General features: G+C 38.0%; 4 protein-coding genes across 8 annotated transcripts in view; 2 read left to right on the top strand and 2 right to left on the bottom strand.

Annotated features, from left to right (window-relative positions):
- Positions 1 to 9,303: 9,303 nt before the first annotated feature.
- rpa3 (replication protein A3) lies at positions 9,304 to 10,657 on the bottom strand. Its single transcript, XM_087785897.1, has 4 exons — positions 10,518 to 10,657; positions 10,384 to 10,458; positions 9,533 to 9,644; positions 9,304 to 9,459 (listed from the first exon to the last, which is right to left on the bottom strand). Exons 1-4 carry the CDS (start codon positions 10,614 to 10,616, stop codon positions 9,377 to 9,379), a joined length of 369 nt encoding a protein of 122 aa, XP_087642023.1. The 5' UTR covers positions 10,617 to 10,657; the 3' UTR covers positions 9,304 to 9,376.
- A 146-nt stretch (positions 10,658 to 10,803) lies between these two features.
- On the top strand, positions 10,804 to 12,617 carry umad1 (UBAP1-MVB12-associated (UMA) domain containing 1). The gene is made up of 4 exons (XM_087785896.1): positions 10,804 to 10,921; positions 11,332 to 11,422; positions 11,668 to 11,753; positions 11,993 to 12,617. Exons 2-4 carry the CDS (start codon positions 11,341 to 11,343, stop codon positions 12,245 to 12,247), a joined length of 423 nt encoding a protein of 140 aa, XP_087642022.1. The 5' UTR covers positions 10,804 to 10,921; positions 11,332 to 11,340; the 3' UTR covers positions 12,248 to 12,617.
- An 886-nt stretch (positions 12,618 to 13,503) lies between these two features.
- glcci1a (glucocorticoid induced 1a) lies at positions 13,504 to 26,233 on the top strand. Its single transcript, XM_087787416.1, has 6 exons — positions 13,504 to 13,839; positions 18,761 to 18,870; positions 19,146 to 19,299; positions 19,378 to 19,588; positions 19,988 to 20,108; positions 20,956 to 26,233. Exons 3-6 carry the CDS (start codon positions 19,156 to 19,158, stop codon positions 21,236 to 21,238), a joined length of 759 nt encoding a protein of 252 aa, XP_087643542.1. The 5' UTR covers positions 13,504 to 13,839; positions 18,761 to 18,870; positions 19,146 to 19,155; the 3' UTR covers positions 21,239 to 26,233.
- A 21,039-nt stretch (positions 26,234 to 47,272) lies between these two features.
- The window catches only part of phf14 (PHD finger protein 14), an 18,414-nt gene continuing 4,738 nt past the window's right edge, over positions 47,273 to 60,948 (bottom strand). For 3 of the 5 annotated variants that reach the window (XM_087787411.1, XM_087787412.1, XM_087787415.1), the window contains exons 5-17: positions 59,748 to 59,907; positions 58,976 to 59,087; positions 58,067 to 58,204; positions 57,732 to 57,878; positions 55,974 to 56,259; positions 54,744 to 54,850; positions 54,529 to 54,624; positions 51,981 to 52,087; positions 51,405 to 51,536; positions 49,455 to 49,617; positions 48,845 to 48,907; positions 48,260 to 48,378; positions 47,273 to 48,193 (exon numbers count right to left, since the gene is read on the bottom strand). In XM_087787411.1, the coding sequence (XP_087643537.1) occupies positions 48,169 to 48,193; positions 48,260 to 48,378; positions 48,845 to 48,907; positions 49,455 to 49,617; positions 51,405 to 51,536; positions 51,981 to 52,087; positions 54,529 to 54,624; positions 54,744 to 54,850; positions 55,974 to 56,259; positions 57,732 to 57,878; positions 58,067 to 58,204; positions 58,976 to 59,087; positions 59,748 to 59,907 (1,655 nt within the window). In that variant the 3' untranslated portion in view covers positions 47,273 to 48,168. The remainder of the gene's footprint in view (positions 48,194 to 48,259; positions 48,379 to 48,844; positions 48,908 to 49,454; positions 49,618 to 51,404; positions 51,537 to 51,980; positions 52,088 to 54,528; positions 54,625 to 54,743; positions 54,851 to 55,973; positions 56,260 to 57,731; positions 57,879 to 58,066; positions 58,205 to 58,975; positions 59,088 to 59,747; positions 59,908 to 60,948) is intronic. The other 2 variants (XM_087787414.1, XM_087787413.1) reach the window with 2 other exon arrangements.

Genomic DNA, 60,948 nt, shown 5'->3' with positions numbered 1-60,948 from the left:
CTTGGAGTCCCGATTGACCCTAAACACAAGTACATGTTCATTTAAAAATCATAAATAAACTTTAATTGTTATACAATCAGTCAAACATCTTAAGAAAAAAAGAAACAACAAGAAGTTATAAAAACAACTTTAAATATCTTAAAGAAGGTGTGACATACTGTGACATGAACTTGGGAAAGCAAGCTCTAGTCGCACACAACCACATGTAAATGATTATTATAAAGACAATTAAAGAATTTGATTATCAACCGTCTTCAATCGGTATTTTACCATTTGCCTGAAAATGCTATAAAAACGAAAAAACATGTGAAATTATAGAAATAAAAGTTAAAAGGAATAAATTATTATATTTATCCTAAATATATATTGTTTTCTTCTCACTCCGCCAATGGAATTCAATGCTCCATTGATGAGTCACCAGGCGTGATAACACAGGATATACACTGACTCATGCAGTAACATGTTCAAGTTAGTTGGAAACTGAATGGTGGTCACTAGGACTCAAAGACTCATATAACTGGAGTTGCATCCAGGTACTGCTATGTGACTCTATAAAAGGATAATTTCAAGATGGAGGATTAATACATTATTTAAGATGTGATATTTACCGGTAACCCTGGTTCTCCAAAAACAATGAGACCAGGAGGACCAGGTTCACCTGGTCTGCCCTGGTCACCCTTAGAAAGAGGGACATATAATATTCATTAAATATTGTTGAAATATATGATTCAAACAAGTTCACCTTTGGACCTTGATCGCCAATAATAGTTTCTCCTTTAAGGCCAGGTGCACCACTTGGTCCTCGTGCACCCTATTGGGGTCAGCAGAACATGTTTTCATAGAAATCAAGCTTCAACATTATTTGACATTTTCTCACTTTGGGACCGGGTCGCCCTTGTGGTCCTGGATCTCCATCTTCACCAAAAGTTCCCTGAGACAAGACAGTATAGTCTCACTACCTGGTATTTAAATATTAGGTTGTGAAAGATATAAGAGTAAGTTTAATGCATCACCTGCTCTCCAACTAGACCTTTGGGGCCAAATTTTCCTCCTCTCCCCTGAGAAAACACTTCTCTTAATATTAAAACCCCATCAGGCACAATACCTTTTAATCTATTCATGTACATTTTCTCCATTTTCACCAGCAGCTCCTCTCTCGCCATTCTCCCCCTAAAAAACACAAGGTGAGCGATGACTCTGTACGAGTAACATGGTAAGTACGATTAATTTTCTCAAGTTGAATTGTTGCTTGAAGACAACCACCAAACCTTTTCTCCCTTTTCTCCCATTCGTCCCTGTGAAAGAAAAGAGAACCATCAATAGTTTTGTATCCAAAATAAACTTGTGATTTGAACTTGCTATTCCAAATAGTGAAGAGAAATTATTTCCAATTTTCTTGTGGATACTATAATCAATGGATTGGTTTTTCTGTACTGAACTTGATTGCAGTTGACTGTTACCATCCCAGTCCATGATCCCATCCATGTTATATGCTGTCATTACAAGGCATCAGAAACTGATTTACCTTAATTTATATAGAATGAAATGGCAATGAAAGCCCCTGAAACTATTATTAAAAAAATCAAGGAAGTTTAATGCGGGCATAGTCAAGTCATAGATTGTATAAATTAAAGAAGTTGTGGGGTGATTTTTAAGCCAACCATCATCATGGCCATCTTGGGAAAGCAGTCTACAGTCAAGTGGCGGAGTTCAGTCTATTCACCGACGCCTCTTATTAAATAAACTACACTGTGTGACGATAGTGACAAGAGTGTTTAGGACCCAGGCCATTTTTGGAACTTTTTCATTAGCTTGGAATGTAAATGACTTGTGGTCTTTTTTTCAGGCAGCCTCATGTGGACACTCAATGAACTGCATGTGGTCAGAATTACAAGAGATAAGAAGATAATAGATTTATGTCACCTCAGGGCCATTAAATCCTTGGCGTCCATTAACCCCAGACTCTCCCTGAAATGAGAGAACAGGAATGTGTGAGTTATTGAACTCTTCACGCATCAAGTGTTGACTTACGCATGATCCTTTTTGACCAGGAAGACCAACAGATCCTGGGTTGCCAGGCCTCCCCTAAAATGAAAATATGAAGTTAATTCAAATTTTGAGCTGCCCTTCTAGCCAACTCTTCTGTAGCATTTTGTGGCGGCACTGAAGCTACTAACGGTATTGGCATTTTAAACAGTGTTTGGTATCAATTCCTTTAAGTGTAAAATAGAGTGTCTTGTCTTTTTCAAACTGCTTTTCAGGACTTTGAGATTTAAAGGATGCCTTCCTGCACCTGCTGTTTTATGTTTACTTCAAAAGTGTTAATGGACTCACATTTGGACTGCTTTGTTTGCAAACATTTCTGAATACTTTTGGGGTCATTGTCTTGCGGTGAGACCCATGCACTCTGGTGGAGATGAAAAACATCTTGTTGTCCTGCTTGAACACACACAGTTGAAGACATATGACGCCCAGAGCAGCGGTAAAAGCTTTTGGTTTTCAACCAGAACAAGAAATATTTTTTTATGAAGACAGCCTCTCATTAAATGAAAAGACTGGGATGAAGCAAACCCTCTTAAAATCCTACGTAAAAACCATTGGTGTGTGCTATTCAGATGATTCGTGCTCTCAAGATCAGATTTGTGTGGTTTTCAGCAAATCCCACAAACTTATACTATATATTATTTATATAAAAACAGCCATTTGAGAGATATTGACCAAAAGTATATTAAACATTTTTGTTAAGACATAGAGGATATATAGGGGTGCAGAATCGAAACTATCCATATATAAATATCTATAATAGCATTCCAGAAGACAACATCATTATAACAACAAACAGAAAATAGCTATAAAAAAAACAGAGGAAAGTGTATTCTAAAGTTATAAGCACAGAGGTCATTATATTTAGAGACAGCTATCCAAGAAAAGAGAAGAAAGGAGTGCTGCTGATGATTTCATTTAAGTTATGCAGTCAATGCAGTGCACAGAGAAGTCACAGAATACAGAGAAAATAACAACAGAGAAGAAAACCAATCAAACAAAGGTGGTTATCTGGTTTGCTTCCAGCACAAGGCAACCTGTGGTCTTTCTGTGTTGAGTTTTTATGTTCTCCCAATGTTTGTGTGGCTTTACTCTGGTCACTCCGCTTTCCTCCCACAGTCCAAAGTCATACAGAGATTGATTGAGTTCAGGTAATTGAGTTTGTTGATGATTGTTTGTCTCTGTGTGTCCAAGCAGCTGGGTAGTCTCCCGCAGGACTGTGATAAGGGAATATGAGTTAAGATGAATAAATGGAAAAGTCTCTTTAGTCTAATGTCTTCTGGCTCATGATTCTTCTGGGCAGGATGTTTTATAGTTTGATTTAAACCATCGAAGTGACAAGTGGAAGCTCTAATGTTTTTTCCTAATTGAATGTATGAGTTTAATAAAATGTATAAGAGGCCAAAGTGGCTGGAAGTGAATTTTGTTCTATTTTTAGTCATCAAAATTCACACAACACCTTTCAGATCAAAAAACGCTTTTAATTAGAACAGAGTTAAAAACTCGATTTAATTCATTACACAAACAATAGTAACACAGCACAAAAACATTTGTACTTGAAATAAAAGTTTTGTGTTTCTGTTTCAGCCTTGGTTACCTCATTTTTAAGTATTTTTTTGGAGCATCTCTAGTAAATGATTATTTCAAACTACTAGTTTGTTCTCTCTCAGGGCAAACACTCACAATCATCCGTCGCTTCACCATGTTGATGATGCAAGGGAACAAAAACGGACTCACCGGCCTTCCTTGGTCACCCTGTTCCCCGCGATCACATGGGCACTTCCGTGGGGGACACTACAGGACCAGGGACAACAAAACACCTTTTAACATGACAATCCATGATATGGTACAGTATTTAATATTTCAGCATGCATCACTTACTCCAGCTCTTAAAGCAGTTTGCTAGAGGAAAGAAACAAAAATGACACAATGAATACCATTTAAAAATGTCAAGAGCTAACCAATCCAATACATCAGGGGGTGTCAAACTCTATTACACAAGGAATAAAAATCTAGCAGTCTCGATCGCGTGCTGTACAAAATGTGTATTTACCAAACTGTCCTTTACAGGAGATACATAATGTGTCTGATTGTAAAATAACCTTTTCGCAATTGGACTCGTAATTATCCCAGTGCTTGTTCTCTATTAAATTTCTTTCCATTGACTTCAGTTTTACTCTAAACTAAAAGAGTAATGTTGTTGACATTTATAATTTATGTTGCTTATCTTATCTCAAACAATGGTATATTTAAAGGTACCATATCAACTTTATCATGAATGTAATTTCATGTTTAGCCAACCAGTGGGGCACATAAAATGACTTGGCGGACCTGATTTAGCAACATAGCCACGTATAGCCATGTATGTATACATTACATGTAATAAATCATTAGATTGTATTAAATGTAACTAAAATCAATATGAACCTGCAGTTCTACGGATGGATGCCCTCTAAAGGCTTTACTATGGGTAACTACTCAGCCTCGGCACTGTAAGAAACAAATGTACCCCTATAAAGAGTCTGATATCAGATTCCATATCCAGCATTTAGAATTATGGGTAAGCTCTGTGTTTTACACACTCGTAGAACTGGCGTACAGTAGATGTAGTTTCAAGTTAAGATGAGTGCAGAAATGATTCATGTACTAACCACGTTACTGAAGGCCGTGTTTTCCAACACATGCTGCTCAGGGATGTTGGTGACGATGTCTGTACCTTCATATCTATCTGTGACCCTGATGGCCAAGACCTTGACGCCGTGCTCTTCTGCCTCACTAGTCACTCTCACAGCATCATGACTTCGAGGGTCCATCATCAGCACGGCCACCCTGAGATTGTCTGAATGGTTTCGCTCTTTTAAAAGTTTAGTAACATTTGTGAAACCCCTTGTATGGTGGAAGTCCTCGCCAGTGATGGCCAGTGTTTGCTGAATTGGATCCAGGACGTGCAGGTCTTCGTACTCAGAAGCGCTGCTATCCAGGTCAGCCAGGTGGAGCTGCAGACGCCAACCCGCCGAACGTAGTGGCAGGAACATCGTTCCTAACTGCCGAACAAACTCCTTCTGCTGGCCATGGAGCTGACCTCTGGCTTGAGCAGAACTGTCCACTATGAATATAATCTGCACCCAGCAAACCTCACCTGAAAGACAATAAGGTAACTAAACAGACTCCATTGTCTGTTGAAATCTTAAAGTAATGTGTGCTTGACTGCCTTGATGCTAATGTGACGGTTGGATTACGACAAGCATATCTTGGAAAATAAAATCATCACTGACCTTTGATGTCACTGTTTCGGTTCTCATTTCTTTGTCCCCTCTTCCTTGTTCTCTGACTCGTCACCAAACATGAGACAGTCAAGATCGAAACAAGAACCACAAGAAGGATCTTCATTCTGATTGTAGAGTGCAAAAGCCTGTCAAAGTACATGTGACAGTTAAACAACGTAACATGAAAGAGATTTTCTCCCAAAAAAAAGAATAGAATGAAGGCCAAAATGAATATATATAAATTAATTAAATTTGTTTTCAGGTAACAGTGTAACTATATTCCCTCTTGTAAGGACCAGCAAATCGACAGTTTATTTTACCTAAAATCAATTATTGAAAATTGATCATTGACATTGACATCAAATTGACATTTAATATTGGAAAAAAACAACTAATTTCGAATAAATATAAAAATGAAATAATTAAGAACATTAAAAACAGAATTGCTCAAATGTCAGGAATAAAAAGTTATTTAAAGGTTTCAAACTCGAAACTATTTAAAAAAATAAAAAAACATAAATAATAACATAGTAATAATGATAATAATAAATTGGCCCTTGATCAATGAAGCATTCTTTTATTCTTGTCATTCTACTCTGTTTTTTTTAGTCAACAACAATAACTATAATAATAATAATAATAATAATAATGATAATACAATAACATTGGTGATATAGAATTTTAAGAAAGCTTTTCAGGCAAGAGAGAAATTTAAAAACCTAAAAGGAAAATACATTTACAGACACATGGCACAATGGCAAGAATGAGGATTAAAAAACCAAGAGAAAGTAGAAAAAATGCAAGATGAAATATTCAATTAATAATCCATCCTGATACTAAAACAATGGCATGACAACATAAAACCAGCAACATTCAAATATTTAGACAAAAAAAGCGTATTATTATTTTGAATAATTTGAAGAAAATCAATGATTTTTCCAGAGTTCTCTGTCGAAGCACTCACCTGCGTGAGTCCAAGCCATCTGTGGAAGCATTCTTTGTCACCCTGAGGGTGTTGAAGGAGAAAGATGGAAGCTCTTAAAATCGGTTTTAAAATTCAACCAGTGAGCCACGTTCACGTCACAGACCACAGTAAAATCTGACAGCATCTTGAGCGAGACTAATATCAAGACCATGTTTCAATTATGTAGGCATTTGAATTATTAGCGTCACCAAATTTCAGCGAGAGACCACACCCGTAACATTTCAACATCAGAGAATCCAGGCCGTACAGCAATAATTCAGCTCGACAGCCTCTCGTCTCCAGTTTCCAACACTCTTCAATCACATGCCCGACACAAGCCTCGGCGCAAATATGTACTTTAACTTGAAAACTTTACATTCCTTGGAATGGCAGGTGAAGTTTTGACATTCAATGAGGTTTTGAATGGTACACCATATTTTCATTTTCCAAATTTAGGTTAGTTAAATAACAAAGTACTGAGGATATATACATCTTACTTTGCATGAACAAGTCCATCATCAGCTGACATATCCATGATTTAATGAAAATAAATATAAAATTTCAACTTGCATTATTAAGCATTACCTCATGGAAAATTATTCCGCTTAATTTAACCTCTGGCGGTTCATATCTTACATTTTTATGATTTCAAGCTGCTACAGTTTAATTAATCTTCAGGTGCAGATAAGAATTCCAACAGACTGACAGAGGAAATCTCAGTGGGTGCGAGTGAGGGATGTGCACACGAGAAGCACACTCGGTGCCTGAACTTGTGATCAGCAGCTGCCTCCCTTTAGGCTATTCATCTCCCTCCAACAGTTATTTTAGAGACTGACAGTTTCACCTGCATCTTCCCTCTTAAATGTATCCTTCAGCTCTTCTCCATTCAGTACCATTTTATTTAAAGTGCTAAATAAAACAAAGACATTTTACAGTTTAAGCAAGACTTTATTGGGGGAAAATAAAAACAGATACCAGTGAATCAACAATGAGGGAATAACAGCGTGGCAGTGGTGAGGAAAAACTTCCTTTTATAAGGCAGAAATCTGGAGCAGAACCAGACTCAGTGTTGACGGCCTCCTGCTGTGAACGGCTGAGAGGGAGGATACAGTTAGAGAAAACAGGAGAGTATGGAGTAGGGCAGAGGACTACTGGGAGGGTCGTGGAGAAAAACCTGGATCCATTGATATGGTGGAGATCCTGGATCCAGCAGCAGATCTGGAGAGGGAACCCTGGAGCTCCAGGAGAGAAGAAAAGTGTGGGTTTAAACTGTAAACTTTAAACTCTAAGCCTAAAGCAGCTAAGAAAAAAACAAATAGGTTCAGAGTCAGTCCTAACTATAGGCTTTATTGAAAAGTAAAGATTTAAGATGGCTCTCTACTAAAAATAAAGAGGATGTCTGCCCTCCAGACTTAAGCTGGTAGTTGGTTCCACAGCAGATGGGCTTGAAAACTGAAGGCCCTGGCTCCAAATCTACATTTAGGGATCTGTGGTATAACTAATCGATCTGAGTTTCAGGATTGTAGCATCTGAGGAGGTTGATAAGTTTGAATTAGATCTGTGATGTATGTTGGTGCTAGACCATGTAAAGCTTTATAGGTTAAAATGATTTTAAATTGTATTCTAAATTCTACTGGAAGCCAACGTAAAGAGGACAGCACAGGAGAAATGTGAGCCTCTTAGTCTTAGTCAGGACACAAGCTGCAGAGTTGTGAATGACTTTCTTTAACATCCTGACAAAACAAGTAACAAAAGCATGGATGAGCCTCTCAGCAGCATCCAAAGGAACAAAATGCCTGATTTGAAATATTAAGAAGATGATAGTAGGCAGGTCGTGATATTTGTTTTACGTGTGAGTTGAATGAAAAGTCCTGATCAAAGCAAACCAAGACCAGTCGTGGATTCAGCAGAAGCAAGTCAAGTTCAAGTTATGGATTTTCTGAGATGTTTTAGACCAACTAGTAGAACCTAAATTTTTGTCTGACTTCCGTAGAAAAAACGTTTTGCGTCATCCAGGACTTGATATGTGTAATACAGGACTGTAGTTTTGTTAACTGATTGACAAATACAGTTGAGTGTCATCAGCATAATAATGAATGTTTGTATAATGTCTTTTGATCTCCTATCTTGCATTGGTCAGCAGTCATCTTCCATTTGCTTCTTATAATCAATAAAAGTCATTTTAACCCTTAGACATGATGTACCCTTACAATGTGAAAATTAAAAATACTCTTTACTTTGGCTTTTGTTCATTGATATTGTACATGTAACATAATTAATGATGTGATTTCAAGTCAAAGGTTATTCTTTAGTGTCAACTAATACTGATAATAAAGATATGTAACTGGAATGCTTGGACAATTGTATATATGAGAAGATCTACTATCAAACTAATGCAACAAAAAGGACATTTTAAAAATATACACCATTTCACTTCATAGACAAACAATACAGGAGTCTGCTCTTGTTTAAGCCCAACTTTCACCTCAGCGCTCATGAGTTTATCAACGCGGCCAGAGAGAACGTTTTAGAACTAGTTACTAGTACAGACAGCTGGGTTTCTACTTCATGCGTGCACTGCCCTCTAACGGCTTTATTATGTGTTACACAACAGGAAGCCATTAATGTGCTCATCTTATTACTGTTAGAATGTCAGATAAAAGATAAACAAAACAGTTGTTTAATATACTTTTGCATCTCTTCTCTTCTTTCAAGACAGCAGTGAGGTGGTAGAAGAAAGTACAGTTACTGACTGCATCTCCCAAACCAGCAGAGGAGACAGCAATGTGATATATAAAAAAAATATATATATATCCATATTTTCGGCTGAGCTCAGATTTGGACAACAAAAAAAAACCTTTCCTAAACTAACCAGACACCAATGCATTTTGTACAACTTTCAAACTTCTGGATATTATCGGTTAATAGGTTGGTTAATTAGCAAATAACAGTAGATAGCATGTTTGGCATGTCGTGATCCATGAAATAATATGTGTTTGATAGCTTCAAAAAAAAAGAAAGAAGTCTGTATGAACATCAAAAGCATTTTATTAAACTATGTAATGAAACAAACAGAACATCAAAAGAAAGTGAGCAAACAGGTTCATCCACTGGCAGCCACTTGGAAAGGATAATGTTGAGGGAAATCTCGGATGACCTTCAAAGCCTCATTATACAGCTCCATGTCTGCAGACAAACACAACATCTGTCTAAGAATCTCAGCCAAATTCTGACTGTGCTTCAGCGGACCAATACATACCAAATGGAATGTTCTTGTTTTCCTGCAGCATGTTGTAGGTGGAGGCCATAATGATGCCTTTGTTGGACACTGTGCCAACCACCTCAAGAATGCCGCTTAACTCGTCATTATGCTGCGATAAAAGTAAAAGTAAGAGACACACATGGACACAAAACACATCCGTCTATATGGGATCGGCCCCAGCTGACTACTTGCAAGTACCAGATAATAAATACACAATTGCAACATATTAAAATAGAGTAGAAAGATAGCAAAGTATGCTTATTATACACAGTAAACAGTAGGTAAACATGTTTTGTTAGAAGAAAGCTTGTGTTAAAAAAAAAATCATTATTCTAATTATTTATTTTACATTTAGTTTTAGATACACATATATAAAGATTTAAGCACTTTTAGGGTGCAGACCTCTGTCAAGAAGACTGTTAACAGACTCATGAGTTCACATTATCAGCATTTCTTAAAATTGTATAGAATATGTTGATAACCTTGCATTTAAGAATAACTTTATATCGTTTCAATCAAGTATCCAGATGTGTTTTTAGAATCTCTTCATACTGACACTGCAGCTCCACTTAAACCTTGTAACCACCTGGTTATAAACACCTGACAGCAGCAACAGTAAAATGGACTCTTACACCTGACATTTCCCCAAAACACTCAAGTCCTGTCAAACGCTATTATTGATGTAATATCTATATTGGGCGTTTAGATGTTTTAAAAAATCTACATGTTGGGTTTCCATGTAAATGCGTTCCGTTTTGAAAGTTAAGTGTGTTGGCTTTCAGGCTGGAAATGCAAATAATTGTGTGTAAAAAACATGTCAACAACATGTAACGATCATTTGTACTCACAGGTTCATTGAGTTCAACTGTGACCGTCTTGCTCTCTCCGTCTGCGACAGTGACGGTCGTACCGTTTGGATGAACCTAAAGTGAAACTTTAGAGTTTAGATCGTTCAAACTAAATTTCCCACATTGTACGTCACCTTCTCCACGCGACCCACGAAGCAGACCAATCCGCCGATGTGCTGCGAGAGCATCGAGTGGTTGATTCGAGGTTTAGGGCTGTCGAGTGTCGCCGACATGATGCTTCCCTGACAGTAGCTACACTGGGACTGAGAACGGCATTGCGCGGGAAACACAGTGGCATATATTTTACAATACAGAACGGTGCAACTGAGCGGGGTGCGGAGTGCCTCGTTCAAAAAAGCATTGCTACTGTTTTACGGGGTGAGCCGGTACAGAAATCGAACATGTCTTATATTGCGTCATATCCGCAGGGTTCCCCGGAAAGGACCTTTTCCAATGTTGTAAATAAACAGTTCCGCTGTGGTTTGGGAAGAATAAAAGTAAAGGTTCTCTTGTTGTATAACTGCAGGAATATTCTCAGGTCAGTCACATTTAACTGTTAAAACTATAAACTAAAATGATATGACAAGGATCACAATAGTGTGGAAACCGAGTTATTGTTCCGTGTGAGAGTAAACGTAGCGTCAACTATTCCAAACGTATTTCGACAACATAGAACAACTTTCAGCATCTGGAAAGATATATGACTATTTACTATTTACATTTTAGGAATTATATATGGGACATATACGTGTTACTGACTTATTATATGGTTATTAGCGTGACGTATTTCTTCCTGTTAGGTGCCAAGTTTCACAAGTGAGGAAGCAGAACTTTTAAAAACAAGCCAAGGCTCAGTTGATCAATACGTTTCTGAAATCATTATGACTAATGTTGCTATTTAAAAAAACATTCAATGTGCCTTTTGTTTCTCTTCTTTTGCCTTGCCAGAGACCAACCATGTTACAATTCTTCGGTCTGCGAAAAGATTCGAAGAAATCACAGTCAGAGAAAGAAAGTGATGGAGGCTTTGTTATAATCGGTAAGAAAGTCTCTTGACTCAGAACTTCAATTGTAAATTGTGAATTGTCCCCACATATACATGAAATGTAGATTGTTTACCTCATACACACTTAATATGTACTGTTTTGACTGTACTGTACTGTACTGTGGCTTGATAAAAAAAACATATTAACAGAAAGCTGCTACTATACTATTGAAACAATGTTGCTATGGGGAAAAATTATATTGGTAAACACTCACAAATGTTTATTATTTGGGATGTAGGAGAAACATTGGAAGAGCAAAGGCGCAAGACGAGGTCCATGGACCTTTCCCCTCGCTCCACAAATGTCATGGTGATGCCCTCAAAGGTGAGTGTGTGTTTCTGTCAGTTCAGATAAAATCACTCAAGGTCAATAGATTAGATGAATGACTTTAAAGGTATATTTAATTACCTCATTTCCATTCATTTTAATTTATTCGTTATCCAGTCCTGGGTACATCTGTTAAGATTTTGCCTACAGATAATACTTAGAATCCCTAGATATGATTTCCAGAAACAAACTTTTTACAAGCATGACATATAATAATAATGACATTCTGTCTTTAGCCGTCCATTTCAGCTCCGACCAAGACATATACAACAGCAGAACAAACCCCCCCTCACCCCTCACCAGTGGAGGAGACAGCAACTCAACAAGACCTCCTCAAGGATGTCCCGTTCACCTTGGCTCCGCATGTCAAAGCAATGCAGATGCAGCCTACTTTCACGTCTAGTCTGCTGCATACAGATGATCTGAAGTACAAGATGTCAAATTTCCACTACGAGTTCACATTGGAGAATTCTGTGCTTCAAAATGCCTGATTATCACACCTCGAGTGTTGCTGCTGAAGTACAAGCTGTAAAATTGTAAATGTGATATCCAAAAGCTGTTTTTTATATATATACTGTTTTAAACACAAACCAAATGTATAAACCACAAATTTCAGAACAGTTCACGCGAACAAGACCGGATTAACTAGTTACAGGGTCAAAGAAAAGCCTTGCTTAACACCGAAAAGACAGTTTCATCACTACTTTGTAACTCCCTTCGAACCTAAATGTTTTCAAATTGCCAAAAACATGCTGCTTTTCATCATTTACTAAGATGCCTTTTCACTATATGTTCTTCTTCAGTGTGATGGCATACAGGAAGAATTGTGCACACGTGTCAATAAAATGAAAATGAATTCCTTACTGTGTACTTTTTTTTGCTAACAACTGCTGATGAGTCCACACAGACAATGTTTTTGAATATACAGTGATAGATATGCTTTAACCCTCTGCTGCATGTGATGTAAGTAAGTAAGTATTTTTTATTTGTATAGCGTTTTTCCAGACCAGGATCACAAAGCAATATTCAATAAAGTATATACTTAAAAGGTCAAGATAAAACTGATAACACAACAGGAGTTCCAGAAAATCAAGGAAAAGCCTGAATAAATAGAAACGTCTGAAGATGTTTCTTGAAGGAGTCAGTAGATCCATCAAGCGCAAAGAGAGAGTAAGATCGTTCCAAAGCTTAGGAGCAACAGCCTGGAAGGATTTCTCTCCTCTGGTCCTGAACCGTGTGCGAGGAACCATCAGTAGATTCTGATCCACAGACCTCAGAGCCCAAGTTGGGGTGTAAGGCTGGATCAGATCAGTGATGTAAGGAGGAGCATGACCATGAATAGCTCTGAAAGTAAGAACCAGAATTTTAAAGTTGATCCTGAAAGAAACTGGAAGCCAGTGAAGAGTTTAAAGGATCGGAGAAATGTGAGTTCTTCTACTAGAGCTGGTCATAATTCTCGCTGCAGAGTTTTGTATCAACTGCAGGCGTATGATGTCAGCGTATTACACACCATTTTAAACATTACTTTGACATTGTGGGCTACAACTTTAACACACATCTACAGACATTGATCCAAAGCAATATCGCGTTATTATTATTATTATTGTTGTAATTATATATGTATTACTATTAAGCAGAGGCACATTAAACCTATATTTTCACCAGATAAATGGAGATATCATTTTAAAGGGTGACCTGGAGCACACGTCACAGCAGTGTGTTACATTCTAAGGGGCAGGTGTGTGTGTGTGTGTGTGTTCGCATGGAAGGGGCATCTCGGATGACTCTGGCATCTGTAACCTGTGGTGATGATCATCGAAGCCTGACTTCTCTTCGTCAGGATTCCTCCCGGGCTGACGGTCCTGTCCTGTCGTGACATAACCGTGGATCATCCATTCCAAACATCGACACCAGCTTTCCTCTCTGTTTCTCGGGGGCCGACCTGGAATAACACCGGACCGTTCCGGGGCGAGCGAGAGAAGTTGCCCGAGAAGAAGACGAGTCTGGCGGCTGCCTGCACGGAACACTCCCGTCAGGCTGCAGAAACTTCACCCACTGCTCCTTCTTCATATTGTTTCTCAAGGTAAGATCGTTCCCATGTGATGTTTATCCTAGCATGCTGCTATGCTAGCTGTTTCTTTTGGACTTGACGAGCGCACCAAACTGCGTTCAAAAACGACGAGGTTTAAGTTTGTTACTGTCACTTTCAGCCTGTGGCGAAATTTTCAAGGAGACATTCTGCTTTTTCGGTTCATTATAGGTATTGTGTGCATTCGGCTACGCTTCAGCTAACTAGTTACTTTTATCCGTGTGTATTTTAAATGATAACACCATGCTAGTGTTCCAAAGATCACCAGAACGCCACGTAGCGAGCCACTGGAAATTATCAGCGCTAATGCAAGGCAAGGCAACACAAAAATACAATTTAACACATGTGTTCCTACATTTATTTCATTCAAATGTAACCCGATTTCTAAAGCGTCATGTCATGGTCTTATCCTGCACAAACTAGGAGAGGCGATGACGTCAGAATCGCCAAGTAATTCGTAGTAGCTAAACGCGGGCCATTTTACGTGGGGATTCAATTTAGCCTTCCGTGTGTTCAGACGCGCTTGTGCTGCGACGCTAAGCTCTCGTTGCTTAGCCTTCGAAATGGGTCACGTTTAATTCGACGGTAAAATAAACGCAACAATAGATGATCGTTCACTGCATGAATTGAATGGATCACACATATATTGAATTCTGATAATGATGGTTCCTGCGTAGCAAAATGGTTCTGGGCCAGACACGGGCCGGTCCAGAGACGCTAAAATGAATCCTGCCCAGTTTGCTTTGAAGACTGGGCTAAAACTGTAGTGGGCCAAAATCTGGCTCGGATTAGGAAATGTCAAGTTAATATAAGGCCCAAATCTGGTTATTATCATTGCCAAAAAAAAATCCTCATTGCTATAACATGTTATAAACAAATATGTAATGAATGACATTTGTGCATGCTTGAATAGTTATAATATTAAAATATTTAGCACTAACACTGCACAAACTTTAAGTATAGCATGGTGGCCTTATAAATATGTTTCTTAGGTCAGAAAAGGTGAGCACATCACTACCTAAAATGTGTCATATTTAACACGGTTTATGTTTTAGTTCAATGTCAAGATGGGATGGATTTCTTGGAAACTGTGACATTGACACCGCTTAGTAATTTGCTCAGTACAGCATTTTATTTCTTACATACTTATCTCATATTTAAGAATACACGCTCTATAACCCTGTGCAGGATCCTTGAGGGTGCAATGGGAGTTTGCCTAACCTGTCTACATGTGTTTTGTGGATCTGGAGTCCCTTGAGGTCTCCGGGAATATCAGGTACCCTAATAAGGGCCGACTGTTCTCTGTACAAACTCCGTCAGAGCTCGGTCCGTATAGTCGGTAGTAAGTCTGATTCGTTTCCAGCGAGTGTTGGACTCTGCCACGGCTGCCCTTTGTTACTGCTTTTTTGCTGATGACGTGGTTCTGTTGGCTTCATGAGACTGTGACCTTCAACATACTCTGGAGTGGTTCACAACCGACTGTAAAGTGATAGGGATGATAATCAGCACATCTGAGTCCATGGTTCTCAGTCAGAACTAGGTTGGGAGCCTTCTCTGTGTTGGGGATTAGATCTTTCCCCAAGTGGAGGAGTTCAAGCCCTTTGGGGTCTTGTTCACGAGTGAGGGAAGAATGGACAGAAAGGTTTGGGGGTCGTATCAGCAGTTATTAGGATGCTGCACCAAAACACTTGCATATGGTCACCAGTGGGTAGAACCAATAAGATCACATGTATAAGTGACTGAAACTAATTTTCTCCAGAGGGTGGCTGGGCTCTCTGTCAGAGATGGGGTTAGAAGCAAAGGGATCCTGGAAAATCTTGGGGTTCTGTTCCAATGAACCGACCCCTCTCTGGTATGGATACATGGAGGCTCGGAGTAGAGATGCTGCTAACTCAATTTTCACACTTCCACTAGTTTATGAGGCCAAGCTAATGAACTAACAGATGTGCTTGTTTACAATACCATAGTCATCTCACGCAATTAAAAACGTTATTCCAAACATTATGATATTGGTTTTCCTAGACGTTGCTAAATGACGTTTCAGTTTGTTTTCCTGTTTTGCTTTAGCATTATACGTACATTTAATTTATATCTATTGTCATTGATATTGTAAGAAAACATCAGTACACATTATTAACAGGTAGTTTATTCTAGTAATTGATGGTAAATGAATCCCCCTTACTTTTTGATAACAATACTACCACTACAATGGACGCGCATAAATCGTTTCTTATGGATGTTTACAAGATTAACACAAAAAAATAAGTTGCACTAGTGCCCCTAGTAGTGACTTTTTCTGTGCATATTTGTACATTAACTACAATTACATTATGTTATTAATGGGCCTTACATGCATCTATTTACATTCAATTCACTGTGATTATAATGTTGGACACTTTAAAACTAACTAAACGCATCCCTCATTTTATTATTGGTAGACTTTTTTTTATACAAATGTGTTTCTTGTATTGCACCGTAGGAGATAGAAGGAGACAACGCCAGGATGTGACCACTGCCAGGTAAGTGTGTCAAAATCAATATTAACAACAGACGGTAACAACTCGATTGTTTGGCCTCTTGTTTGCATTGTGTGTTTTTGGAATGGTCATTGTTGAATTATACTCTGGACTAATCAATTTACCTCCATGCTGAACGACATCTGACAAGACAACCTGCAGGGAAGTCATTCAAAACATTTACAATTGATCCACTTAAACCAACAAAGAAGTCAGTTATAAATAGATAGTCTGGCACATCACAATCTCACTGCTTTGAATCTGACATACAAAACACGTCCTGGTGTGTGTGCATGTGTGCGTGTTGTCCAACAGTAGATAACAAAAGTGTTATTATTAGTGACCATGAGGAGATAGATTGTTAGGTAGTTTGCCTGCTGTTATATTTTTAATGTCTTTGGTTGAGAGGTGGGGTCAGCACCAGAGATGAGCGACATTGTTTCATGCAGGAAAAGAGGAAATATGCGTTCACGGTAAGGCTATTGAAAGAGAAGTATAAAGAAAGCCAAAAATAATCATTAAGCTAAAGTGGGGGAGGAAGTGTGGAGCTGTATGAGACATTCCCAACAATTAATGAAGGATAAAGAAGCTGGATGTACGAGTGAAAGTAGAAAGCTTTGGTGCTAAAATAAGGGAGGAAAATGCTAGTAAACTCACTTATGTAGGAACAGGTACCCAGAGTAATGGACAGAAATTAAAATGGATGGTTTGAAAAATAAAAAAGGATAATCAATGGAGCTTTTATTGAGATGATCATTTGGTCAATGTAAGTTAAACATAATGTGCACAAGCCAGTGCAAGGAGCGATCAGAGCCAGTGCAGGGTTTACCTTTGCAGCGCGCTATGGTTAAGGGAACCATTCTGACTTTATCCCTGAAAAAAATTGTTACTTTAAGCAATATAGTACGTAAAAAGATATGATAACAAGTAACTTATTTGCTACTGAAAAAAACTATTTCATATTTAGAAAAAAACATTGTAAGCCAATTGAATAAAGTTATTTATTTGTCCTTTTAAGGATTCATTTATATTGTTTTATTCTTTATTTCACAGATTGAGGCCGGTGTGGGTGCTACAAAACTTCAGTCCATAAAAAACCTGTGGAGTTATTCATGTGTGTCTGATAAATGAGACTAATAAAGTATAATCTTGAGTTTCTACATCTATCTATCCTACATACTTGTGGAAGTGCTACTAAATAAAAATCACATCCATTGTTAGTACAGTGTTGCAGTTTTGTTCATAAATACAGTGTACATAAACTTTGTATATGTTTTGTAATGCTGTTTTCAAAAATAAAATGATTTTACTCATTTGTAGAGTGTCACTATTTTCAATTAAAAGGATGCAAAAAATAATAAGTCAAGATTGAACTTGATCTCACAATCCCAGCAAGTTAAACTTACACTCCACGTTTTATCAATGGTTGCCTCCATCCATCCTTCACATATCAGACATTTATATTCTACCTTCATATGTCTGTTGTCTCACTCCATTTGCTACCAGGTAAGGATGTTGACTGCAAGTTCAATTTTACTGACCAGAACCTCCACATGTTTTCTTATGTGTACAGAGACACAGCTTTTACATGTGTCATGCTTCTGGCGAAGCTAGTTTTCTCACCTAGTTTTCAGTAGTTCCTTGTAGACTCTTGTAATGTCTCTTCACACACCAACATCTTCGTGTGGACCTGGCCTTGTACACGGTACAAATGTCATGCTTGTCACGGAGCTTATAACATATGAAAACCCACAGCATATGATCACGTCAATAAAACATTGTCCGTGAAAAAACTAAATTCTTCTGAGCAGGAAGTGAAGCGTTAGCCTCGACAGGTTTGCCTGTCTAGATTTTGAAACATTTTTTTATTCTGTAAGAACTGTCTTTGTGGGAACATCTATGAGAGTCAATCACATTTTGAGATCATAGACTTCCCGCCCATGAGTCATCCCGTAAGCCATCTTGAAATGAGATGATGTCATTCCTCTCCATTCTTCTGGCTCTGCATTTTGCGCCAAGCTGAGCAAGAATGAGGTAAGAGGTCTGGTGCTGTATAGAAAAATAATACAATTAAATTAAATAAAATTAATCATTATATATGAAATCTAATTGTTACCTTTCACAAGACCAACCACAACAAACTAAAAATCCAAGTATATTGCAAAAATACAAAATAAACTAAAGGAAAAAAAACAACCTCAAACAGAAAAATAAAGATGGAACTATTTTAGGACAATATGTATTCTAGACCCATGAGAGGTTATCAGCTGATTTATTTTGATCATCATCTCATTCATCTGGAATGAAACATAAAACTCAGTTTGTTAACCTCACAATGGTAAAATGTTGTTGTTTCTGCCGCCATAATAAAAAATGTTTTCTGCTTTGCTTGTTTACAGGTGAGAAGGCTCAGAGCTCAGGGGCCAACAAGTAAACCCGTCACTGCACTTGCCAGAAGCCATGTCACCATGAACCCCACTTTTTTTCTATAAGACATAAGTCCACTAAGGTAAAGCTGCTGTTTTTGGTCTTCCTCTTTAAGTATTTTCCATCCAGTGATGACTGATTTGCTTGACTTTTATTGCTAGGTATTTGTAAGCTATTCACAATATTAACTTATAATCTACTCCAAAAATAAATGAGTGACAGAAGAGCAAACTTTGTAATGTTTACAGTGATATTAGAAATTAACTCAGAGGCCCAAGATTGTGAGAGAGCAATCCGGACCGTTTAAGTAGTAGAAGTAGAAATAAAACAAAATAATGAAACCTTTGTATTTTACAGCACTTTCTCCATGTCGAAGTCGACACAGATGCCACTGTCCAGCATCACTGTCCCTAAACCCTCGATCTCACGGGTGCCCAGCAGCATGGAGGGCATCAACCATGAGCTGGAGAAGGTTTTCATCAAAGACAACAAAGAGAAGGAGGATCTAAAGGTGATATCTCATGACATTTTAATGCTGAATGTAGGATTTTGCACATTTCCTCTCTTTTCTCACCACTTCTGTCTTCAGTCCCTCGAAGTTCCAGATGGTCGACGAGCACCTTTCCCCCCCCAGCAACGCAGCAGTAGCTCTAGGAGTCTAGACACTCAGACCCCTTCAGCCCCGGGTCGGTCCAGCAGCTGCTCCAGCCTTTCACCCTGCCCGTCTCCTGCCTGCCCTCCGAGATCACACGACGGAAGTCCTTACTCCACAGAAGAAATGCTGGACGACCGCGATAAAGGTAGAGGAATAAAGTCATTGTCTTTGGTTTCAGTTTGACCTTTTTAAAAAATATATAATGTCATTTCAGTGGAAGTTGTAGGATGTTATTAATTCTTAGTGATGGTGCTCACAAGGCGGTGGAAGAATCCTCACAATTGCCAGGGATATAGCGTCAGAATACTTTATGCATTTTAACCCCTGTAAATATGAATTAAACAAGAAGACCTCAGTTCTAAAAATCTGTTTACAACTTCTGTATTATTAAATTTTTGTTTTACTTACTTTTTTAGATCAGGTTGAGTATTAGACCTTCGTCAAAGTTGTATTCAGTGGATTAGGCTAAATAATTTTATAGTCTAAATGCCTTCTCTGTGTGATTATATTGAGAGTCATAAACGGTTATCTTTTGTGCTCACAGACAGTGAAAGCAGTTCTCCACTGCCAAAGTTCGCCTCCTCGCCCAAACCCAACAACACCTATATGTTCAAGCGTGAGCCGCCCGAAGGCTGTGAAAAGGTCAAAGCCTTCGAGGAAAGCAGGTACTTTCATTTTTCACCTGAGATTCCACTAATGCAGAGACAGAAACTACTTGTAGGCACCAACAGATCCAAGTGTTCACTTTGCTGTTCTGTTTTGAAACGTCTGACATTATTATGCCAAAGTTTTTATTCTCATTTTTATTTGTTACTCATTTAATTATATTTTCAGTCTTTTTTTTTATTATTATTTATAAATATATGTAAAATTAATAAGTAAAAAAAAACATGTTTGATTACACCAGGGGTCCCCAAACTTTTCTTCTGTGAGGGCCACATAACGTTTCCCTTCTCTGATGGGGGTCCGGGGTCAGTTTGAAACAGAAAAAGTGCTACGATCACAGGGGTGAAAAAATGTATTGTTTTCCAGAAAACCATACATAACCAAATAACACTTTCAGGGGGCCATAGTTTGGGGACCACTGGATTAGACCCTAAATCCTTGTGTTGGTCTGATGAAGCTTCATGAAGCAGTGTCATTATTGTCAGAGTCCACTAGATGGCGGTCTCTGCACTATTTTCTTTTGTTTTGAACAACTGTTCTAATGAAACATCATTTTTAAACTGATGGCGCCACCTACTGACCTCTTAACAACATGACACTGTTTCATGAAGCTTCATCAGACCATCACTACTAAATACTACTGTATATCAGACTTTTTCTTTACTTCATTGAGCTAATTAAATAATAATATCAAACATCAAACAGAAACTAAATGGAGGACCAGAGAATATGATAGCATGGGCTGCAACTAGCCCGTTGGCCACAAGTTTGATTCCCCTGTATTAGTAAAGAATTTTAGTATTTATTTAAAAAATAAGGAATTCAACCAAAGCACTTTTGTCGTAGCTCCAGACAGCCCGCCACAGCGTCGGTTCCTCTCTTCTCCTGCCCGGACAAGAACAAAGTTAACTTCATCCCGACTGGATCAGCGTTCTGCCCGGTCAAGCTTCCCGCTGGCTCTCACCTCCACCCGGACCTGGAGCCTGACGTCAGCATGACCTCCGAGCACGGCGGCGAGGGGTCATTCCAGGGCGGTCCAACTCAGGTCTCCACTAGCACCAGCACAGACGACCCCCCCGAGGACGAGGGCTCGGAGGCGGCAGAGACCGACGGGCCCGGGGACAGCTAGGCCAGAGCCCGGCTCTGGGACTCTGTGTTCACTGACTCGTCACCTCCCTTTGCTGAACCACCGGGAGCCTCTGAGTTGACCCTTCCCTTGCATGATGTAGCAGCCATGTCTTAACAACAAGACCCCCACAAAGACCCGCCTGAGCTGGAGTGGATGAGTTCTGCAAGAGAAGAAAAAAGCTGTGTATCTTCACCAAGGCTTGGACAACAAAGAGTTCCGTTCCATTCAAGCACTGACCCGTAAGAACCATCAAAAACCATCTGGAGAGTCGGACTGACCAAACTTCAGGTATTAGAGACAGAGTCCATTCTCAGGTAACATCATTGGCTTGCAGTGGACGGTGACTGCAGGTGGAACATGTGTGTAGAGGAGGTGGTGACGGGAGAGCAGAATATCTCAATGACCTGCTGACAGGTCAGCAGCATGTGTTCTTTGAGTGGTCTCCAGCTTTCAATGCATGTGCAGGATCCCATCTGTGTGATGTCGTCCTCTCACGTTAACAGCCTCTGTCCAATCACATCCTTACGTTGTTGCTTTAATGAATGTAATAATTTATTCTCATTATGCTATTTAATGACTTCAAGAGTGTGTATTCTTTTAACATTGTCACTTTGATTTGTTGAAGATTGTCAAAATGTATCTAGAATAAGTTAATCCCCTTCATTTTCTTAATAATAATATTTCTTAAACTAAAAATATATTTTCTCACAAAAGCTGTAAATGTATGAATATATTTTAATTAATGATAAAAAGGTAGCACTCGCAATTGGGTTTTCATTACCCGGCTTCAATCAAATTCTCACGTCATTTCACAAACTTTTCATTTTCTTAATAATTCCATAGTGAGTCGTTGAAGTAAACTCACGGTGTCATCAAGCTACATTTGCAGGAGATCGAAGAAACTAATAATAATAGTTTCAGAATCACGGTATTGTACATTACTTCACTACAAGTATCTTCACGTCTGTGTGCTGGGAAGTGCAAAACACATTTGCAAAGTTTTGATAAACATTTATAAACTACTGAATCAAACGTACAAACTTTTGAAACACATTAACAAAAGGATGAAAAAAATTACAAATCATTGAAACAATTTTACAATCTTTTGAAACAACTGATTAGAATTACTATTGAAACAAATTTAAAGGGCACCTAATGTGAAAACCCAACTCTCCTGACATATTCACATGTTCTAAATTTTGAAGTCGTCCTCCTCAAAATGCAGTAGGTCAGAAAGAATTATACATTCCGACGTCACTCTGGTGAAAAGTCCTCCCCTAGAAGCCCTAAATCAGTTTAGTAGCTACATGTTAATCATGAAACAAAATAAATAATTATGTAAACATGGTGAGAGTTACATCTGCCTTTAGGTGTTATTGTAATGTGTACATTAAGCAGCAAATGTAATTTTTATTAATCGTTTTAAATGTACAAAACAGGACTTTCAGTGGTGAGTTTGAAATTTATGTGAGTCCCTGAATGCAACTCGTGTTTTTGTGACCAATCAGAGCAGAGTGGGCGTGGTTGCTTGGACTAGACTTCTTAGCCGAAACATTTTAAGTGGGCGGGGCTTAAGCGTATTTTCTAATGTAAATATGTTTATTAAATGAGAGTTTTGTGCAAAAAGAAACATACTGATGAGTATAATTGATGAGTATAATAGAGGTCCTAGAACTATTTAAGAGACACTTAAATCAGCACATTAGGTGCCCTTTAAGAAAGCTATAACAAATTAATTTACAAACAAATGAAACTGTTTATTGAAACAATTTTACAAACAAATGAAACAAACTATAAAAACTAATTTGCAAACTATATAAACCATTTTTTTTCATTTTGGAAAAAACATTTTTTTAAATAAAGAAAATAATTTACAAATTCCGTGTTAAGCCTTTGTAAAGAAAAATACAATACAATAGTTTAGGTTGTTTGTCTTTTACTTCCCAGCCATCATAGAGTTTAATTAAAAAAAAAAAGACAACATAAAGTCACAAACAAACAAAAGTATAAGAAAAATATTTAAAAAAGCCGAAAAAGGAAAAGGTTATTTGTTGTTGCAGTTTAAATGACAAAACAGGAGGAGAATCTTTAATTATCTGTGGCCCTGGCTACAAGTTTCAACTCCAGAAGAGATGCTGTGATGTCACTTGTCCCTTTTCTGTTTGAGTAGTGAGTCCCTAGTCGGGCAGATAATCCTCTTTGCCGTGCTGACAATCTTGTGCTGAGTTCTTCTGTTTCTCGGTGTCTGAATCTGAGCAGATGTTGACGGGGAAGCAGGGAATTGACGGAAGTGTAGAAGTGCAGTACATTCTCTGCTGTGCCTTAGAGATGATGGCATTTATGTCGGGGGCCACTTCAGGTCCTCAGTTCTTCATGAGTCCTCGACTGGTCTTGATGGCGAGTGTTTTGAGAACGAAGAGAAGGTTGAGCACTCGTGCTAGTTGAACCCAAGTTTAGCTGGTCGAGACCTCACAGGTTGTGTTTGAACCAGAGACTCGCAGTGTTGTTCTTCAAGCATGTCAACGCCACGACTGATTTCACGACACCGGATGTCAACCACGTTCTATTTAAGCTCCTCCCACAGTCTTTCCTGCACATCCTCCATGTGCACTGCTTCTGTAGCGCTGCTGTCGTTCCTCTCCCTCCATCTTCGGTCTCACTAGTTGTAGAAATGCACAAACACAAGCACAACGTGACGCCTAGTTACAGCTTTGTCGCAGCCGTGGTTATTAGTCGTCATTACCCCGGTGCCCCTGTTTTGTAATAGTCAGTTTGTCAATAAAGTGTAAATGTACATGATGTTTGGCGCGTCATTTAGTATTTACTATACAGCTTAGCAAGTATTTAACAAGTTCATATGGAGACAATATTGAAGCTTCAACTGCGAGCAGCTACAAGTGAACGAATGAGAGAAAAAAGCTTGTTTAGCTTGAAAAAAATAGGGAAATGAAACTTCATTCTGTCTTTCTTGTACTTTACTTCTTTTCTGACATCACACAGAAGTACTTGAGTTATCGGTGTCCCATCCATCCATCCATCCATCCATCCATCCATCCATCCATCCATCCATCCATCCATCCATCCATCCATCCATCCATCCATCCATCCATCCACCCATCCACCCATCCACCCATCCACCCATCCATCCATCCATCCATCCATCCATCCATCCATCCATCCATCCATCCATCCATCCATCCATCCATCCATCCATCCCATTAGTTTTTATGGTTATAAAGACAAATACTTTGGTTTTCAGGCCTAATCTAAGCAAAGGTAAACCATGAGCCCAATAGCAGGAGGAAGAAATCCTCATGTGAAAGTGATGTATGACACAAAGAGATTAATGTTGAATTTGTATTGATGCCATGTCGGATGTACATGGACACGCATGTAGACGAATATAACTACAACATGTACCACTGCCAGACACGGAGGTAGCGTGACTTTTGTTTAAAATCTACTTACAACTTGCTTTAGTGTTTTATAATGTCTTTTCAAAATACTTTGCATGTGTGGAGCAGGACTCCCCGATAATCTTCGCTCGCTTCTCGTCTTGTGCGGCATGTTGCACAGACAAACATCACTAACGCGTCGAGCTGACCAGTTATTATTGAACGTTAAGTTGCTCCACGTCTTCACCTTTCCTGGTCTCAGCCACTGAGGACAGAGTGATGTTTGCAGGAGGTCGAGCAAACTGCTCAAATCATCATCAGCTGCACACCATGGAAGACGTGTCAAGGGTTCATTCACACACCGACCCCCCTGTTTGACCTGTTGCCCCCTGGAAGGTCAGTCAAACCAGACTGACCCCGAGTTATTCACACCCTCTGTTAAACTAAATCTTTATGTTTATTTTGGATATTCACAAGTTATTGTTCTTGCTTAATGTAAGAAAATGTTTCATTGGGTTGTATTGTCTTTTATATCAGGGATGATGCTCCTGATGTTAAAACAGATTTTGTTTTTCATGTTCTTCAAAACACATGCATAGTATGATGACAATAAGCTATATTCTGTTGTAGTCTAGTTCAGCTGCAGACTTCAGGCTATGATCCACAGATTAAGGTGCATTTTTAGTCCACGCTGAGAACGTGATGTAACTTCAAAGGACATTACCAGCCTAGCTTGTATAACCTAATGTGTTTTGACAGTGGCGCATTCAATTTCACCAACATGGTAGCAGAGGAACTGACTGACTTTTAGGCAACACACTTTCATATCCAATGATATGTTCAAGGTTAACTCAAATCAATTCCCCTCTGGCTACAACCAAGATAATATGGTTTATTTAGGCTTGGAAACATGAAACAATATTTCAATTTAATGTAATTTAATAAGGAGGATCCTCTCTTGTATATTATTAATTGATAAAATGAGGTTTAATTTTACGTCAGTGCAGGATTGTTCATAAAGGATTATCCTTCTACACACCAATCGCTCTGTATTTGATTTTTCTGTTTTCTTGAAATTCAAATGTCTGTGGTTATGTGTGCCTGAAAGTCAATGTTTCTTGATTACATCTATTAAATAATGGGATTTAGCATTTATTTGCGGAAACAAATATTCAGCTTTATTGTGTTTTTAGGCGACCAAATATAATATAATATCCAATGTTGTAATATCTAAAGTAAAAATAATCTATTTCAGATATAAGAACACTGGTGACAGGTATTACGAAATATAGCCCCAGATTAGATGTTAACTATATTAAGAATAATAGTATTTATATTATTAAAGTTTAAAGCAATAAAAACACGTTTTTACACAATTAAATTGATTCATAAACTGCATATCAACTTTCAGTTTATTCATACTTTGATTTGTTTTTCTCTTTCACTTTTGCTTCTACAGAATTTGATCCACCACGTTGTTTAACTTCTCTCCTTGACTCTCTGCGGTACTTTTCTTCACTGCTTCAATGTATTTCAGCACTATTGTACAGCAATATTATGTTGTATTTATTCAACAATAAATAACACATTCCACAGTTGATTTACTGCTCATGTTGTTTACTAAAACCAATTGTTGACACAGCGTGAGTTCTGTTTGGTATCATCAATAAATGCTCCACTGATCATCATCCGTCAACTTTATTCGTCAACTGAACAATGACAGTGGTTTTATTTCAGAATATTTGTAACATTTCATCCTCATTCAAAGCTACTGATGTGGCTTCTTAAAAAAAGATAAATAAGAGGAAAAACATTTTTATAAGACAAAAAGAACAATAATTAGGATAACGATAATTATTGATGAATGATGAGGCTCTTCATTACTTATATAGAACAAGAGGCAAGTTAACATTATTTCTTCCACTCCTTTCGTATGAGACTGTATTGTAAGTTGTCCAGGTCTGAAGACGGAAGAGTTGGGTCATCCATGCCAAAGTAGTGCCACCCTGTTTATCTAGAAAACCATGGAAGAAGTTGGTCATGTGACCAGATATTCTAGAACAGGCATAAATATCACGTGTCCTGCAAAGAAGCGAGACAAATGGCTTGATAAGCATATTAAAGTAAAAAAACAAAAAAACATTGTTAGCCCTCCAAAGCAAAAACTCATTTTTTTTAATTGAAGAATGATAGACAATTTCACTAACAGTTCACACATAGTTTCAGTGCTTTGCTAAGCTACACCATGAATCAATACAGTTAGCATTATATTAGCTCAAAACGGGGACACGATGCATTTTCTTCAAAATGGTGGGTTTGGGCATTTGGGATACAGGCAACTTATGATTATTTACTATATAATACTTTATTCTATGTTGTATTCTTACATTGAATCACTCAAACCATGTGATGATATTCTAATTGTTGGACCAAAATTCCTAATGCAACACGAATACAAATGGAAGACATGCATAGCTTGACTCTACTCTCTTGAGGAGTTGGAAAGAGGTTGAATGGAAGTAAGTAAGTAACTAATTTGTATTTATATAGCGCTTTTCCAGACCAGGGTCACAAAGCGCTTAAACAATCAAAACAATATTCAATAAAGTATATACTTTAAAGTTCAAGATAATACTGAGAAAAAGTTTTCTCAGAAAATCAAGGAGAAGCCTGCACAAATAAAAATGTTTTGAGATGTTTCTTGAAGGAGTCAGTAGATCATCAAACACAGAGGGAGAGGAAGATCTTTCCAAAGCTTAGGAACAACGCTGATTATAAGAGTTTGGAGTGCTGCTGCTGATGATGATGATGATGATGATGGTGACAAGGATTGTTCTGCTGTGGACTTTGTCACTCTGAATTTACAGGTAAAAAAATAAAAATAAACATCCTATAACTTTTTTGGATTGGTGGAGAATGTTGAAGGTGATACTGCAATGTTGTAAAAGGTCTATTGATCTTCACGTTTAGAGAGAAGAGGAGTCGTCCGTAGAGACGATGTGCTCAAGAAACTACTGGCACTACAAAAACTGGGTGCTACAGCCAGAATTTATTTAATGTTTGTGTTGTGGTGCCAGGCCTTGTTTTAGCAATTTTAGCATTGTTATAAACTATCTTAATGAAAGCCCCCACACTACAAAACTTGGTGGTAAAGCCAGCAGGGAGAAGACCTTCATATGTCCCTGTGGACATTGACAAGTAGCATGTTCTAGTTGCAGGGAAAGTCAATTTGATTAGTGAAAAATTCAATTGTTCATGTGATGGTTAATGCCTTGTTATAGAAAAGTGGCCTTTGGGGTTGTTAACACCTCAAATAGACACTAAATAAGTACATTTTAACATATAATTAAACAACATTTACATTACATATACAGTACATAGCATTGTCTTAAGTGAGATTAAAATAATCTTTTTTACTTCAATTACTGCAACTTTAATTAAAGTCACGATTCACCCCAATGTATTCTCGCAAATGACACAACAATGTCCACAAATATTTCGTTTTATTTTTTCTAAAGCTATAAATCTCAAGCTTTGCATTAAATGTATTTTAAGCGAAATTACCCAACTCTCCCTTGTTTATTAAATGAATGCGCTTCATATGTTGGCCTGCAGATGGCAGTACTGACTCACAATGTTGTCTTCGAATCTATGTTGGTGCTATGTTGGTGCTTGATGCAACACTCCCTCCAACACGAGGTGTTGGAGGGAGTGTTGCATCAAGCACGTATTGTCAAAACGTTCTGCTGCCTAAACACAATCCTGAGAAACTGTGTTCAGTAGTTTGTGTTTTTGAATTTAAAAAATATCGACGTGGTTTTCTTTGTCATTCTTGAACACATTGTGTTCTCGGCTCAAAGGTACACACATGAATATGTACAAATGTACAAATCCCATGTTAGAGATACGACTGAGTCTTTTATTTTCATCAATCAACAAAATGCAGTGAATGAACAAAAGATAAATCTGAATCAAATAACATTTGGTGTTGCCTTCAAACCAGCATCACCTCTTTCAGTTTTTGAAAGAACTCTGCTGGTAGGTTGTTCTAAACCTCTTCACGATCCAATATTTTCAACACTGAGAACGCCATTAATCTTGACCGGATCTCCAACTCCGTTTGCCGATACGTTCAATGAACCTCCAACGCGCCTCACTCTTGTCTGCAGACACTCATCATTGTAACACTCTCAGCCGTTCCATGAATGCTCTTCCTTCTGCTGGAGCATAATATTTCACATTTTGACTCATCAGTCCAGAGCACCTGCTGCCTCTTCTCTGCAACTATGTTTTTCTGCATGCTTGAGTCGCTTGGCCTTCCACTTTTAACGCTGGTGGCGCGGCTGGACATCTTACGGTTTTGAAGGCTAATAAGCTTGATGTGTCTTTCATCTGCTGCTCGGGAAAATTTGTCTGGAAGAGACCTGGCTGATGCGGTTTTATTTATATATGATACAGTATGTTTTGTCCTGTTTCTCTGTGTGTGGTGTCTGACATAAAACTGCTCCTCACCCAGTTTTAAGCTGCACAGCGGTTACTGTTTCAACCTTTTCGCTGATGAGCATTAGCAACTGTTTGGCTTCATTTGTTGATGTATAAATGATGATTTTTATTTTGTTTGTTGACTTTGCATTTTGTAAATTTGATGATATACACAAGCATTTTCTTCCCACCCGCCTCAATTCAGACCAGCTTTTGTTGTGTGTACAATATATTTAAGATATTTATAACATATAGAGCTGGTTATTTGTTAATTACTGTGATTAAAGCTGACAACAAGTTCATATTCTCTGCCAGAATTAACTAAATCGTCCATTTGGAATGCAGCCATATGAGCTTCAATAACAATAACAGTAGCAGCCAGTTACTAGACTGCTCTGTCTCTGCAACAAATGTCATTTCCAAACAGAAAAACCCCCTGAAAAAACCCTCTGAAAAAAAAACAGAACAACCTGTGAATGTCAATTCTTTTATCTTTGTTATGTTCTTGTTTGAGCCCTTCGTTTGGGCCTAATACCTGGAGAATGAGCATCAATCTTTTTCCATGTCTGTTAGCAAAAACAGCAAAGGTTGCTGCAGGATTTATATTGATTCCCCACGTGTGGCAGTGTGTGTAATTTTGTGAAAGGTCACCCGTCTTGGCCCGGCTCTGGTTCTTCACTTATCGCTTCCACCTCTGGCTCTGGTGCGCCGTGATAGTAGCGAGGTGTGCTGTAAATTTCCGACCATGTATGCTCTTTATCTATCTCGGCGCCTTGGCTCCATACAATCGGGTCTTGTCCGACACAAGCTCTGCGAGAGTAATCTCTCATTGTGGACTCCTTCATTACTCCAGGTCTTTAGCTCACGTCGACCCACTGACCCGAAACAACGCGTCCAACAAAAGATAGGAAACCTCTTGAACGACGCACCACCATCACAGAGACCGATGCTTAATGAAGAACTGGGTCAGGTTTACGTTCAACATCCTGCTCACTCTCCATCATTGATAGCAGGTGCACTAATGCTAGCTTGACAACAATGCTACTGTGATATTCATTCTTTGGTACATACAAATGTAAAATAAAAGAGGCTCATACTCTCCTTCCCGCATCCCACAAATAAAAATAATATATTTATTTATTAAAAACTCTAAAAATACTTAAATAAAGGCCACTTGAACAATTGTCAAAAGGTAGTGGTGGGCTGATGAAGCTTCATGAAGCAGTGTCATGTTGTTTAGAGGTCAGTAGGTGGCGCCATTAGTTTAAAAATGATGTGATGTTTCATTGGAACAGTTTTTCAACACAAAGGAAAATAGTGCAGAGACCGCCACCTAGTGGACTCTGACAATAATGACACTGCAACTTCATCAAAAAGCACCTTTAAACTGAGCAAAAATAAAGACATGTCCTTATTTTTCATTAGCTGAACACAAAAAATCTAAAAACTTCATTCTATATACACGAAAAGCACATTACTATCATATGTCATTCACATGGAGGTTTACATTTTTTATAAGCGAGCACTTCTCTTTTGCCGAGATATTCCATCTCACAGGTGTGGCATATGAACACCTGTCCAATCAGCATCTTCATACACCTGTGAGAGAGCCGTGAACACTGACCACTGGACCACCAGCTTCACTGCATCCCCACCTTCTCATGGCTCCACCAAATCTCACAGAGCAACCCTAAAACTATATTGAGTCAAATGGACGTTGATTTATTTTGTGAGCAGTGAACAGATATAAAAGTGACTGACAATTCTTTCTAAACCTTCTAGGATCCATATTTTGGTGATGGTCTTATGAACTTCATGAAGGAGTGTCATTATATTCAGAGTCCACTAGATGGCAGTCTCTGCACTATTTTACTTTGTAACTGTTCTAAGGAAACATCACTTTTTTAATTTGATGGCGCCACCTACTGACCTGTAAACAACATGACACTGCTTCATGAAGCTTCATCAGACCATCACTACCATATTGAATTCCAAAACTAGTCTTTCAAAATTGTAAACTTTAATCTGGAGAAAACACCATGTAATATCTTTTTTTTTCTGCTCCAAGAAAAACAAGTAAAGTCATGTCAAAACGAGTCGGAAGTTAAGAGGTTCTCTTTTTTTGCTAGCCATGATCAGGATACATCTCTGGAGATCCTCGGCTTGGATTTGTCATCAAGTTGCAAATACACCACTTTTCAACAATTTCTTGTTTTTCTTCACATTAAAATGCCTTCCTTCATGAGCCTCTTCATCGAATGTACCTGTATGTTATATAGCATGGATCAGACTGTGGGGCTTCACTGTGTCTGAGTCTCCACGGCTGAAGAATGTTTGGAGTTCCGGTATTTTCCTGCTTCAGGCCTGTCAAGGCTGCGGTGGAATTCTGAAATCTGTGGGATTCTACTGAGGCAAGACGCTCCTCCGACGGAAGGCAAACCACACGAGCGTCCGGCTGAGCGGCTCAAGATAAGGCCTCATTACCATACATTTAGTTTGCCGGCCACAAAAACAATAGGCCATTTCATTTGTTTTCCCTTGATCAGTGTAGCATTGAAGGCCTCTGATTTCAATGGGACGTCGGGGGGGAGGAGAGGAACGCTGACGTGCACACAAGGCAGGGGAGGATGAATGCGTTCTGGAAGCGGGATCAGCTGTCTGGCCTCAGCAATGCACCCCCGAGATGACAAAGACACACAAAAGACAGAAATGTGACAGATGGTCCAAGACACTGGTCCCGGTCTCTTGAGACGGCTGCCAAGTCCTTCATCTGCACAAAAGCCTCCTTCAGTATTCCGCCTAATATCTGACACGTTTGACACATAAGCTCCCCGAGTGAGAGCCACTCGCTCTGCAGTGAGTCCGATGGAATTCTTATCGTACCACAGGAATGGATGGGAAGAACGCTTCAAGATTCAAAGTGTTTGTTGGTTATTTCCATCGTAAACAATTCAATGAAGCACGTATTGAGAATAATTGTAACTTAGTTAAATGTGTTTTGTAAGGGCTGTTGTTGGTACGATGTGTTGCCTGGTTCTTGCTGAGAGTCTCATCAGATCAACTTGATAAAACACATCCACCTAACCCAGTGACTTCTTCAGATAAAGTGTCTCAATAAACATAACATAACACAGTGACAGTAGAGACTTTCTCAAAGCATCTCAAAGGATGATGGTGGTTGAAGCAAATTCTGCATATCATAACACCAACGTTTTTGTTGATCCACAGTTTCTATGTTGATGTTTAACACACGTATGACACATTTATTTCAGTTCACACTCTTGCTAATTCAATCAATGCATTGAAAATCTTCTTTTTTTAAAATAATTGAACGTCCATTTTAACTCTGGTGTTGCTATACATTTGCCATGGATTATGGGAAAAGTGCAAATGAGCTCCAGCAGTGCTTTTCCTAGTAATAAGAAGTATAACATAATAAATACAAAAATACACAATAAAATGACAAAGACAAAGAAAGGAAAATAAATTCCAACTGTGAAATGAATGAAGGTTATGTTTTACAATAATCAATACAAAATATAATTGATGGCTGTCTAAAAAAATGTTCTACATAAGTTTTACTCTGACCTCACTAGGGCCGCATAAATACAGTCGAATCTGGCCCGCGAGCCACACTTTGCCGATGTCTTGTATAAATACACATTATGTATTTTCTTTAGAAAATACAATTGAGTAATGCCTTCGCTGAGAGTTATTTAAATAAATAAAAATACAAAACATTAAATTAACATTACCATTTGTCTAAATGTCAGTATTACATTTTGAAACATCAACCACTCTCTCTTTCTTTCTGGTGATAAGCAGATCAAGAAATAAATATATAAATAAATAGTTACACATTAAAATTGAGAAAAGATATTCAAGTGCGGCGTTTGCACTGTCAGCACCAGCGGCCCGCTGACAGGCGACGCAGGAAGGATACATTACGAGTGGGACGCTGCCGCTGCTGCTCCCAGTGTGACCGCCATCAACAGCTGTTTAACGTGCTGCTGGGAGACGGTCGGTCTACGGGAGGTCGAGCCGCTCACTCATTACTGCTCGTAATGACTCGTCCTACATTTGTTTCCGAGGTGCCCCGATGATGAGCTTCAATCCGCGGGCGTCCATGTCTGCCATTACTGACGCGTCCTCACCCAGATCTAAGGTCTCTCCAGCAGCTTAATAACACAGTAGCAACAATAGCATTAAGTGCGTGCAGATTGAACCTTTGTTCGTTGAAATAAGGGTTTTTAAATGTATCGCTCGAAGATGACAGACTCTCTTACATCTACTAACAATCATTTGCACACACTTACCGGTCATGAAGAATGTTGGTGCAGAAGAAGACTCACACAAGCCACTGCAAACCAGCTGAGGACAGAAAATACTTAACTCACAGAATGGATTGGACCAACTCTTCTGTCAAACTCTATTATTGACTTTTTAGGTCCTGAGAAATAATGTTTTCCTCAGTTTAAGACTGTATTGCAATGAACATGAACATTGATGAAACTAAAAAAAACTTTTAGTAGTTAGTTCTCCTTGGACATGTGTATCTAGGCCCTAAGTTTGCCTTGACTGTAGGGAAGCTGCGGTTCTGAACCCCATGAGTTGTAATACCTGCTGTGTCCACCAGTCAATCGGGTGCTGTCCATGGTACCATGACCCGCTGCTAACTTTCATGGTCCAAAATTCAATTTACAAAAAAGTACACTGTAAATATTGGCAATTTGATTTGTTGCTGTGTTTTTCCCTATGTTGTCTTGGCCTTTGAAAGCGTGTATTTTAGCTGTTTAGATAGTTTAAGCGCGTTGTGACCCTGCTCTGATTTCAATTTCAGTTTATTTAAAAGGACAATGTGCAGTTACATTTAAAAGACGGCTGCACCAGATTTAACACAATGCTACTTTCCATCTGTAGTCATCAACAAAGATGCAGACAGTTTACATAATACATCACCTACAAATAAAGCTAGAACACAATTATATACAAAAACACAGTAAAATCTAATAAAGGTGCTTTAAAAAAAAAAAGACTTACATTTTTGTAGTGCACAATATGAACATGTACATTATACTGTACAAACTATTCTTTAAAGTTTTTCTTAAGGTACATTTTTCTGTGCTTGAATTATTATTTGCTATAGTTTTTTTTTTATAGTATATTCTTTTTATTTAATAATTGAACAAGTCAGGCATCTAAACACACAAATTAATAACTAACAAACTTATTTCTACAGTATTTAATGTATTAATCAGGGAAAAAACCTTACAAGATATTTCTATCAAGCCATTTTAAAAGTATCAAAAGTTAACTTTGAGATCTACGAGTAAAGTGGAACCACAGTGTCTTTGCAGGCGATGTACGACAACTATCAACGCAGGAAAGATTGTCCTCTGCTGCCGTGTTGGAAAGAATATAATGCAGATTAGAACAAATGGAGTCACAAGTCCTCCAGGAAGAAACCGCACGCATATTTACAACACAAATTGACTCCTGCGAGGGTCATCTGTGTCAGAGGCGGCTAGTTAAAGTGATGGAACTGACTACCGGTCATTGATTTTGGCCTCATTTCGCAGCATTCTGCAGGCTTACGATTCCTCGTCTCAGACTCCCAGCAGGAGCGTTTAAGATCCCTTTTGTACCTCTGACTCACATTAAATTGTGTTCAAACTCGCCCTCGTCCTGACAACTGCTTTTTAATCGATGGTGAGAAGAAAAGCTACTTAAACAGGCCCAGAGTCAGGCAAGTGGTCATTTCGTAATTCATTTAAAACTGAGATTTTGATTCAACATTTGTTTAAAAATATATATAAAAAAAACATAAAAAATGCCTTTACTCCAGTTGTTCTGACGCATAAATACAAAAGACAAGATAAAGAAAAGAACCAACAATATTTATGTCACGGTTATCTTGAGTATGTTTTACCAAATGTCCTCCAATTCAGGATTAAGTAGGTTAGTTTTTAAAATGATTGCACTAATGAAACATCACATCATTTTTTAATTGATGGCGCCACCTACTGACCTGTAAACATGAAACTGCTTCATGAAGCTTCATCAACACATCACTAGTTCAAAGTCAAAAGATATTATAGCAGAGTGCCATCTAGTGGATGCTGAAAGTAATACATGCTTCCATAGGCTTCATCAGATAATCAACATTGGTTTCCCTCTTACAGTCATAAAAAATCTTTCTTTAACAACCTCAAAGAGACGGTTTTAAATGTGCTTTTGTCTTTTATTTTTCACAACCAGGAGTTCAAGACTAAACCGCAGTGACAAGGCACCTCTAGCTGCGTCATCTGTAAGAAGACTGTCAGAGAATTGCGCTGCTGAATAATTCCTGAGGTCACCGCAGAGGTTCAAATACAAATGTTCAGGAGGAGATGGTGGATGAGTATTAATCTTTTAAGGTCTGTAATTCCAACAATCACTCTGGTAAGAGCAAGTCTGAGTGCGGCTAAAACGCTGCATCCCACACAAGTCAGACACTTTAAAACACTCCTTGAGCAGTGTTAAGAGCTTGTGGCATTTCAAACCTTTTTTTTTCCTCCTGAATCTTCTGCTGTGATTCAGCAGTCTGCCAGGCGGCGCTGCAAGGGTGTAAATAAAGCCTTCACCAAACTGCTCTGCACAGTAACAGGCTTAGAAATTAAAGGCCAGCGACACATGGCCGCGAGACACGCTATTGCTGGAATTAAATCAGTGAAGGTTCATGGCCGACAGCGGGGAGGGCTTGGCCTCGGTCGGTTCAAGGTTTATCGTACTGGCGCAGGCTGGTTGGAAACAAAGCATCTATAATGAACTCTGGCCTGTTTGATGAAGTGTTTCATTGCATGACCACAACGGAAAGCATGTAAACACTCCTGAGCCCCAGGATTCAAATTCCTTAAGACTCAACGAAACACACGGCGGTTATTGACGGCATCCTTCTGAGCGTCTCTCTGTGTTGACGGATCGGCGTTTGTCAGAATCTTGTCTTGAAATAAAGGGTTGAGCATCGGTGAGGACTCTTATCAATCACTCGGCTCCTCCGATCTGTGTCCCTGTTTCCTCTTTCATCCAACTCCAGGCTGAGGACACTCACAGATAAATATTTCTTGAGCAGCTTTACTGCACCCTTGACCACCTAAATGGAGCTCACCCTCGCAGCGACCTCAACATGTAACGTAAGAATGACGAATAACTATTTACCGGAAGAGCTAAGGGACGTAAGCCTTGGACCAACTATTGAATGTACTTTTCTTGATGCCTTAACTTAGAACAAAAATTCTATTTCAGGTAAATAAGTAATAAATGGGACTGAAAAGCCTAGAGGCTATTGTTGTCCTTGAGACGTAGCAAGACGTAGCTGCTGGATGGGCTAACAATGGATGAACATGTAAGTACATCACACCTGTTTCTACCTTTAATTGGTCGCTGATATTTTCATAAGATTATCCACCTGCCATATCAAAGCTGGTTGTAGTGAACAGATGAAAATAGTAAGTAAGTAAGTCAATTATATTTGTAGAGCGCTTTCCAAAGCGCTAACCGCTTACGAGCTAATTGCTAATTGCAAAATAATGGCACCAATACTGACATAAAACAGCAGTAGCTGGACATTGATTTTAGAGGCTTTGTTTTATTTATTTGTGTCTAAAATAGTATGCATTCAATACTTTAAAAAGAAAAGAAACTCATGGCTAGCTGTTTGAGACAGTTTCATTAGCACTACAGTCTTGGTTCCCCTTATTTGTTTTTTAAGGGTCAGCAACAGTACCACTCAAAGAGCCATTTGGACCTTATTATATTCTGGTTTTCTACAGGAAAGAAAACCCTGGGAGCCTCTTTTTGACTTTTAAAATTAAATATAATTTCATATAATGTTCACTTTCTTTGTTTGCCTTTATGCTATATATAAACAAACTATGAATAAAACGTTAGTTAGTGATAGTTCACCCAAAATTCTGCCCCCCCTTATTTCTACTCAGCCTCATGTCGACAAATTTTGATTATTTTCAGACTAATCTGTTCCTTATTAGAGTTATAGACAAAAATGTTTCTTCATTTTAATGTAGTGCCTGGAGCTTAGATGTCTTCGTATCTATTTGTCCAAAATGATCCATTTAAAAACACTCAAATATGAGGAATTGTTCCCAAAAAACCTAGATTAGTCTGTGGCGTCAGCCTAAATCGTTCTAGTGGAGGCTTCAATACAAGATGATTTTCACAGACGAGCAGTTTGGAGGTATTTGGATGTTTTTTAGGTGTGTATTTTGGGACGAAGTTATTTCCAGTCACTAAATTAAAATGAACAAACATTTTTGTCTATAACTCTAAAGAGAAAAACAGATTACTCTGAAAAGAATCCTTAGTCGACATGGTGAGTAGAAAATATGTGAAATTTGAATTATGGGTGAACTATCACTTTAAGCATTGATTGTTATCGTAACAATGTTTTGTATATTAATTGCAGTTTGTCCTGATGAACTGACTCACTCAACAGTTTGTTTTTAATTATTATGTTATGTAAAGCACTATGTGACTCTGAAGGGTTATATATACATTAATATACATCATAATAATTGTCATAATCATTATTATTGTTATTATTAGTATTTAAACAATGCAGAAAACGAAATAATAGGACATTCAAAAAGAATGGTTTGCTATCAAACTTAATTTATAATAATGTACATGTTTGTAACTGACTTGCGGAAAAATATAAAATATTTTATATGTAGGCTGAAATGGTGGGCCTCATTCAGGAGGACTGGCCTACAGAGAGGAGGTGCAACACCTGGTGGATTGGTGTGAGGTAAAAAACCTTCTGAACGTCGACAAGACCAAAGAAATCATCCTCGACCCAGCCACGCACCACTCCTCATCAACGGCAAGACGGAGGACCTCAGCTGGACACTTCACACCACCTCCCTGGTGAAGAAAGCCCAGCAGCGCCTGCACTTCCTGAGACGGATGAGGAAGGTGTCTCTCCCCCCTCCCATACTCTTAACCTTCTATAGAGGGACCATCGAAAGACCAGAGCCACTGACCAGCAGCATCTCCATCTGGTCGGGGGGCTGCAAGGCCTCCGACTGGAAGTCTCTGCAGAGAGTGGTGAGGACCACGGAGAAGATCATTGGGACACCACTCCCCCCCACCCAGGACGTGGCAAAAACACAGAATCCTGTCCGACCCCACCCACCCCCTCTATGGACTGTTCTCTCTCCTGGCGTCTGGCAGAAGGTTCCGCAGCATCCGATGCAGAACAGAAACATTTAGAAACAGCTTCTTTCCTCTGGCTATCAGACTGCTGAATGAAATGTGACTCGAGCTATGCACTATTTTAAATATTATGTATTTATTCTATTTATAACATATTAGAACTATTGTTTACTTATTTGTATTTATACTTTATATACATTAATTATTATATGCAATATTTATAATGTTATTTATTTATTCTGTTTATACTATATTGCACTATTTTTAACTTATTAATATTAATATTTATACTTTTATATATACATCTCTCTGCTGTGTTTTTTAACGGTTGCCAAGCAACGGAATTTCGTTGCCAGTTTCACTGCTGTGTTTTCTGTGCAATGACAATAAAAGAAAGTCTAAATAAATTATAGTTCACCAAGTCTCGATTTTTGAGTCTGCACACATTTTAAATTGCATTTTTGAACAAACTAAAGTAAAATACTATAACGCTCGTTCTTGTGCGTGTTACTGTTCCTTTAAGACTGAGACAGGTGAGGGAGGGGGGAGCGAGGAGTAAGAGTTATGTGCTGATGAACGTGAAGAACTAATGCTGTTCTTATATATGTACAGTACGTTTTTAAAGTAACTTTTTTTTTTAATGTATAAGGTAAAGTGAAGGAGAGGGCTGTTCAATTTTCATGCCTGATTAGAAAACTCCAGACAAATCCCATCCCCATTTATAAACAGACAGAGAAAAGTCACATCATTACTGTGAATACATGTGTCGTTACACACCTTCGCTTATCTTGAATACACGACCAAGTCCGGGTCAAATGAGGGGATCATGAAGACGAACTAAAGCATCGCACAGGTAGGAGTGGGAGGGATGCAGCGTTGTCCTAGCAACGCCATTTTATTCCCAACAACACAAGATTGTGCGTTAAGATAGGATCCTTTGACAGTGTCGTCTCTGGGTGCTACTATCCAGACTTGGCTCTTGGCTCTCGTTCCTTCCAGACCCACATTTTAATAAATGAAACGTATTAATAATTTGCCAGATTCTTTGACTCAGCCTGTAAATGTGACACTTTGTCATGTCGCGGCGACATTAAAATAACATCGCCACGCTGAGACCTGCTCTTCGCGGGGATGTCAGACATATTTCTCCGAGATAAGAGCTGTCGCTGTAGGGAGCTCTTACAAATCACTTCCTGCACTCTTCTTTGTAGCAGAGGCGTTGACCACCTGCTATCTCTGCCAACAGCTGGCTCTCAGTCCCAGTGATCAGGTAATGTTCTGCACTTAATGCTCACATTTATGAAGCGTCCTCCCCCCACAGGCGAGAGCAGCACATGCTTTGGCATTTAAAAGCAGATAATAAAAGTTTCCTTAAATACAGCTCTCATCTCAAAGTGCATATTCGCTGCCCTTGCCGGAGTCAATTATCTCCCCACATTTGCTATTACAGAGGCGTTCTGAACACCTAAAAGGTCTGTACATCACGCTTTCTCAAAAATGTCACTTTCTAAATTGCCTCTCAAAGTGAGACGCTGCAGTACTTTAAGAGTGTACATGTTCTTTTCTTGCTTCATGCGTCTTCGAAAAAATGCCCTTTTTTTCTCCCAGGAGGATTGAGATGAACTCATTCATCACATGAACCCTGGACCGTTGGATAAGACAGAGAATAGTTTACGCTTCTGTTGCAGGTGCGCTCGTCCACGAGAGATTCAAGAGCCTTTTAAATAAACTAAATCAGAATTTAGAGGAAACTCATATAATAAACATCTTTTGACATGGAATATTTGTATTTTAATGTATTTGTATAATTGTATTTTATTTCGAAATGTTTCTCACAGCAATCAATTCTTTATTGTTTATTTAACTCTGGGTACAAGCTGTTAAAGTTCTTAATGTATGTATTTTACTTTCATTCGTCCATTTTGACTAAATAAATAAACATTTATAACTTTAATAAATCCTATATAACATGTTTGTCCTTTTATAATTAAGATTTGAATAAATATGATTAAAATGATATATAACTATATATTATTAAATAACCTCTGATAGTCTTTCTTATCTTGTCATGTACAAGATAAATGGCAAAAAGCTACGTTTTTATTTTTTGCCCAGTTTCACTCAGTTTTAATGGTTTTACCTAGTGAAGGTCTGATGAAGCTTCATGAAGCAGTGTCATTATTTCCACTAGATGGCGGTCTCTGCACTATTTTCCTTTGTAATGAAACATCATTTTTAAGCTGATGGCGCCACCTACTGACCTCTAAACAACATGACACTGCGTCATGAAGCTTCATCAGACCATCACTAGTTTTACCAGGTAAACATGCAGGTAAAGATATATTTGATAATATAATTCAGACTCATTTAACAAAGACTAACCTTCTGTAGGTTTCATGTTCCTCTGTGTGTTTAGAACAAAACAAACTCGCTATTCCATATTTTGGCGACCATTTTGTGTTTTTTCCTTCAAGATGGCTTAACCTTCGGGACTTTTTTTATTTTTTCTGACACTAAACCCAAAAGCAGTTGGAAAGATTCCCATCACTATGCTAATGTTTGGATGACGCATCCATCCATCTTCATGCATCAATCTCTGCGGGACGCTCCACAGGAACCCATTAGCATACAAGAGCCGGAGCGCTGATGACAACAGTCCTGCTTCGCACTTGCAGACGATGACACACAGAACTGGGTTTTCAATAATGATCTTCAGGCATGATCAATTAGTCAGTCAATAAATGTACCTCATTTTGCTAAAACCTAAAACTAAAATGTGTACTCAATGTATAGTGAATATGATAGGGATTATTTATTAGAATTAAAAAAAGGAAAATAAACTATTATCTTGAATAAACATTATTTAAGTATTTTTCATTAAATATTTTACTATTGTTTTAAATAACTAATCATATAACTTGAACAAAATGAAGATAGATCATGAATATCTTTCTTAATTAATACAAAAACAGACATAACTTGACATTTTTTTTCTAAATTGGTAAATGTTGCTGTTATAATTTAAACAAAGATGGCAAGTTTGACTCTAACTAAAAGGATACAAAACTATACAAGACTCTGGGATCATGATAAACTACTTTATAACACCATTAAAGGTTCTGTGTAGATGCTGGAGTGACTGAACTCGGGTTTATGATGCTGGCGTCTGTTCCAGTGATGGTGAGAGCAGAAGGTTGTCATGGTAAAGGGTGTGTAAGTGCTAATGCTAGTGACACTGGCAGCTGCCAACAAACAGTTGCTCGCCCACATGGCAGCTTCCTTGCATCGTGTCAGTTTAAGAACCAGCCACGGATGTTTTATCAACATGCTGCTCGTGTAACGTTTAGTTATTATTAGTCCCAGGCTTTCCATTCACCTCTCAGGGTTGTTTCTCTCCACCATCATGTTAGTTTGTCATCTGGAGCACAAGGACCTCACTCCAGGTTTTCTCCAATTCTCTATATAAACAATTGTACGAACACATTTACAAAATATTAAAACAAACTCAGAATATGTTTAAAAACTGTTCCTATATATGTAGAAACTACTGAAACAAAAAAGTACAAACTCAAATTTTTAACACAAATTCACACAAACGGGGAAACAAAGCTATTGATAAAACTAATTTACAAAACTCTTAAACAAATGATAAACTATTGAGACTAGTGTTGGTTTGATGAAGCTTCATGAAGCAGTGTCATTATTTTCAGAGTCCACTAGATGGCGGTCTCTGCACTATTTTACTTTGTTTTGAACAACTTTTCTAATGAAACATCACATCATTTTTAAACTGATGGCGCCACCTACTGACCTCTAAACAACATGACACTGTTTCATGAAGCTTCATCAGACCATCACACAACACAATTATAAACGTTGAAAACAAAATTGACAAACTATTAAAAAATGTATTGACATAAATGTGCAAACTCTTGAAAATCTAACGCTGAAACAGATTTATAAACTGTGAAACACATTTACAAAATTTGAAACACGTTTACAAACCCTGAAACACGTTTTTAAACTGTGAAACACATTTATAAACTGTTAAACACATATACAAACTGTAAAAACACATTTACAAATTTTGAAACACAGTTATAAATGGTTAGACACATTTACAAACTGTGAAACACATTTATAAACTGTGGAACAGTTTTACAAACTGTAAAACACATTTATAAACTGTAAAACACATTTGCAAACTGTGAAACACATTAACAAACTGTAAAAACACATTTACAAAGTGTGAAAAACATTTACAAAGTGTGAAACACATTTACAAACTCTAAAAACACATTTACAAAGTGTGAAACACATTTATAATCGGTGAAACACACTTACAAACTGTAAACACACATTTACAACTTGAGAAACACATTTATAAACTGCGAAACACGTTTATAAACTGTGAAACACATTTATAAATTGTGAAACAATTTTAAAAACTGTGAAACACATTTATAAACGGTGAAACACATTTACAAACTGTGAAAAAATTTTACAAACTGTGAAACACATTTACAAAACAGAAGATGCTCATTTAGTAAATTATGCAAAAGTCAGAGACAACACGGGCGCTAGCAAGCAGAGAGATCTATCGCAGACGTCTTTGAATACCAGAACGCAAAGATCTCACAAAAGGGTGGATCTTTATAATAGAATATTCAAGTTAACGCCTCTAGTCAAATGTGAATGTAGGATTGTTCAGTGACTGTAAATACTTGATTCTAAGATGGCCGGTCGCACGTGGTCGTCGTGGAAATTCACCAAAGTTTGTTGTCTTCTAGAGAGAATCTGTTCCCAGCGACTTGCTGGCCTGTTGTGTCTTTCAGTGTGAGTGGGCCTGTGAACCTGAGTTGTTGCAGTGAATGGATTTCAACGCAAGACAATGATTATTTAATATGAATTAAATATGAAAGATTATCAGTGAATCAAGTGATTATTTGAAATGTGTTTAAAATCTAGATGATTGATTACAGTAAAGTTGTCATTTCAAGTGTGATTACAAAATAATAATCGCAAATTTCCAACCTCGAAGACAAATTAACAAACTTTGAAACACATTTATAAACTGTAAAACTAATTTACAAACTTTGAAAAACCTTTTAAAAATATGAAACACATTTACAAAATGTGGAGCACATTTACAAACGGTGAACACACATTTACAAACTCTAAGACATATTTACAAACTGTGAAACACATTTAATAACTATGAAACGCATTGACAAACCGTGAAACACATTTACAAACTCTAAGACAAATTAACAAACTTTGAAACACATTGACAAACTGTGAAACACATTTACAAACTCCAAGACATTTTTACAAACTCTGAAACACATTACAAAATTATGAAATGCATTGACAAACTGTGAAACACATTTACAAACTCCAAGACATATTTACAAACTGTGAAACACATTTAAAAACTATGAAACGCATTGACAAACTGTGAAACACATTTACAAACTCTAAGACAAATTAACAAACTTTGAAACACATTGACAAACTGTGAAACACATTTACAAACTCCAAGACATTTTTACAAACTCTGAAACACATTACAAAATTATGAAATGCATTGACAAACTGTGAAACACATTTACAAACTCCAAGACATATTTACAAACTGTGAAACACATTTAAAAACTATGAAACGCATTGACAAACTGTGAAACACATTTACAAACTCTAAGACAAATTAACAAACTTTGAAACACATTTATAAACTGTGAAACACATTTACAAACTCTAAGAAATATTTACAAACTGTGAAACACATTTGAAAACTATGAAACGCATTGACAAACTGTGAAACACATTTACAAACTCCAAGACATTTTTACAAACTGTGAAACACATTTAAAAACTATGAAACGCATTGACAAACTTTGAAACACATTTACAAACTGTGGAGCACATTTACAAACTCTAAGACATATTTACAAACTAATTAAACAAATGTACAAACTATTAATAAAATATACAGACACTGAAACTAATCTAAAAACTATTAAAACAAAACTCTCACAAACTCTATACTCATATTTACAATATCTGTAATTGTTTGCAAACTGGTTTGTCAATGAGTTTCAAGACTTTGCAAATGTGTTTCCCCGCCACAGCACACACTTAAGGATGCAGCCTGTGACCTCCTCTGCACTTTGTGATTAACGCTTCATGCGATAATCGATGCGCCCACAGATGTACTGATGTCCTCTCTCTGTCTCTGTTAATTAACCGATCACCAATCACCCGCCGATCCCAGAACCCGGTGACCTGTGGCACAAAAGACCGAGCGACTTTGACAGACACGTCTGCGACACCTTCACGTGCATTTCTTTTCTTCTGTCGGACAATCCTGGCTTCCACACGCGTGTTTGCAATTAAGTGATTTACGTGGCGCTGGCGCCTGCATCTGTTGCGACGCTGCCCTCCATCGCCAGCACAACAAGGTCCTTGATGTTATCAAAGCAATTTGGCTGTGCTTTAATCATCAGGAAAATTGAGCAGCGTCCCTTTACCTGCCTCTACTCTGGAGGTGGACAAATCCAATCTCTCATAAGACTACATATTGATTGATGTAATCTGATTGGAGGTGAGGGATGGAGAGGACATGATTGATTGTTTTCGCCTGCGACATGCACTTGTGTCTCTCGGCTTTGAGGTCCTGTTCCACCAACTCTTTGTTTCAAGTCAGCAACATTCTAACTAACTATTGAGTTTTTTCTATTTTTCCCAAAGTATCGTCAAGACGCCAGAACACAAACCTGCAGCAAACTCCGAGTCCAACCTGATTTTGTGTCCGACGCTGATCACCAATCAGTTCATCCATCGAGGAATCGAGTGGACACCCTTCAGCACACTTCAGTGAATTATCCTGGAATCTGTTAAATGGCTCATCAGACTCTTCAGTCGACTGTTAAAAACGGAGCCATTTTCTTGACCTCCATCATCAACGCTTTCACAGCAACACCAGAGATGTTATCTGGCTTCCATTGTACGAGAAGCACAACCTGATCGGCTGATTTGTTTCTTCTTTAAGGGTTTGTCTGGTTATACAATCTTTGTACTTTATCCTCGCGTCGCACAGCCTTGTATTGAACACACACACACACACACACACACACACACACACACACACACACACACACACACACACACACACACACACACACACACACACACACACACACACACACACACACACACACACACACACACACACACACACACTCTACGTTTGTTTGGAAACACTCTAAGAGGACGAGTTCCCCAGAACTTGTATTCAATCAATATCTAATGAAGTGGTTTTTCTTTTGTGTGCAAGGTTGAAAATCTTATCTTTATAAATAACAATAAATGTTGCAGCATTATATATACTTTCAAAATTAGCCATATTACGACATTATTTTGAAGAATTGGGTTAACTAGACATTGGAAAATAGTATTTTCCTTTTTCTTCTCCTTATTTAGGCATTATTTATATTTTTACATAATTGACACAATAGTTTATTTTGAAGAATATACTACTATACAATATTACAATATTATCAATATTACAGACCATCGTTTTTTTGAGGAAATATCCTTTTTGCTGATCAATTTGATACTTTTGAAACCCTTACATTTAGTATTGAATTCTGTAAAGAAGTTTTATGCACAACAAAATATATTTCCAACAGGAATACAAACAAGATCGATTAATGTTTTTTTTTTTCATCTCAGTTGAAGACATGAAACGTGGATACAGACGTGAACATGGAATAAAATACACAAGTTCTTACTTTCAGTATTAAGGTCAGTAAAGAAACACCAACCTTACAAGGAATGTTCTGCAGTCCACGACTAGAGAAGCACCGAGACACAGCAAACCTCCTTCAACACGCTCATTTCAAATGGATTTATAAACCACAGCATATCATCAAATAGACAGAACCGCTTCAGTGATTAAAGAACCATGTAGGCCACAGCGAAATAAATAAAAAAAAACGTTAGGTTAGCTGGACAGTGACATGATATGAAATTGAATTCCTTATAGTTTAGCTACTGAGTATATTTTGAGCGACACACTCAGAATAAATTGATGTTTATTTTTTGATATTAAAGGGAAACTAGTGTTGGTTTGAGTGTGTATTAAATTGATCTTTGACATCTATTGTACTCATCAGTATGTGTCTGTTTGCAAGTAACAGGGTTTTTCACCGATCGTCATCAACCCTGAAAGTCTCCACCTTCAAGGGACTCGTTGTATAAACAAAGCGTGATTACAGCTGGCTGGTGGAGGAGTGAAGACCATTATATAAGTACTATTGGACTCCACTCCTGTAACCTCTTGTTTGCTGAGATTTCAGTTATGAGTATATAGAATCCCTTATTAGTCCCGCGAGGGGAAATTCGGTAGTGCTTTTGACAGACATTCACACATACTGATGGGAGTAGGCTGCACACCTGCGCCAAGTCTACCATCAGGAGCAATCAGGGTAAAGTGTCTTGCTCAGGGACACAACGACACAAGCTTGTCTGGAGCTGGGATTGAACCTGCAACCTTTTGGACTGCAGGCAACCACTCTACCATCTGAGTAGTAACTTCAAAACATCGTCTAATGAGAGACTTACTGCATCTTGGAGAGGAAGACTTGACATCTATCAAGTATATAAACCTCGAAAAGACACCATGAATGCAGAAAAGACTAACTGGAGTGGCTGCAAGACCACAGAACGATAACCATACAAGTCAAGTTCAACATTCTTTAAGGCAAATTTTACTGGTTACACTATTTTTTTTAAATAAAAGCAATGAAAGACACAGATGAGTAATTATTTTCCAAAGACACAACTTTAAGTATTTGATAAAGAAATAAAAAGCAACATGTGTGTGTGAAACGTCATCTTTTTTAAATTCTTTCTTATAAAAAAATGAACAAGTCGAATATCAAACTGATTTGTTTTTTTCAAAGAGTTTATTACAGACCGAGTCATCTACGACCACGACATACGTATTCAGTCAAACTCACCTCAAATAAATACTGTACATCACGTTGCTACCCGAGCCTAACACACTATCGTACAAATCTACACATGCAACATGAAGTTGAGGCGAGTCAGTTTAGCCAGGATGTATCAAAGTTAGATTGCAAGAATCCCGACAGGAAGTGTGTCACGACCAGAGCGTCACATCGAAGGTCAGAACGTGTCAGTCGTCGCGAGGCCCGACTCGGCAGAAAAAGTAGCGCCGAGCTTGACAGCGACGGGACGCGGCGGCGAAACAATAAACTCCCAAAACACTTATGTAAACAGATATATTGAACCAAGAATAAAACAAGTGTCGTGTTGCTACACAGCCGGATGAACGACGGCTTCGATCAATGAAACGAGACAAACACGGTCTTTAAAAAGACAACAGATCGACAGGAGTCTCACTCCTATCATGTCATTAGTGTTAAGGATGGACTGATCAAGAGAGCAACGGATTCAACTTCATTCACATAAACATCCATAGAACATAAAAATGATGAACCAGTAAATACTGCATTAATGCTTCAATTACAAAAAGGTTTGATCAAAGTTGAAATAATCTTCGATCAGTTTTCAAAAGGCAGCGTAATAAACACAAAAACAATGTAAACATTTTTAAAAAAGAAATTCAATAAAAGTTTATGGCAACAAAAAAGGTTGAACCGAACATTTTTTTAAACGACAAAGAATCCGAGTTCAGTTTGGTAGTAGTTCTGGTGAGGCGTCAGTTCTTCTGCCTCAACCCTGGAATTCAACCGGCATCTCTGCCTCGGAGGTTCTGGTGAATCTCACGAGCTGTGCAATGCAGAGACAAAACTTTTACTCGGGCGAGTCACACAGTGTTCTGTGAAACAAAAGAGCGGTAAATGCATAATGAATTAAACACACACACACATTCCTGCACACCTACCTCACGAGGTTCTCGGCGTCTTCGCTGTCTTTGCAGGTGGAATATTCGCTCGAGTCGTCCACTTTGTTTTTCTTCTGCAGAGCCGACTGGCGCTGTCGCCGCTCGCGTGTCACCGGTTCCTATGGCAACAAGAATGATTACAATCGAGTGCGGCGGTGACGACGTCGTATTAATCCGAAGATACGACTAAGAAGAACTCTGAGCGCTGTTTAAATATTCGGGGTCGACGACCTCTTTAACTGACACCCAACAGGTCAACAACCTTCTCAACTCAGGTCCTAACATTTATCCATGTCTTCACATAAATGTGTGCCGGGGTGCCGCTGAGCAAGGCGTCTCTAAGCAAAGAGGACTTTTTATGCGCCGTGACTCAATGATTGTTGTGTAGCTCAGCCAACAAAATCTGATTATCAGATGTTTATCGGAGCATAAAATTGCTGGTTCCGAGCGCGTAAACGCCTCTTGTGACCTCCTCGACGCTTCAGCACCAGAACCATCACGGCTGATGAGTTCATCGTGGATTCATATCTTCAAGTCTTTGCATTCAGAGCCGACGAAGGATTTTCCAGCAGAAGAGACACAAACCTCTCTTTTGACGTCTCTGTCGTCAGGCGTGGACGTTCTTTTCCTTTTCTGACCTCGGTTTCTCTGCGACACAAAAACACCGACATAAGAATGTGACTTCGTCTCAGGTGGTCGTCGTGCTCTTGTGCAGCGGGAGTCAAAATTATATTCATCTCATACACAACATATATTCAGTGTTTACGCGGGTTTGTGTTAGAGTGACAACATACATTATGGGCTGGATTCTCTCGCCAGTAACATCCACTGAGAGAACTAAAGTGTATTTAGCACAGTTTTGCCAAATTAATTGTCCAATTACTTCCATTTTTCCTTCCATAACTCATGAAGCTTTTAACTCATTCAGCTGAAAACATGACTGAAAAAACACAAATAACATGAATCACATCATGTATTTTAGGATATATTCATGAATTTACATTTACTAAACATTAATCTAGTTTTTTTAAATAACGACACAGGACTTTATGTTCCTCCCAGACATGAAAATTGATATTAAACTTCTCCTGATGCACATGGAGAGCATCAAACTACCAACCGCCCTCCAGAGACAGACGCCGAGACATTGTCAATCATGCGGCGTCCGAGACCGACATGCGCTCCACGTACACACCGTCACTCTCAGAGGAGGCTTTCTGGGCTCTGGCGACATCTCTTGAGGAATGAATTTGATTGGTTCTTTGATTTGTCTCCTGGACCTCTTGGTGCCATCGGGAAGAGTTTCCATGGCGATGTTGGCGTCGTCGCTGCTGGCCTGGTCGCACTCCGAGCACTGCCTGAGAAGACAAAAGACGTGATTACGAACAATTACACGACAAAAGCACATAATCATGTCAATGGTCGTGTCGTCTTTGACAAATAAATGGATGTTAATAGATAGATATATAAACAATCAATGTATTATATTATCATCATGACCTTGTAGTTAAATCATCAAACTCCACTTCACTCGCAAAGGAACAAAAGGTTGAAGTAAATGAAAAGCATATGAAGAGAATCTTCTTAATCAGACAATAGATATGAAGCCTTTCATTAACGTCATCTTATGGCTTCTTCAACATGATGAGTTCTGGCAGTAACTCCAAATTACTGCGACTTTCTGTCTGAACAAAATGGAAGAAAAAACAGTTTAATAAACTTTATATCATCAGCAATGACACAGACAAGAAAACTGATGAGAAACATACGCTTTGAAATATTTATACACCTTTTATTAAACAAATTTGGATTTAATCCTCAATAATATGGAACAAACCAAATCCTTAAGACTTAGAAACTTATTTTAAGTTTAATCTACTTATAAAAAGGCAACACATATATTATTCAAAGTAACATTTGACTATGAGATTAAACATTATTTATCATGCGAGTATATTTAGATTACCTTTTAATATTCATTTGTTATAATGGTTTAAACATGAAACATAATGACGACAAGTTTTTGCCATCATAGCAGCTTTTTTTCAAGAGCAACCTACACTTGTATTATTGGAGCACATTTTCCACATACCAGCTCAATAACCTGCTTTTTTTTCTCTTTTTTTTTTTTTTTACAAAATATGTCCTCAATACACAATAATCTCGACCTTTATACGTAAACTGTCTTCAATTAAGAAACTCAACTCTTAAATCGTCAGTAACCAACTGTGGACGCACTTTCTTAAACACTAGCGCTTCTGTCTCGTCGCGTTTAAGATTCGAGCACTGACACAACCCTGCCAGCAGATGGCGACATCGCCCCCACGAGGTTCGGACCGCTTAGATCTGTGACTGGAACAAAACTCGTACGGGACGAAGAAGTCAGATGTCATTTAAATACGATATATTCCGGTATAATCTTTCACCTTTGCATCAAACGAGAAACTACCTATTGTAAGTTTATTTATTATATAATCTTGCGTAAACCTTTGAAGAAAATCTATATTTCACATCTGACCCGAAGGACAATAATACTGAAGACTTCTGTGTGTCAAGATTGCATGTCACATTTAATTTGGTGAGTTGAATACAATGTTCTCCTGCAGATGAAACACACAGCTGTAGAAATGGTTGCATGACTTCAATTGTGATGACAGACAAGTCAACGTTGACTCACAGCTGGACTATGAACCGTTGATACACGTCATTAACTCAAAACAGCAACAAACCAGCAGAAACTCATAAATGATAAAATACTCTTAAAAACTTTATATCAGCAGCAATAATCTTCCACTACATTCTCCTGGAACTTCATCACCATGGATGATAATTCCAGGAGCTCAAACATCTACTATAACCGCTACCATGCTCGACTCTCCCATGACACTGACCAATGGCAGCAGAGTGGGCGTAGTCAAGAATATTTTCTAAATCTCACCATATTGAAGTAACAAGATGAGAATTATACAACTGCTGTTTTCTCATGTACTCAACTAGAAATTTGAATGAGAGGTCTTACAAAACACTGAAGTAAAAAGAAGAACCCCAACAGTCATTCAACAGTCAGGCCAAATATCAACAAACAAGAGAACAGATGAAACGTGGAGGCAAAAACAAAGCGATAAAAAACTAAGAAGATTTTTACCAGTAGCTGTTTTTGGTCTTCTTGGGCATTCGTGTCAGAGGAGGTTCCAGGCAGCCCAGGTGGTAGTAGAGTTTGCAAGTGTCACACAGCACCAGCAGATGTTGGTCCTGGTTCTTCTTACAGATCCCACAGCTGCAGAACAGAGCGTTTCAAAGGGTCACAAAGGTCTTTAGCTTCAGGAGTCTGAGGTACATCGAGTGACTTTACTTCATATAGAAATATAAAGATATATTTTTTAACAATCTTGGAGGCAACTCATTAATTAAATGGGACGATGTCAAGATGTTTATTTCTCCTAGTAGTTGGTTGAAAAAACAACAAAAAACAGCGACACTATATTAAAATTAATGTTATTTCATCGCAATAAATCTTGATAAATCCACTCATGATTAATCTCATTAAACAATGTGAGAGCACTAATCCCATCAATATGCATCTATTGTTTTATTTTGAAGATAAAATGACAATTGAAATAATGTTAAATCTTAATTAATCCTTCATTCAAAAATGAGAGACACAGACCATCATAGTATGATTTCTATTCTTATAAATAACTATTTAACAGTAGGTGTTCACCTATAAAGGATTGCTGGCAGACTGGAAGATTTCCCCGGAGATTCTCCCTCTTCTTTGCTGGTTTTCCTCTCTTTAGGCACTTTCAAAACTGCAGGAGTATCAAGAGCCTGAGAAGAGAAACACAGGGTTAAATATATTGGTTTTATGTATACGGTACATATTTATATTCAGCACAGATGGTACTTATTTGAACATGTTTGATATTTCAGACAATTACTTTCCTAGACCAGAATAATGCAGGAACTTGTACAGGATTCAAATTGTAAACATGTGAATTCAATGCCTGTGACATCAACTGCAGATCTTCTTTAAACGCTTGAAAACAAGAGCATCACCGTCCTGGAGCTCAAACCAAAACAACTTCTTTGTTTCCATGGTTGGGTTTTTGTGTTTCTATTTTGGAGCTAAAATGATTTTTTTGTATAGTCTGTGATCCGGTTTCAGGATAGTTACGACACCACCAGTGTTGTACCTGAAAAAGTTCATAAACAGAGGTGATGCATCATGGGAAAACTACCAATCTGGCAACAAAAATCTACAAGGTCCGTGATGATGGAAAAAACTTGACTTGCCCACAGAGTGTAAAAAAGGAAAATCTTTAGTCAGGACTACGAACGCATCATTGCTGCTGTGACAGAAATGCTGCCCTGATGTGTAGGGAGGTTATAATAAATGTACGTATCATGAAAACTTCAATTATTTAATTTTTAAATGCCCACTTGAATGTAGAAGTCATTTATTTTATTTTAACTACATTGCCGTCATTCTTTTGATTACTTTATTACACAACAACTTTGAACTAAGTTCATTCTTGGAGCTGTGAACTTTGGAAGATTTAGAATAATGAACAATACATTTTATTAAATCATTTTAAAATTGTTGAACTGAATTTTAAATTAGTGTACATAGAAAGTGACATTTCCCAAAACTGGATGCCACATACAGTATAATCCTGTGAACTTCATCGATTTTTGTCATATGAAGGGACTTGGTCTGGAGCCTTTATGGTTCACTTGTTTTTGATGACCTTTCAGGTTACACACATTTTGTTCAATTGTCAAACACTATCGTTGAGTTTAATACATAAGGTTCTGATATATATGACTATCATTTTAGCAAATAAAGAATACAATTAAAATGACTAATCCTTCGTTTCATTCATGTTTGTTACTAACCAAGATTTATGTTGGAAATTGTAAAGAGCAGTAACAACTACAGAGATGTAGAAAATGTAAAAAAGATAGAGTGCAATGTCATAAGAGTAAGATAAGAGAAAAAACATCTGAATATGATGGAGGCTTTGATAACGGCAGCAATGTGTTTGTCTCAGGTGAATTACTGCCCGACAGGTTAATTGGAAAATTTATCATTTATAGGTCAAGTCTGTAAACACTCAAGTTGACTCTTATCTAGCAAGAGTGAGTCCCGGGGGAGGTCCGGGGGTGGGGGCTGATAAAGGGGGCACTAAGGCGTCAGGTGGTGAAGAGGCAAATGGCTTAACAAGGTCTTCTTGTAAATGGTCATGGGAACATATCTCACCTGATATGGACGACTACTCAACAAGCAATTTCAGGAAGATAATATCACTTAAAAGTGGATGTACCAGCGTCAGTCAGAGGAGTGTTTATCGTCACACCTTCAAAAGGAGAGGACGAGGCCATATAGAAATATTCCAGCAATAGAAGAAGACTCATCTTCTCAGAGGTTTAAAGGAAAAACTAAACTATGTATGACACTGTAAAAGGCTTAATTAAATGATTTAAAAATCAAATTTGATCCAAACTACAGACAATTGGTAATAACCGTCAAATGTTGGACAACTTAAGACTATAGCAGTGTCAAATGGTTCTGGAGTCCGTCAGGTGATAAAAATGAAAACTAGAATCAATAAAGTCCTGATGCGGCGTTCACACATCTATAGATCAAGAGTTGAACATTTTAAATTGCTTTTAATCACGGGTGCTTGAGCGTCGTGTTAAGTCTGGCAATTTATTTTATTAATGCACAATTGAGTATAACTGACTAGATGGCTTATCCCCGTCCACCAGACGGTTGCTCAGGTGCCATGAGTTTGACGAGAATGGGCAGCAAATGTCTCCTAAATGCCATCTTGCGGAGTTTCCTGGAATACTAAAGCGACTATGTAACGGAAGAGAGAGCAGCACTCTGGTTGAGGACATCAATAATTTCCGCGGATGTACTGGCAGGATGACGAATAGAGAGAGAGGTTGTGGCAGATAAATGACAGAAAGTGAGGGCTTCTGTGACTGATGCTGCTACTTCAACCCTGTATGTTTAGAACAGGCTGATTGATGGAGGTCATTGCAGATTCATTATCACTCTGCCTTCACTTTTGCTCCCTTCTGATGTCTCTTAACTATATATCTCAAGTGTCTTTCGTCCCGCAAATGTAAAACATTAATAGTCCATCAGCTACATTGGATGTCATGACAGATGACATCCAACATGTCAGATGAAGACTCAAGACTAACTAATGTCTAGAAACTTTCCTGAAAGTGTTGGGGACAGATTAGTGTGTTGAGAGTACCTGACCGAGGATTCCACCCATCAGAGTCCACAGATCTTGGCCATCACTTCGCAGCTCTCCGTTGGTATTAAGGAGTTCTTCCAGAACATTGCAGAGCTGGAGAGACATTTCACACTTATTACCCACTTGATTACATTTTGGGGTTAAAACATGGATAAAAAAAAACAAGTCCAACAAATGTTCATCCTTCCAAGATTGTTTACGCCGTCACTGACCTTGTTATACTCCATGTGTAGCTTATCCTGCTCACTCTCCAACTTGTCTTTCAGACTCTTCTGTTCAGAAATGTTGTCCTGGATCTGAATCATTCGCATGTTTCTCTCTGAATAACAATTAAAACGAGTCAGATTAACCGACAGTTGCATTAAAGGTCACATATACAAAATTGCATTTTGTTTTATCATCTACACACTCTTGCTTTTATAGAAGGATCCATATCCTTATTTTATTAAAATTAAACTGTTATTTAAACATCATTTTAGAAAAACAACTCAATGACCAAGATTGATTTGATTTGTTTTGGATCTTAGGTTTATACATTTTGTGTCAATTTAGAGAGATTAATCTATTCACTTATAAACATTTACCAAAAAGCTTTTTTATTTGATTAACATGAAAGACTAAACTAACTAACTAACTTTAAACTGTGTTGATCCTTGATTTGATCGAAAGATCTGAACATATGTGCGGTTTAATCCAATACATCTACATAGATCAGTTAACCCCTGTAGTATCTCTGGGTGAAGGTCACCCAAAAAACAAATGTGTTTGTGGCATTTCTTGTGTTGTCTCTGGGTCAAAGTTAACAACATCCCTGGCTTACATAAATACATATGCAGGTGTGCTATCTCAGGGTCAAGATGAACGACCTCCACAAGGGTTAAGGATGTATTTATAAAAGTAAAGAATACATTCAGAACCAACCAACTAGCCTAGTTTTGTCAAAAAAATTATGCCAACATTTCTTGTGTTTTCAGTCACCAAAAGTCCATGATAATAGATGAGAGGGAGAGAAGGAACATTGATAAATCCGTAAACCAAGAGCTTCACCTCTTGACTCAGCTCCTTCTTCAAAATGACAGAGAGTAACAAACACATCACAACAATCGTGCCCCAATCGGCCTCCCAATCCATTTTTTCCCTGATTCATGAAAATACTTCATTTTCGTTCTCCGCACATTGAGAAATTCTGTCCAGAAAATTTGTGTAATACACAACAACCAATAAATCAACCCTCACAGTGAAAACCTTACTAGCACAGAACTCAGTATTTGTTACCAAGTCCATCTTATCCTGAACTACAGCAGCTCTCACACAACTTAAAGAATTCCATTGTTTGTGCGTGAAGTGCGATGAATTAGCTTTTGTTAGCTTAACACTTGCAGGAAAGTACCTTTCAACGATAACCCACAGACTATCAAAGCGCAGTCTGAGCTGAAACTTACCTAAATAGTAGTTGACAAAGTCGGGCGTCAAGGCAGGCTGCTTGTGTTTCCTGCGACCGTCTAGACTAGCATTGGTATCAGAAGTGTCTACTGGAAAAATGTCTGTGCTGATACCCATTAGCTCAGCCTTTCGCATCAGCTTCCTGATGGCAGAGGCACTGGAGGTCAAAGGTCTGGGCAGCTTCTCGCGGGGCACCCATGCTTGAGGCCGAGTGTTCCTCGACATATCAGCTTTCACTCTGTATTGCTGCAGCCTGGTGGTGATTCTGCCCTGCAGAGGAACAAACTTTCACACCAACATTCACGCAAGATTAGCCGGTGCTCGTCGTAGTGAAGGTCACAATCACATTGAACAAACACAGATTCCAATATGGGCTCATGACAAAGTACCATCAGGAGTATTATAGAATAAAATAAGTCCAAGGATGAGACACACACTACCTGTATGCCCAGCTGTAAATTCAATTTCCATTTCCCTCCATCACAAGAGACTAGTTTGCAGGCGCAGCTATTAAGGAACAATGACTGGGGGGGAAGATTAAACCATCTCTCCAAGAATAATGCTCTGCAAAAGCTATTCTGCTTTTTATCTGCATAAAAAAATATTTTTGATGTCTGAAGATAGGCTTTGATGATTTAAAATGAAATTCTTTCTCCACATTTAAATAGAAGAAAAAAAAAGCCCAGACATGTAGAAATTTTGGAGTCTCTTAGAATGTTTCCCCAGAGTTAAAGCAACATTCAAAGAAGGGAAGTTGAGCAGTTTGTAAACAATGACTATTTAACATGAAAATGTAAATCCTACGACAAAGTGATTATTCGTCAATCTTCAGTTACAAATGCTGTCACCGACCTTTTTGTCTCATTTTGTCTCAGTTAATGTTTTAGTCATAATAGAAATGCTGTTTATCTGGTTGACTTTTAACTAGTTATTGAAAGTACTTGGACTCTTTGTATGCAGGTGTACAGATACTGGTTTCATATTGTCTCAACGACCACTTTATGCAAGAATTTTGATTGTAATCTGTGTAAGAAAAACATTAATACATATTTTATATCATAATATTATCTTAACTGTGATAAATTTCACCCATAAGACATTTTGACAGTAGTCTAGCCCTAGCCAGTGAATATCGTCTACATATATGTCCTTCTGTATGAGCGCGAAAACATCCATCAAACACTGATTTGAGTGCTTTGCTTAGGCAGACAGGAAGATGGCTGAAAACTGGGTCTGAGAACAGAATGACTTATATGTTCTGAATTGTTTTAACTGATGGAAAAAATGGCTAGTGACAGCCCAGGGTCAATGTTCTGAGAGAAACAGAGATTTCAGGTTTGTGAATGAAAAAAAAAAGCAGGTATAATTGTTGATCCCGCTTTCTTTAATCATGAATATATGAATATATATATGTATTATTATTTATTTTTATTCCAAACTATTTGTATCAGTTGAATTGAAGTGATGTCGAAAGCAATACAAGAGAATATATTAACGTTACTGCCACCCATCAACACTTTTTTGTTATGTAATCAACAAGTATTTTACCTCACAGTTCTTTTCGCGGTTGTATATTAAAAAGTAGTTTATCATGTTATGGTCGACAGTCCACCATTTTTTTTGGCGAGGTTGTTAGTGTCTTCGTTGTTATTATCATCATAGTCATCAACTTAACACCTTACTCTTGGATCCGGATCTTGGCTGTAGATTTTAACTCTGTGATATAGAAATAAGAAGACGTGCTAATGGGATCTTACCTGAGCTTCAGGTGCAAGTTGTTTCTCTCTCTCCTGCAGAGACACTTTACAATACGACTGAAGAGCCAAATAATTCTTCCTTTTCCATTTTCTATCAAAGCGGTCAGCATGTTGTTTGCAGTATGCAAAGAATGGATCAGCAATATCCTTTGGAAGAAAAGAAACATAAATCTTCAGTGACCACGACACATACAAACAATTAAAGAGCATGTCTTAAAATTGGAATTCTTATTAAAATGGCATCTAAAAATGTTTTCTTTAATGTGGATCACAAATTGCATTGTGCAGGCAATGACTGGATTAACAAGAAAACTCATCAGAATCATTTGCCTCACCTCCTCAGCCGCAGCCTCTGAAAGCAGACCCTCTCTTTGAGCACAGGTCACATGGAAATAGGAGCGACACATCCCCGCATCACAACTTATACACACACCAGTGCGGGCAAAGCGGGGGTCCTCACAAAAACTGCACTCCTGATAACAAAGAATAATTACAAGCTCTTGTCATTCAATAATTATAATGAATTCTTTGAAAGCTTTTGGAATTCTAGACAATGTGGGACAATTATTGCAATTAAGATAGTTTTTCATTTATAGTACATGTTTCAGTTTTCTTCATCAGGAATTCTAAAAGGAGTCGTTTCCAAATTTGAATCCAAGGATACATTATGGATTTGCCAACATCCTTCTGTAATGTAGAAACCTTTTCATAAATGTTCTGACTTTTTGTAAGCCATTTTTGTTTTGTGAGCAAGTAAATCTTCTATTCCCAAAGTCTACTCCAATCTTAATCTCTCTAAATCATCATTGCATTATAATAAGCTAAAATTGACAAACAAATTGGGACTTATTATTTTTTATATTATTATTATTTAAAGAAACATAACATATATTAGTTATAATCAATAAAGTTTATCTATCTATCTTTTAACAATTAAAATAGTGCTCTTTTTTGATACTTGTGAAACACATTTTTTAGTTTCGAAATTTAGAAAGTACTTTCTGGTTAGTGAAAATATTAAAATAAAAAGTAATTAAAAATTATTATTTAAATGACAAACCTAGATATAGTGTTAAAGTAACTGGTTGATGGGCCTTAGTATACAGGTATTTTGATTCAGGCAATTTCATTACTCTGACGTTTTTAGCTTTATTAACCACCATGCTCCCAAATCTGTTAATATATATTGATATATTGATATATATATTGTAGGTAACTTGAATTTATTGGAGAACAGCACTTACCTTGGCCCCATACTTAGAATAATTCATCTCAGTTAGTGTCACGGGTCGTAGTTTGTCAATGTCTCCAAAAGCTACTCCAGGAACATAGAGCGCACAAACAACGTGCACCCACCTGCAGGGAATGATCAAGTGGTTTCATTTCACGAGATGCAACTTAACATTTTACTCAGAATTAGCAAATAACAGGAGTGAGATAGCAAAACTATATGCTTACAATCCAACTAACAAATCAGTCTGACGGTTTATTTTCTTCCATCAAGTGCCGGGAATTACTCTTGGCAGTGAGAAATGTAACGTCATGAAATTAGTTGGCCTGCATGTCAGCGGATTCAAAAAGAAATGGATTCATAGATTCATGCAGCCCCACAGTGGTTACAGTTCGGCGTGACACAATTTCAAATGCAGTTTAGGGAAAGAGAATCCAAAGTCCAATATAAAGATATCCATCTCCAGCAGGCATGCGCTTCACAGTTTAATTTGCTGTGTTTTTCATGCTCTACTGAAGTAGTAAATTTGGGTGCAGCCTGGCTGAGGAGCACTATCACTGATAACGCGGTTGAAGGCACAACGCTTCACATAACACACTCTTTTTTCTTCCTCTATCTCTTCTCTTCTCTTCATTTTTCTTGGTTTCATTCCTTGCACGGTTCTATTTTCACTTTTCAACAACATACAGCTTCAGGCCGGAGGACGGGTCTTAACTTCATTATATGTCGTTAAGGAAAAGTGGCACCAGACGAGACCCACATGTGAACAGGTTGGGAAATCTCACCTGCCAGCATCCGTCTCTTTAAAAATGCCATCTTGGTTGGGGCAGAGCTCACAGCTGGGCTTCACTCCATTTTTACAGGCGTCGCAGAACCAGGGCTCGGTGGAATTCTCAGACGCCGAACTCATAATTGAGTCACTTTCTCCGTCAACACCATAACAACCTGCACAAACAAAGGGACAAATATCTCAGACGTCATCTATGATGGTCATCACATCTAGTCAGGTATAACCTTTATTAAAGAACACGGGAAGTTTGAAATGTGCATCACAATTTGTCACTGCGATATACAGTATATCTGCTTTTGCTACATTTCCATGGTCATGCAAGCTGTTTTTCCGGACTTTGCATAATTCACTCACCGAGAATTTTCTCCTCAACTCATTCCCGAGTCTGTGTCCTTCTTATACTAACACTATGTATTAAATACTGGGGAAGAGTTGGTTCAACAGAACAACTTAAAAACTTTCGGTAAAACCAGACTATTGTAGAATATGGAGCCAATAAGATGCTAGCTAGGCTCATGTACAATGACTTGCCCTTAGCCAGGGGTGTGACTTTTTTGAGCAGCGCCACATTTGTTGAAGTGATAACAAGAAGTGGCCAAATATCAAGACATCTAACCAAGAGTTATCTCACTTAGAAGTTAAAAGCTCTTGTATCATCAAACTATTCAACACAAGATGTCTAACCTCTTCACTAACATAAAATAATGTAGCTATTTGCATTGAGAATAATCATTGCTTAACTTTGCTTCGTTTCGATATGACCTTTTTTTTTAATGTGTCTGGTTAAATAATAGTTTTTTATTGACCACCTTTGGCCACAAACACCTTTAACACCATCCAGTATTCCACGTTACAATAATTTTATCACGGTTTTAAATGATCATTATTTTGGGGGTTTTCCCACCACCAAAATATTTAACGTCATTAATTATTTATTTGAAATATGCCTAATATTCCAATTGTTGACTCAACACAACTGGACGACACGGGTGAAGAAAAGCAGGGGTTTGGGCGATGTTAAAATTAATGAGCCAAATCATGCAGAAAAAGGAGAGTATGGAGAAAAACATTGAGTTAACGACAAAAGAGAAGTGTTGTTATTTCATGTTCTGGATTCTTAGCTCTTGGACCCAAGTTTTGACGGTGCCGTCAATGTAAAAGTGAAAAGCAAATAATTTCAATTCTATTGTATAACC

Source organism: Callionymus lyra, chromosome 3, assembly GCF_982586985.1.
Source record: "Callionymus lyra chromosome 3, fCalLyr1.hap1.1, whole genome shotgun sequence".
Lineage (NCBI taxonomy): Eukaryota > Metazoa > Chordata > Actinopteri > Syngnathiformes > Callionymidae > Callionymus > Callionymus lyra.
This window is presented reverse-complemented; position numbering and strand designations above follow the sequence as displayed.

Bases quoted from the DNA above. Each gene is read 5' to 3' on its own strand.
- umad1 (XM_087785896.1), top strand. From the start codon at position 11,341: ATGTTACAATTCTTCGGTCTGCGAAAAGATTCGAAGAAATCACAGTCA. The intron at 11,423-11,667 runs GTAAGAAAGTCT...TTTGGGATGTAG, and splicing joins TGGAGGCTTTGTTATAATCG to GAGAAACATTGGAAGAGCAA. The intron at 11,754-11,992 runs GTGAGTGTGTGT...TTCTGTCTTTAG, and splicing joins TCATGGTGATGCCCTCAAAG to CCGTCCATTTCAGCTCCGAC.
- glcci1a (XM_087787416.1), top strand. From the start codon at position 19,156: ATGTCGAAGTCGACACAGATGCCACTGTCCAGCATCACTGTCCCTAAA. The intron at 19,300-19,377 runs GTGATATCTCAT...TTCTGTCTTCAG, and splicing joins AAGAGAAGGAGGATCTAAAG to TCCCTCGAAGTTCCAGATGG. The intron at 19,589-19,987 runs GTAGAGGAATAA...TTGTGCTCACAG, and splicing joins GCTGGACGACCGCGATAAAG to ACAGTGAAAGCAGTTCTCCA.
- rpa3 (XM_087785897.1), bottom strand. From the start codon at position 10,616: ATGTCGGCGACACTCGACAGCCCTAAACCTCGAATCAACCACTCGATG. The intron at 9,645-10,383 runs GTGAGTACAAAT...CTTTTATCGCAG, and splicing joins CAGTTGAACTCAATGAACCT to CATAATGACGAGTTAAGCGG. The intron at 9,460-9,532 runs GTATGTATTGGT...GTTTGTCTGCAG, and splicing joins AAACAAGAACATTCCATTTG to ACATGGAGCTGTATAATGAG.